The sequence below is a fragment of the Leguminivora glycinivorella genome, chromosome 13 (genome assembly GCF_023078275.1).
Source record: "Leguminivora glycinivorella isolate SPB_JAAS2020 chromosome 13, LegGlyc_1.1, whole genome shotgun sequence".
NCBI lineage: Eukaryota > Metazoa > Arthropoda > Insecta > Lepidoptera > Tortricidae > Leguminivora > Leguminivora glycinivorella.
In genome coordinates, this window is record NC_062983.1 from 9917066 (window position 1) to 9989154 (window position 72089).

At 36.6% G+C, this 72089-nt stretch overlaps 1 protein-coding gene and 1 pseudogene across 1 annotated transcript; both read left to right on the forward strand.

Moving 5' to 3' along the window:
* The first annotated feature begins 10787 nt into the window (after positions 1-10787).
* On the forward strand, positions 10788-17681 carry LOC125232715 (dynein regulatory complex protein 11). Its single transcript, XM_048138474.1, has 12 exons — positions 10788-10930; positions 12281-12449; positions 12982-13205; positions 13496-13709; positions 13834-14059; positions 14174-14366; positions 14496-14709; positions 14788-15091; positions 15180-15456; positions 16278-16501; positions 16915-17042; positions 17412-17681. The coding sequence occupies exons 1-12, from the start codon at positions 10788-10790 to the stop codon at positions 17526-17528; spliced, it is 2433 nt and encodes an 810-aa protein (XP_047994431.1). The 3' UTR covers positions 17529-17681.
* A 46226-nt stretch (positions 17682-63907) lies between these two features.
* Positions 63908-64447, forward strand: LOC125232717 (annotated as a pseudogene).
* The last annotated feature ends 7642 nt before the right edge of the window (positions 64448-72089 follow it).

Genomic DNA, 72089 nt, shown 5'->3' on the forward strand with positions numbered 1-72089 from the left:
GGTCAGGGGTTCTCAAAGTTTGATCGGACCCTTACAGAGTTACTGAGAAATGTCACGTTTTAGGCTAGTTCTTGGGCTCCTTGTTATTTTGAACGTTGGGGATAACAATGAACATACATAAGGACTGTATCGTTAAGTATAAGGACAAAACAAACCTCGTCTAAATGTTGACATGTGCATAATTTTGTACTATTATGTTCCGAGAGTATGATCTTAAGGTATTGGTAAGTACTATTTGATATAAGAAGGTCTGATATTTTTTTTATTTTAGGGACTTTATGGTACTTTCATTAAGGTCTAGCAAATAAATTTCGGACAACCCCTATCTGGCTTAATTTGAGAATATTTCAATGACTCTTTGTACGATTTCAACAAACAAAGGTTAATATGCTGCCAAAATATATTCTTTAAGAGTCCTCTTCATGGTTTTTCCAATTGGGTACTTGTAGAATAAATGCGGCGAATTTATATATTTAAAAAAACGCAATTTTGAGCAACGTTCCGGATTGCCGTAAATTTTTGATGCTAGCAGGATGAGAGAAACAGATAAAAAAATTAGCCATAGGCCAAAGTCTAATTGACATTCATGGTGTTTGAACAGTGCTTAAACCAGATCGATATAAATAATGTATGTGTGTCGTTGAGGTTCGCACCATACAATTTTTTTTCGCAATCGTATCGTCTTTTACGCACTTTGTAAATTTTCTAGTAGCATTTGTCCGGAATCGTAATTGGTACTCGGGAGGATTAAGTCAATACTGTCTAAACCATATGCTTTACGTCGAGTTTCTAGGACAAAATGTGTACCTTATTATGTGCCTTATTAAGCCCATGGCTTGTTATAAGAAAAAAATATAATAGCAAATAAATACGGCTACTCAAAGTTGTCTTCATACTTAACGATACAGTCTTTAGGTAACATACTATATTATGTATGTTGTGATGCACCCTTTGTGTTTACATTTATAGCCTATATTGTTTCCCACTGCTGGGCAAAGGCCCCCCTGTTTTCCGCCACTCGTCACGGCTCTTTGCATGCTCCCGCCAATCGCCATAAAATGGAATATGAAATATGTTTACATGGAATATATTTTTTAATTACTTTTCAATTTTTTTTTATGGGATAGGAGGCAAACGAGCAGATAGGTCGCCTGACGGTAAGCGATCACTGGCGCCTATGGACACCTATAGTAGTAATTTTAAATTTTTATGAAGGTTGACGCTGTTCTATTAAAACATTTTGTACTGATTATTTTTATTTACAATCATGTGTTACTGTTTTACAATAATCTGTAATAATACACTATATGTTTATAGATTATGCAAAAGTAGTAATTAATGTGATGTTTGAAATGATGCATAGTCCATCTGTAAAAATAGTACATCATATATCCTCGCTTGATAGTATCCGTTAGTGGTTCTTTTATAAATTCTTCTTCTTCTTCGTCGAAACCTCATGACTGAGGGTCGTGACCACCATAAGTCGCTGTACGTTGCAGTGCTCTCCACTCAGGCCGATCTTTTGCCTTCCTAAAGGATCCCTGGAGCCCAACGCGCGTGACCTTCTTTATTGTGTTGAACCAACGCGTGGGTAATCCGGCTCTTTTACGATGGCCCTCCACTGGTCCGACAATCAACGCCTTCTCAAGGCTGTCAGGATCTCGTCTGGCCAAATGGCCAAAGAAGCCTATAAATTATTTACCTAATAAATCTGAGGTATAAATAGACAAACAGTTTGGGAAACGCTGAATTAGTGTCTAGCCTTTGGATTAGATTTGATGACTTATTTTATAACTTACACCGTACACCACAATTTTATTTTGCAATTTTACGGCTTCAAAATGATTGAAAAGAGTACTTAAATAAAATTCAATTTTTCATATTCGGAATATAACATATGTACCAGTCGGGCAAATTTTATCTTAGTTATTTACCTTACAAGTGTAGAAAAGAGGACATTTGAAAGGAGTGGAGATAAATTAAAAATATTACCAAAGGTCGACACGATTTCCTAATTAATATTCGTAGGGTACGTTGGGGTAATTTCGAAGCACAGAAATGCTCGGGTAATTTCGGGATTCTTGATATGATGGAAATAATGGTAATTTTTATGTGACTTTCAAAATTACCCCAATGTTACCTAGGTTTGAGTAGACTTTTGATGTCCTATGCAGCGTTATGTCTCTAACGTTAATCAACTGCCAAAACTTTATGAATATTATTAATAATATCTTATACTATAGTCTCCGATTAAAAAGTTAGTACCAATTATTTTGTACGTAAATATTAATTTATCAATATGCATATTAATTAATTACTTATAGAATTCATTATGTGTAGGTCGATTTAATTAATTTACGGCATCGTTTTATAATTTCATTTAAAGATTTCAAAAGTAAGGATAGGGCAATTCGTATAATTGATGCGACTTCGTGGGATGCCACAACGCGATTGGTTGTTATGTTTTCACTTCACGTGTGTGATTGGTCGCATAACCTGTACGCTTGACTCGCTTTCATGTCAATACTGAGAGAAACAACAACTAGTTTTCATGTTAGTTCAACAAGTTTTTTGGTTAAAATAGCGCCTACGTGCTCTTTGGTTCAAACATCAAGGTAGATTTTCTTAAATGCAAGCTCAATGCATATTCTACAAGTTACTTGTCATTTGAATCAACAAGTCGACTTTATAAAAGCAACATGACACATATTGTTTTAAAAAAATGTTTGGCTGATTCAATCAAATATCTTATAACAATTTTGATCTTGTTACGTATGTATATACAATCACGCCTGTTTCCCAGAGGGGTAGGCAGATATCACGGATTTCCATTTACTACGATCCTGACAAACCACTTTCGCTTCACACACTTTCATAACGTTTCTCATACACGCTCGTCAGTTTCGAGTACTTCTGACCAGGCCTTTTTGCAATATTTCCCCGATTTGATCAAAAAAAGTTCGCCTAGGTCTTCCACTACCAACTGACCCTTCCACTTTTTCATATACTTTCTTCGTTAATCTCCTCTCATCCATCCTCTCTACATGCCCAAACCACCTTTTAACATACCCATCTCAATCTTTGTCACCACATCTACATCCACTCCACACTTCTCTCTTATCACGCTGTTTCTGATCCTATCACTCAACTTTACACCAGCCATGCTTCTTAACGCTCTCATTTCCATGGAATTCACTTGACTTTGAAGTCTTTTCTCCCACACCCAACTTTCACTATCTTGTTATTCGTAGAAATTCGACTTGTATCATCAATATTATGATTTATTCCATTCACTCAAATACTTTTCTTTCAAACGGATAAACCAACAACAACACGAACTTGTTAAATTCACAATGCAACTCTCAATGCAGCGGTCTAACTGAATACGTGTGTCGCGGTGCGGTAGCGGTGTCGTAAATACTATCCTAGTATTACTAGGCATTGACGCCCGTATGCCACGTCCTTATGAAGTAATATATAAGTCAATGATCTCACCTTATTTCGCTTGAACGGGTTGCGTTCATTGTATTTTCTGAGAAACGCTATTTTATACGCGTTCATTAAAGTCAGTGCTTGATGAACTTAATGACTTTATTGGAAACTGGATATTATAATTACTTATACGTATAAAATGCGAGAAGGTATATTATAATATGATGAACAAGGTACAATGTTTAAATTATTAGAAAAAAAAATCAGACCCAGCATGACTTGACTATGTATAATAAGCAATATTTGAAACATCGGTCCAATCGCTGTTACAAGCGATTAAAATATGTATTCACTTAATATAATTCACACAATGGATCACACCTGAAAGTTATGTACATGATTAGGATTCTTCCTGGCAAACAAGGATATGCCAGAGCTATACTAGAAAAATCGGTCCTTTAGAGAGAAAACATACCTAGGGAGACTTTTTTCTGTGCCCATATTATGACCCTCATCTGGTTTTTGGGATATGCTAACTTTCACCAAAACATTTGCACTCCGTCTACTAAGCATGACATATATAGGGTGGCCCCCTGTTCAAATGGTCAAAAAGTTCAGAAAGAAACATTAGAAAATTTGTTCTTAGAAAAATGTCACCGATTTTGATAAAAAGAAAAACTGCATTCATACAATAAGAAAAAATGGTACTAGCTGGGGAATCGAACAATGTTTTGACAATTAAACTAACTCATTTCTATTCAGACGTTTGATTTCTTAACCAGAAATATCTCTAAAAACATAACGTTCTCAATGAATAAACTGCATTTTTTTGTACTTTAATTTATCATATAGGTGTTCAGAATCGTGACCACCGTTTATTCAAAAGTTCTTTTTCTTTACAACAGTGTAAGGACAATGACTTAAAGTAGCATGCATAACTTGATATATTTACACTTTACTATAGGTGTCATCTCTGTTCGCTCGTGGCCCAAAATACCCATCCTCCTTTAAAACGTCTATTTAAAACATTATAAGCTAACCAATTAAATTCCAACTAAAATTCAAATCCACCAAATGTTTACTTACAAAGTATTATTGACACAAACATTTAAATCCGCTGAAATATACATTTACCAAGTAGAGTATTAAGAGTAAGTCGCTTATTGTCGCACAGCCAAAGCTGCTGCTCTAATATAATGTAAACAGCGGGGTATTCGAAGCTAGAGATGTTAGGGGGATTGCACATTGAGACTATCGTTTTAATTTAAATAAAAAAAATACCACACACTTCTGGTTGGACTAACTTGGGACCTTCTGGAACACCGGTACAGCTGTGCAGGATCTGATCAACTAAGATCAGGCGTATAAGCATGGTCGCGCTATAAATGATAAAACATAAGGCCGTCCCTTTCACACCTATAAATTGTGAGATAGGGACGACCTGATATTTTATCATTTATCGCGCAACTATGCTTGCCTGCTAGGTGGTCAGAGCGCCTAACATTAAATTGCTGCTTCATGAAACAAATATTGTTTAATGTTATAAATTATGCCATTATCAAGCAAATGGTGTAAAAATGTGAGAAAATTTCTTCCTCATGGAAATCGATAGTTACTTTTATGTCGATTAGATGTGGCAATGCAATATACACGACTAAGCTCTTCATTCGTGGCGTATTCAATTTAAAGGTAACTAACTAAGTAATATGGCTCTGCGATCCAAAGAGAGTCTTGACCTCCAAAACGAGAGCACGCCACCTATCCCGATCCTACGCAGCTTCCTGCCAATCATCGGCTTGGGACCGGCAAGAAACTCGGCGGGCAACTTCTTTTCAAAACATTACATCTTATAACTAACATGCACGTTCTTCTTCAGAGAAAACATATCAAATTGTCACAGAAGAAAAAGATAATATGAATCTCAATATCATTAAATATGTAATTTACCTACACAACATAAAATATAAAATATTTGATGTGCTTTCTTATCTGAACTGTGTCCTCTATACATAATACAATTATTTTAATTGCTATTCGTTTTTTGTAGTTTCTGGTTCGGGCCATGCATGTTTGTCTGTCAAATAGTCCTCGACTCTGTAATAAGCCTTTAACATCAATGATTTTTTTAAGTAGTTCTTAAGAGCTGGGAGGGGTAATCTCAAAGCAGTGTCAGGTAACTTATTATAAAAATGAATGCATTGCCCAACAAATGACTTCTGTACTTTACGGACACGAAACTTCTTTATGGCAAGCTTATTTTTGTTTCTAGTGTTATAATTATGGATATCAGAATTCTTAGTGAAACAGTCTAAATTCTTAACAACATAAATTATACTATCATAAATGTATTGGGAAGCTACAGTTAAGATATTAATTCCTTTGAAGAGTTCTCTTACTGATTCACGTGTTCCTAAGTTGTAAATAGAACGAATGGCTCTCTTTTGTAATACAAAGATAGTCTGTATGTCAGCTGCTTTGCCCCAAACCAGAATACCGTATGACATTACACTGTGAAAATAACTATGATACACTAGGCGAGCTGTCTCAACATTAGTCAGTTGCCTGATTCTCCTAACGGCGTATGCGGCTGAACTTAATTTGCTTGCTAGTTTCCTTATATGAGGACTCCATTGTAGATTTTTGTCCAATGTTAAGCCAAGGAACAGTGTTGTATCTACCATCTCTAAGCATTTATCATTCAAAAGTATTTTTGTATCGATTGGTTTAACATTCGGCAGAGAGAATCGAATACATTTGGTTTTCTTAGAATTAAGAAGTAAATTGTTGACAGTAAACCACTGCAGTACATCAGCTAACGTGCTATTAATTACATTGTAATCCGTAGATTTTCGGTCAACATTAACCACAGATGTAGCTGACACAGATCCGCCATCACACTGTCTTCCCAGCGGTATCTGGACCGACCCGCCGGGCGGCCACCAGTTGGTCTTCCCAAATACGCTCTCTTAGCAGCCCGATCCTCTCCCATTCTTATATTTATTAATTATAATAAAAATTAAATCGCGTGGATCGGTTTCAACAGACATTGGAAGCTATTGTAGATAATATTATTATTGTATATTGTATCTAGAGTAAAGTAATTATTATAAGAATACAATAAGTATGTTTCAGTTTACTATGTTATACTTTGTAACGTATGAAACCCAGTATATAGTATATCGTACACGCTCCCTAACAGACGTCTCACGTTAAGAGGCAGTTATCACGTCAGCGCAGCGCCCTGTAAGTCTCGACTATGTTTAACGCAATTTCCTCAAGGAAAGGCTTCTGCTTAAGTAAATACTCTAGTATAGACTGTGTCATTCACAAAGACGCCCGACTTGACTCGCATTATCATGTTCATACATAGAACTTTTTGTGGCAAAATAAAGTGATTGACAAAATTAAATACCGAAAGGTATGTAGGAATGTTATCGATATGAAAAGAAAACTACAGTGAAATACAAGACAAGATGTTTTTGGAACAAAGACATATATAATACCTACTAACTGTAGTATTTACACACTAGTAACATAAACTGTTATGTTTTAGTTTTCAAGCACTAAATATAAGAAAAAAAATAATATGTTGCGAATGTTATTGATTTGGATTATTGATCATTTTCGGTAATTTACAACAACTAGAAGTTATATCTTTTAGTTAATAATGTATGATGAGTTATCGATAACTGATTTAACGATGTTTCATTTTGTCAAACACTTCGTTTCTGCCACTAAAACTTATAAGTCTGACCATCATGGTATAATATATTTAATATTATACCATCCCATACATTAAAATGCGACCGCCTAAGAACGCGCATACACTACACCACATGGCGCCACAAAAAAATGTCTTGTAGCTTTCGATTATACTTGTAGATAGCGTTAAGTGTCACTTTTGACATAGGTTTATGGCTCGAAAGTGGCATTTTTTTGTGGCGCGCCATCTATGTGTGGTGTAGTGTATGCGCGTTCTTAGGCGGTCGCATTTTAATGTATAGGATAGTACGATCTTCTTATATTTAATCTATGATGTTATTAAAGCGTAGATTTGACAAAGCGGGGCGCCATTGTGAATGGAACGAACTGTATGTGGGGGATTAGTATAAAATAACATTCTAGCATATGCTTAGTTGCTTACTGCTGTTCTAAATGGGATAGTTGTGTTAGTTATCGGTTCATTTAACAGGATGGGTGTTGGGTTTCAGTTGGATGATTAGAGCTTTTCTGTGATAGATATAGGTATATTTGTGAAACTCTTCATATGCGCAGGTAAGTAAATACTTTTGATATTGAGAGCTAAACGTAGCTTAGGGAATAGTATATAGGCTTACATTTCTAAATATGATGCTGAGCCAACGTCACACTTAACATATGTAGTAGGTAGTTGAATCGCAATTTGTTACTTAGTAGTAGGTACGTTGCTCCTGGAAAGTTATGTATGAAAATATTGGCATAATTAATGGAAGATTTTTTTTGATTGGGATATGTAAATTATAGGCCTTAAGTTATTTTTCATCAACCCTCCCCATCCCTCCCCCCTCTTCCCCCCCTTAAATAGCCGAAAATGTGGTTTTTCTCGATTTCTGACAAAACCGTTGAAGATACGGAAAAAGCGTGTAGGAACAAAGTAATCCTTAATAAATTTACTACAAATCTGTCTTTGTCGCACTAACAAGACACATAGTCAAGCAAGATAATATGAATATTTTCGTTATAGAAGCGATCGTGATCTTGTTTAGGCCGGCTGAGCTGTGTGTCTTGCCAACGTAGCTATAATTTGCCGTAACCACCCGTAAGATGTGCGTTTTCACATTATCCGATCCGATATCGAATGTCGGAAGGATTTCAAAGGCAATCAAAGATGGCGGCTTAAATGTATGGGATATCAGTCCTACATCCGATATCGGATCGGATAGTGTGAAAACGTACTAACGTAGCCAGCGTTAGGCACTGGTCCTAGCTATAGGCTATAAAAACGAACAAAAGATAAGCACTCCCGTGCAAATAAAAGAGACACGGCGATATTGATAGCTCACCTCTGGGCGAGTAACTATAAACATCGCCGTGTCTCTTTAATTTACATGGGAGTGATTATGTTTTGTTCGTTTTTATTGCCGATAGCTCATAGTTTACTAGCTCGCGGTGGGACCAGTGCCTTAGTGCCTCTTTCATAGTATTGAGAAAGATAATCGTTACGAAGTGTTATGTTGATTAAGCACCTAGTGTAGGTAAATACCTGTCGGTAAAATTGTAGATATCTTCAATAAACTTTTTTCTGTAGCAGATCTGTGTTGTTCCAAATATAATTATGGATAACAAAAATAAACATATTCCCCATTAAAACTTATTCACAAAGCGAATCATCGAGGCGTGTAACCCAATAACAGTACGATAAATAATAGCAGATAAAAAATAATATACAACCGTTTCCACTGAACTTAAAACGATTTGCCTCCAACATGGAAGCGATAATTTCGGCGAATATACGGAATAATCCGAGTGGAACATTGTTGATAGCAACCGTGGGGTGTTTTATGGAGTTTTAATCAGGTGTTTTTTTGTGTCGAAAATAATACAAATGGCCACGGTTACAGTCATGTGATGACAACAGATACTAAACACAGTGTTTTTTTGTTTTCCGTTAAATTCGAGACGTCGTTTTGTTCATTATCAGGAACCATCCTGTATATTACTTTTAGTTAAATTCGCGCAAATTTTTTTTTTATCATTTTTATACATAACTTTTGCCCGCGGCTTCGCTCGCGTTACAAAGAGACAAAAAGTAGCCTATGTCACTCTTTATCCCTTCAACTATTTCCGCTTAAAAATCACGTCAATTCGTCACTCCGTTTTGCCGTGAAAGACGGACAAACAGACACACACACTTTTCCATTTATAATATTAGTATGGATAAATGAATTTATTAGTGGGAGAGACCCTTAAGAATTACATTCAAGTTATTGTCAAGTGATTGACGGCATACGTCAATACAAATAACATTAGGAAATGGTAAAGGCTGTGACACACGTGTTCAGCAATTATCTTTATTTTTTTAAGAATCCGATAACCGCAACAGTTAAGATTTGATCTAACCGCAACAGTAGAAATTTATTGTATTTGATGTTATGAATCTTCCCTTAAAGTTAATGGAATTCAATAAAAACATGGTGTATATACTGATTAGTGTATCTCTAACGAAATTGTTTGACTTCTTATAAATTTGGCCATAGTGAAAAGGGGTTAGGGGGCTCAGGATGCTCAAGTATAGAAAGGTGTATGTTTCATATAACACTTATGCTTCTACACCCGAGTTTCTCTTTGTATCGCTTATCGGTTATCATTAGGGTCACACAGTATTATAAAAAATAAATATACTCGGTCAAACAAGTCTGTCAGTAAATAAGAACAAAAAAAAACTATAGGCATCCTTTTCTCTAGCACCCTAAAGAAAAGGATGCATATAGTTTTATTTGTTCTTATTTACTAACAGACTTAATTTGACCGAGTATAATATATCATTTTCACTGGATTTTTATTCTACAATGGACATAGGCTTAGGTGTACCTACAGTCAACGTCATAAATATGGACAAGTACGTGTAATTTTTTTTTTTTACTTTATTGCACAAATTATATTTATTATATAAATATAATTATATTATATTTAAGTGCCAACAAATATGTACGCACAACTTTATTTCCTTGGAACATATTTTAACACTTTGTGCGTGTCCATATACCTAGAGCCTAGGTTCTAGACTAGCAGTCGGTAAATCATGAGTTATGAGGTAATTTGTAATATTCATACAATTTAATTACGCTACTTACGTAGTTTATAAAGTACTATGGGATATAAAATGTTTACTTCAATTTCTATAGCAACTCCCTACCGAACAATGTTTGGTCGATAAGTTGCCACCTAATCGCGTCGAAGCTTGCGTAGGAACATTTAGTTGATCCACAACTTTGCTCGGAACAAACACGACTTTAGCAAGATTTCGCGACAAACAGGAGTTTTAAAAGCTTGTTTATACAACAAGAGTCAAAGTGTGCTTAAGCAACAACGCAACATTGGGAACATTTTATTTCTGTACTTAATTTAATTGAGACGAACTGATTGAAGTGGATCTTGTGTAAAAAATTTCGTAAATATGATGTTTATTCTTTATTTCGATGAAATCTCTAACAAAAACTTTGTTTAGTAAGCTGATGTGCTGTTCTTAAAATGTGTTTTAGATTGAATTGTGTAGATTATATTACTAAAATTTAGCAAATTAAGTTTGCAAAAATTACATTACATGTGCAACTAGATATAAATCTAAACCATTCAGTACATTATTTTGAATCAATATGTCGAATAAAACCTACAACGATTTGCTATGCGAAACATCAGAAATCACTGGCGAGGCAACGCAAGCCGACGAGGCAGTATTCGCACTAGGCGAGGCAGAGAAAACTCAGCTGCATCCCCATCTGTCCGAGCTCAGAGTGAGGTAGGCATTTTCGCAAAAAAAGATACAAAAACTTTTTTTTTTTCTAAAATAGGTAAATTTAATGTTTTCCCTACTCAGAATCACGAGCCTTTTCCATCTACTAGGCGGAAAAAAGCGTCCCAAATGAAGTTTTTCCACTTTGTTACTATTTTTCAAACACTGTACTACAGCGGTTACAAAGTGAAAAGTATGCAAAATGATGGAAAATTTTGGGATCATTTTTTTGTCTCTTGTTTTTTGTCCTAAACTAAAGTTTTATAGCATAAAAAGGTGTTCGAACCAGTAGGTAAAAAAAATGTTGTCCGACGATAACTAGTCTTTATTATAAAATATTATTCATTCCCAGGTTATTTCGTCATATTCATCATCATCATCATCACCATCAGTTACATTTATAATAAAACGACCCGAGACATTGTCCACTAAATGGTCGAGTTGTATCATTTTGTCCTCGGTTTTTATTATGTGATTTGCACAATCTTTCCATCTTTCGGCTGTAACAAAATAATTGTTATAATTCATTTGTAAAGATTCAATAAACTATCATAATAAATATATAAATTTCATTTACATTATTGCTGGTTTGAAATTAACATTTTGTATCTAATTAGGGGTCTACAGACCTTTTGATCTGTCGAAATCACAGAAAAAGTTGGTATATTGGTTAAAAAATCAAATTGCCAATTTGATTGTACCGTCTGGGTGCACCTTAAATCTACGGTGTAATAATTCAATTCAATTCAATTCAAAATATCTTTATTCATGTAGGCCTAGTTACAAGCTCTTATGAATAGTTCATTACATATATACTATGATCTTAATCTAACCTAATTATCAGAGCAATTTATTGTTGTAAATTATTGTTCATAATAATATTGAGTCTATAATATACAATTTCATATAAAAATAATCGTTAAACAAAAAATATATAATTAGGTATATTTATATATAAAAATACATGTCTAGAATATTTCTAGGAAAAATCCAATGTCCAAAAAAATACAATATTAATTTCATCAACAATAATAATAATAATAAACGTAAAAATAAGAAACCATTTCGAATAACAATTAATCCCACGTTGTTTTATCATTCATGTAGTCTTGTGTTGTATAATAAGCTTTGGAAATGAGTACACGCTTTACATGATTCTTAAATTTATTAATTGACAAGTCAGTAATATGATTCGGAAGTTTATTATAAAATCGAACACAATTACCCATGAATGATTTTTTAATTTTACAGAGCCGTGTAGATCGAAAGGGCTCGTGATTCTGAGTTGGAAAAATCATAAAATTTACCTACCTTAGAAAAAATATTATTGTTGATTCTTCTCGCAAAAATGCCCAGGTACACTATCCTTGTGCGGCGTTTAGATGATGTGTATGATCAGCTGTTGCAACCTCAGAAGAGGGTGATAGTGAGGAGGCTTCTCGAGGCGTGTTTGGGGAGGCTGATTGAAATCAAACATGATTTGGTCGAGTTGCACTTGTCGGATTACACGTTTGATGATGATGAGGTGAGAATTAGAAATAATTGAGGTAATATAAAGGTGGTTTATCGTGCCGTTTGTGCATGTCGTAACTATAGGTTGATGTCGATCTACAAAAATGTTATTTTCTAATGATAACATTGAGAAATTTGAAGTCGTGTATATCAATCAATCAAAATCAAAATATTCTTTATTAAAATAGGCTTACAATAAGTACTTTTAAATAGTCAACAATGTAGAATTTTTATCTTATTCTAAATATCAGAGCAATTTATTGGTGCAATAAACAATATTGTTTTAAAACTACATAGAATTAATAAAATTATTTCAATCTAAATAACTAGTCTGAAAACTTCTGGAATAAATTCTAAATGTCAAAAAATATACTAATAGGAATTGGGATAGTGATAAAGAAACACCGCCAGTAATATTAAAATGAGGTATTTTTATACTATTGTTCTTCTTTCCTTTAAAATTCTGTACATGTCATAGTCACTGACCACCACTCACATTGTTTAATTATTTTAATAGCCTTCTGCTTCATTATCGGTACTTGCAGGTTTTACAAAGACTCCAAGTAACACCAAGCGAAGCAGAGCCATGTACCCCCCAATACTTCATAAGAGAAAGAGAGGAAGAGGTGTTGACTCGGCAGCAGTTCATCATAGAGACGTTGAGGAAACTGGGCCATGAGCCTCCGAAGCCTCAAGCGTTGGTGCTGACAGAGCAGCAGGCGGTGCTGGTTATTCAGAGTCATGAGAGAGCTAGACAAGGACGATTGAGGTGATATTTGTATTGATCTGTTTGTCCGGTGTTTACTTTAATTTAATCATGACGACGTATAAAAATGCTGAAATGCATTTGTGATTTTAGCAATTGGATTCGTTAACGTACATAAAATTACTAAAGGGTTGCCTGTTAGCATCAATTTAGTTGAAAGAGATCAAGAGAACGAAGACTTTCTATAAAAACCGAAAAGCTTTTCACAATTAATTTCCACTAACAGAAAATTTAATTTTGTTCATCAACCAAATGACTAAGTATTCGTGATTATTTTAAATAAATATTTTCAGAGGACAGTTCATGAAAGAGATCCGTTTATTGAAAGAGAAAGGAAGAGATCAGAAAGGAGAAATGTCTCCATCAGCTGCCACAGCTATACAGCGTGTATGGAGAGGTTTCATAGCAAGAAGGGCAACGAAGAAAAGGAAACAAGAAGAAATGCTTCTTATCGGGATGGAATTGCCACCTTATACAGAATCTGCAGCGATAAAAAAGTCTGAAGAAGTAAGAAATTATGATTTTGTTTTAAAACGTTGTGCAACTGAGACTGATTACTGAGCTGTTATGTTTTACTATTTTGGTCAACGTTTAGAGAATAAAAGAACTTAATATGTGATTTTTTTTCTAGATAAAAGAATACCGACGCAAACTACAAAAAGAACGAGAAAATGAGTTTCAGAATGCTTTAGTAACAATTGAAAAACAGATAAGGAAACAACATGGCGTAAGGCTAAATGAACAAATTGGGGCCGAGTTGAGGAGGTACATTTCGGAGTATTTTGAGAGGACTGGAAGATTTCCAGATCTTCCCTCGGAAGAAAGTGGAGGAAGTCGAACTATGTTTAGCAGACAAGGTAATCACTTAGTCAATGCATTAATTATCAATTTAGATAACACTTAATGTATCAATAATACTGAATCGTAAGGTTTATGTAATAAGAGTTTTAAATAAACCAATTTATTCTCAGGTACGAGTCCTGATAGTACATTAAGTAAATCTTCTCCGGTATCATCTAAAGAATCCAAGAAAAGTAAAGAAAGTAAAGATAAGAAAAATGGGAAACCTGAAGACAATAAGAATAAAGATGAGGAAACAGATTTACAAGTGTTCAAGTGCAGCACTTCGAACTTCTTACAAGACGTCATTAGTGCCAATGAAGAGTAAGTTCCTTTTTTTTTTGATAAGGCGCTTAAAATTATAATATTTATTCAGGGTTAAAGTTCCTATTTGCAGTATAAATATAAACACCAAGTTTGAAAATACTGATTTTGACATTGACCATTTTTCAGATTTGAAGATATATGGAAATTTAAGGATGATGCTGACAATCCACATGAAAGGTATTACAAGGACATGATAGAAAGAGAAAAGATGGTCAAAATTGAACAAGAGATAAGAAACATTGTAGATGAAATGATGCGAAATGAACTCGAGCAGTTACAAGCTGCGTTTGACAGAGATCGAGCTCACAAAGGTAAAAAGGCGAAGAAACCTCAAAAGAAGGTTAGTTTACTTATTAACTAAATCTAAAACTAAAAAATACTTGGGTACTTACTAACATAAATCTGTAATTTATTTTAGGTCCGACGTGGAGGGAAAAAGAGCAAAAAGAAGAAGGAAAAAGATTTAACACCAGACAGAACCACAGAATCATTGTTTGAAGAATTAGTATCAAATGGTATTATCCGTCCATATCCAGTTTGCAAAATAGATGATTATATTGGTGAAAAATCCTTCGTTGGAGCCGAATGGAGGAACGAAGGCAGAGAGCCGATGCCTTGCTTGGGAGATATTAGGCAGTTAATAAAAGAGTACTGTATTCTGCCTCTTGGTTCAGAGCATGTTCGAACTCATGCGCCGTTAGTGCGATCAGTGTTATTGTCTGGTAAGATGTTCATTAGCAAAATATTTATTGCAAACTTCACTCGATTATGTTAAAGATTTGATAATTTTCCAAAATTTGATAATTTTAGGTCCAGCAGGCAGCGGAAAAAAGATGTTAGTCCACGCAATCTGCAGCGAAGTGGGAGGGGTACTTTTCGACTTGTCCCCAGCAAATATAGTTGGAAAGTATCCTGGCAAATCAGGACTCATAATGTTGATACATTTAGTCGTTAAAGTGTCACGGTTACTTCAGCCGTCTGTGATTTGGATGGATGACGCTGAAAAGCCATTTGTGAAGAAGATACCAAAAACAGATAAAACTGATCCTAAGCGGCTGAAGAAGGATTTGGCGAAAATTATAAAAGGTAAGGATTTTTTTTATTTGAGTGTTTTCACTTAAAGAAACGATGCAAGTTCAGTAATTTGTTTTCTGTTTTGTATGCAATTTTCATATGTATGATTTTATTCTTTTGTACACTTCATAGTAGTCAGTCAATTCATTTTCCCCTCACTAGCTCGGAAACACGTGTTTTGTCCTTTAATACCGGCGGGTAAAAACGCATTTTATCCACTAGTGGGTAAAGTAATTTGACCTTGAATAAAGTCAAATTAACTGCTTTAAAATTGATAAAAGTAGGTGAATATAGTAATAAAGATGATTTACCACCTGTGGAACTACTGGAAGCAGTGATAAACGCATTTTTTGCGTTGTAGTTTCCTCGCTATAGTGAGGGGAAAAGTTTTGTGTTACACTCGGGTGCAAATGTATTTTACTTCTCGTGTGTTAAAAAACTCGCAAGTTCAGGATTCTATTCTCGAACCACTCGCTTCGCTCGTGGTTCAACTATAGAATCCTTTCACTTACTCGTTTTTCAATTCCACACTCGGCGTTAAAATACAACTTTGCCCCCTTGTATAACAAATAACTATTATGGCTTTGGCAAATGGGTATCGTACTCAAATAAGTATTTCCAAAGGCATTTAGTTTACTTATGATTTCTGGTCTTCTCCTTGTTCTTCAAGTGCCTCTCCAGCTAGTGAAGGTTGGCAGTCAGCTCTGCATATTTCTCTCTGTATTTCTGTTCACAACATAACTCATATATTTAAAAAATATTATTACTAATGAAATTTTTGTCGGGTTTTAAAGGCACCTGTTACACTGTTATCTTTATTTACTTTATTTCCAGGATTTGCCCAGAAGACCGGGTCTTATTCGTAGGCACCTCCCGCTGTCCCTGGGAGGCTGAGCAGAAGCTCCTCTTCCAGTGCTATTCAAAGGTCATCCAGATCCCCAGAGCTGACTACGGCAGTATATCCCTCATGTGGAGAACACAACTCCACAGAGCTGGGGCCTTGTCGCCTAGACTGGATCTTTCTAGCTTAGCTAGAGTATCTGATTCGTACACTATTGGTAACTTAACATATTTACACCATTTGGACTGTTTATTTATTATTTATTTATTTAAACTTTATTGCACAATTGGAAAAAAAGTACAAATGGCAGACGTAATGCCTTAAGGCATTCTCTACCAGTCAACCATAGGGCCAAACAGAAATTAAGAAAGCTGTTGACAAAATAGTAAAACCATTGAATCATGTAATATCAATTGCCGTTATACAAGGTCATTCAGATCCCCAGGGCCGACTACGGCAGTATATCCCTCATGTGCCGAACGCAGCTGCACAGAGCTGGGGCCTTGTCGCCTAGATAAGATCTTTCTAGCTTGGCTAAAGTGACTACAGTGAGGTGGATGACTACATCCATCAGCACTATTTTAGGCCTCAATAAAATTTCAACTTAGCTATTATCACTATATTTTTCAGGAACATTACTGTCAGCTTTAGACGCATTATTGACCACAAAGAGAAGGTTACAACTGCGCGTGCGTGCTCTAACTGCCCATGAGATCGCCGTTCAGTTGAGCACAAGGGAACCTGTGTATGCTGAACAGGTAAGTTTATTACACAAAAAAAAACATGTAGAAATGATTTTCGCCAAAAATATTTTACAGTCAGGTCACATATGTCGCTGCTTTCTCGCATTAGGGCGTAATGTAGTACTAGCATATGTTAAACGTGCACGTGCGATTCCCTCTATTCCCTTCTTCTTCTTAACCTTTAGCATTTTTATTCGAGTGTAAAGTGAATCATTTTTTTTCCTCAAAAGCAAAATTGACATGTGTTTGATTTCAGTAGTCAGTTCATTTTTACATATATTTTGTTACACCCTTTATTATTCTTCAAATACAAGGCACAAAATTCTCGACACAAGAAATCATTTATGATGATAATTCATATTCCTGTTTTTTTTTAACTAACAGGATGCCTCGGCCGAAGCTTGGTGGTCGAAAACCCCTTTAGAAAGGAGACGACAAAAGGCTTTGCAAAGAATCGAGGAGCTCGAACGTGAAGCCGAAGAAAAAGCAAAAGCTGTGTAAAATAATCTAATTTAACCCCCTTCTGTCCATTGTGATTTCTAATATTCCATTTTTAGGATATTAAAAATACAAATCCGGGGTAAGGTTAATACTTATTAATTTATAACAAAGAAAACTTAAAAGTAAAATATATAGGTACATTGTAAACTATGTGAGGTGTGCAATAAAGAGTATTGTATTGTATTGTATTGTATTGTATTGTATTGTATTGTATTGTATTGTATTGTATTGTATATATTCCTGGTCAGGCTATGGTTATGCTTGGTACGAGAGTACGAGGAACACAACCAACAGCTAAGAGCCACTGGGACGGTGATCAAAAATATCGTTCGAATCTTGTTTGAATTCACTATTCCTTTTATTTCAATTTAAATTATTCTAAGCTTCAACCCTCTGTATTTCATCCTTTTTGTGTTCCCGATGTTTAGTATGTCATAATAATTATTCATTAGGTACTTTGTTAGTACGTAAGGAATTTAATGTAACGAGAAGGAGTGACATTTTATGACATTTACACTAACAAATAAAACACTGTGACAAAATCACGATTTTCCTTAGTTTTACGGTAAGTATTCTAGCGTTTTGTGTTATCATACAAAGTATTAAAATGTGCATCCGTTCCCGAAGTTTTTGAAAACAAAGTATTTTACAGGGTACTTCATTCACGAGATTTAAAATGACAGAATATTCGTTCTGTTTTATATTACTTTTTCCTCAATATATGCAAGTTTTTAATCGTAAGAACACTTTTTGCACTCTCTCTAGAAGTAAGACGTAAGATGCTTCGTAAGGGTTCCAAACGACGAAGGCCGACTCGACTTTGCTTCTCACTAGTGAATTGTAAAGGATCTTTAATGTATCGGGGTCATTAAAATCCCTAGAATTCCTAATAATAAACCCCAACCTCTTATAACAGTCGCGCACCAATGAGGTAATGTGATCATGAAAGTTGAGGCTGGAGTCTAAGATTACGCCTAAATCTCGTATGGAATTGACACGAGTAATAGTCTCAGAATCCAGAAAATATTCACAGACAAGGGGATTACGAGCTCGGCTAAATGTAAGGACTGCACATTTTGATGAATTAAAAGTCAGCCTATTTTTTACACTCCATAAGTGAACTCGGTCTACGTCATCCTGGAGAGATAAACAGTCAGAGATGTTTTGCACGCCGTAAATAATTTTGAGGTCGTCAGCGTAAAGCAAACTTCTCGCAGACCTAAGAACAGATGGTAAATCGTTGACCATAATTCCAAAAAGCAATGGCCCAAGAATCGATCCCTGACTGACGCCAGATAGAGTCTGATAGGTCTTTGATACAAAGCATCCATGCTGTACGTACTGTAGCCTGTCACGCAAATAGCTAGCGAAAAAGCGGAGCAGCTGGGGGAAAATCCAATTTTACACAGCTTACTCAGTAACACATCGTTATCTACTCGGTCGAAGGCTTTTTTAAAGTCAAAATACAGCACATCTACCTGTATGCCTTTATCCAAATGATCTGAGATGGTGTCAGTCAGGGTTAATAAATTCGTTTCAACCGACCGGCGAGCCCTAAAGCCGTGCTGAGAGTCACAGAGAAAAGGCTTAATTTGCGGAGCTACTAGTCTATTTATGGTAGACTCATACAGCTTGGCTATCGAAGACAGGATGGCAATAGGTCGATGGTCCTCGACACACTTATGTATAACCTAAAATCGTTATGTTTAATAAACGCCCTCATTTTACTTGTAAAAAATATAGACGATTATGCTGTTTCAGAATGGGGTATATACCTTATAGATACCTGTAGTAGGTATAAATATAGGTACATAGCCACTAGCTGTGTTGTCACTAAAAAGATCACAGATGCTGATTAAAATAATCTGTAATGATATATAATGCCTAATGATGATGATGATTTGGTGATGTTGAATATTGTCAGTTTCAGCATAAGAATTTAAATATAATTAATGCTGGGAAACCAGAAAAAATAATAATTATAATAAATAAGTGTCAAGTTTAATTTCAACACAAAGTCTTTCCTTCAAACAAAAGTATATAATAATCTTAAAATCCGATTCGTGCAAGTTACATTCAGAATCTTAATCAAAAAGGGTACCGGTTTAAAAGGACGGGCAGGTGGTCGTTCTCACGGGGCTTCGAATAAAATTAAAGCCAATATCCGATTGAAAACCCGTGTATCGAAAATTGTGACGGTGGTATAACTTTATCGGAAATTTTAAAGGTTCTTATGATACTTTTGAAACGGGTTTGTTGAAAATTTTGTTGTTAATAATGGTAATCTAATATAAAGGATGTTTATTTATTCATCTGTAATAATTTACGAGTGTACAAGTCACACTGAGCAACTATATGGGACCAATCTCAAAATTGCAAAAAAAAAACTCTCCCTCAGATTTTCCTCCTGTAGTAAAAACTAACCGTGGTGTAATTAATTAATACGACCAGTTATTCGGTAAGCAACGCGTTTATTTCGAGGAAGAAGGAAAGGCAGATGACAGACGACAAAACATCATGGCGGTGGGAGTGCGTGTTGCCAGCTATGAATATATACAACACCTGTACTATGGGTGATAGCTAGCTATGGGGCTTAGTACGGGTGGGTGACCTACATATTTATTAATTCCGTAAAGTTTGTTAGTCTATAGGTATTGGAATTTAAAACATTATCACAATCTCACAAAACACATGGATTAGTCATATCATAAATACTATTTTGTAATAAAAATCCAGTCTATTCATTTTCAATTTTAAACCAGTCCACTCTAATTCCAGAAAAGGTAATCAGCGCCAAAATGACCTAAAAAAACTTCTGCAAAATCTTTGTCAGAATTCCCTTTGATACAGAAAAATTCAACTTAGCTCAAAAGCGCAACAAAGTAAAAATAAATCACTTTCACGAAAACAAGTTAGGTAACTGTGTTTTTTCACGCATGGCACAAAGGCTCAAAGCTCAGAGGTGGAAAAGCACGGTGCAAGAAAGTGTGAAAGGGGTTCAGTGGAAAAATAAGGATAAGAATGTTCAGTGGACGTAAGGAAGTGATTCCATTATCAATGTGCTAAGTTCTAAACCTTTATTTAAAAAGTCACAATCATTAGGTAACAAGCGAAATTTTACGGCGGTCTTAAAACTACTCGAAACTGAACAAGTTTCTTTGTTGAAAAAAATATATTTACTTACTATGCTATAGTATGCAGTATTTGGCATTCTACAAATAATTATAAGGATAAGAATGGAACCCTAAAACTCTAGAATAAACCTCGTGTTTGTAAACCCTTTGTGAATGAACTGCGAATTTCGCGCTTGGCTATTTTTTTAGCAGCCAGATTACTCAGAGCATGTTCACTATCATAACCCAAACGTTCAACAATAACTCTATACATCGCGCGTTTTGATCTACTCACATTTAAAAGTGCTTTGTCAAGTGGCAATGGATAGCTTAGTTGAAAGTTTACCGCTTGATGTAAAGTTCTATGGTTGGCGGGTGCCTGCATGTAGTTATTCATTTTGTCGACTCGTTGGTTTTATTTTGTCTAGCAATGAAATTAAAACCTTTATTATTCGCGATAAAGTAACCTAACCTGCGACAGTCATTGTTTGTTGGACAAAAGAGGGTTTACGGCTATCGTTTTTAAATTAACAATTTTGAACACAAAGGAATTAACCGCGCTGATGAAATATTGTTCATTGGCCAAATTCATAGGGGATGACCTCGACGCATTTTGCAGCGACTGGCCGGAGCAGGCGGCAAATCGTCATGGGTGGCGGAAGAAAGGAGAGGCCTTTGCCCAGCAGTGGGGTACAATAAAATTATTAGAAAAAAAATGTGAACCTTTATTTTTCATTCTCATAAGCAGAGGGCGGAATTGCTCATGGCAAAAATCAAACGTCAATAGAGTTGGAACGTTGAATTCTATCGACTATCGATTACACTGAAATTATCAGTATATTGTTGAGTTGTTTTCGACGTAAGTACGACAAAGATACCTTTTTATCCATTTGTTGACTCTTTTTCGTTTTGGATTAACCATTTTTTTCAAACGTGAATTAGTTTAAAAAGGACTAGTGACAGAAATGGTAATTATATGTCATACAATTTACTTTTAATTTAATCAAAGAGGTCAAAATCAAATGGTCGAATAGCTAATCAAAGAGGTTTAAAGTCAGAAATGTAAAAGGAGACTGAATTTATCGATAGCTGAAAATGTCGATAAAATTTAACATTCATTCAACTCTATTGACGTTTGATTTTTGCCATGAGCAATTCCGCCCTCTGCTCATAAGTTGTTCTCTTTTCTTCTCTGTGGTGCAATCTGACACACCTGAACTTTTTGTTTTCCGAGAATTGGCTTATGCACTAGTTTTTTGACTGTTGTCTGACCGTTTTATCCAAGGGTAAACTAGGGATTTTTGAGATTGGAATGGTAATGGAAAACCACATCTTATACAGTTAAGTAATATCTATAGTAGATTTTGTTACAAGGAAAGAGCATTCATATTTCAAAGCCCACAGTCACTGCACTTACCCTAACAGGACTAGCATAATGGAATTGCTGTATGTCGTGTCTGGTTCACATGAATATTCCGTCTTAGAGTTATTTAGTGCTAGGGTTCGAACCTGTGGGTCTACCATGAGATTTTAATATATAACAAAACCACCGTGAGACACACATATTAAACATGTAAAATTTGGTAATTCACGTAAAACACGCACGTACGCAGTCTGCGTCGCGATACCATTGACATCGCGCGCGCTCAGTGAAAATGCTCCTCGTTACGGAGCGAAACTTGTCAATGTTTATACAAGTAAAATCGGGAAATTCACGTAAAATTGTCGAAAATAGTAATAATTTAGTAGTAATTTTACGTGAGTTACCCGATTTTACATGTATAAACACATGTGTAAACATAAGAAGCGCTCGTGGCCTAGCTTCCCGGGGGTCTCGGGTTCAAATCCTTGCTCGTTTCAATGAGTTTTTGGATTTAATCTTAAAATTAGTAGCAAAAGCCGTGGAAAACTGCCGAAAAACGCTCGGAAAAAAACTCTACAGCTTAAACGTCATGGAAAATAACATTAATTGTGGAAAAAGTGAATAGCTCCTTTAAATGGTTACTTTCTATAACCAAAAATTACATACATTTTTCGTAATGTTATGCTATCGGGTGGCACGGAACGTCTTTCTAAAATTAATATTATAGATATTTATTGGCGTGAACGAAGTGACACTACTGCCTTCCTTCCGATATTTAGTTCATCGATAACTTAAATTACAACATGTCATTAATTATTATAATTATGTCATTTATTGCCGTGGGCAAAGTGGAGAAGACTGAGCAGGAAAGCGGACCATGGCGCTTGGCCGGGAAAACGCTAGGTTGAAGAAGAAGAAGATTGCCGTGACACTGAATCTTGAGTAGTTTCATGTTCTCTGACTACCCAGTTTAGGGAATATAGGCTTGAATTTATGTGTATCTAACATTAATGTTCTATACAAATGTCACATGTTTGAAAATAATAATAAAACGAACCATATTTAACATCATTTGTTATATTATTATTCAAGATTTTAGAGATTATTATTAGGGGTAATTAATAATAACCTTATGTAAGGCTATTTATCGATAAAAGGATTGTTGACGTTTTTATTTTGTCAAGCACTTACACCTTGACGTTCTTGCCAGATGGCGCCACGCTATCAGTCCGTTGCATACGAATAGATAAAGAATTTCATACGTGAGAGTGAGAAAAAAAATATTTTTCTCTCTCTCACACTTGCACAGGCGCCGCCTGGCGGGAAAAAATATCAGTGTGCCTCATCATTTTTAAGTTACATACCTACTAAATCAAATGTCTTTGCAAGGACATCATACTATGTATTATTTCCAAAATAATACCAGTGTCCTAGGTAGTGACCTAGAAAGGTTTTACATAACCCTCAATTGTTTCTTCACCGTCTCGCAATTCAAATACCAGCACTTTAGCTAAATAGAAAAGACAACGGTGTGGCCATGGCCGTTAATGGTTTTCTGTCCCTTGCCTGTCGTAAAAGACGGCTAAAAGGGGTCAGGGGGTCCATAACTACTTATGGTAAAAGCTGTGGTACTCTGTACTTCGATGTTGTGTTTTTGGGCGTCAAAACTATATACACAATAGAACTTAAGTTTATTCAGGTAATTTAACTTGGTGATAAGGTGTTCAACTAACTTAAAGAGGCTATTAAGGTATTCGAGAAGTGAGCAAAGTCGTAACAATCTAAATTAACATCGATTTTGGTAGCCCTACCTGTGAAAGGGTTAGTAAACAAACGTACAATATTAAAACTATACCGGATTTCTAAAAATTTGGTGACATTTTGATAGAAGTTCACAAAGCAGATATTAATGTGGCCTTCTAAGAGACTATAATGACAAAAACGGGAAAGTGGAAGAAACCTAAACTACAATTAAATAGGTACAACGGGCAACCCATCCATATTATTATTAAGACGATACAGGATGGGTCAATTCTCCATATTTGTATCCGCTCTAGACTATTTCCTCCCTGGTTTTTGAAGATAGAGCAGTGATTTTTTTCAACACAGATTACTATTATTTTTATCTGTGTCGGACCGTTTTGATTTTTTTGATACCTACCTATTCTTATTTTTAAAGATGTTTCCAAAAACGGCCTTATTGATTATGGCGCAAAAAAAGGTGTGGTATTCAAAATTGGTAACAATCAGCCAAAAAAACTAAACGGACCGACACAGATTATTTAATTGTTATTAATATTCTCACGTTACGATTTATTAAGTTTCGAAGGAGGAAACAGCTCGATTTTATAGTACATTACATCAGAGGCCGGGAAAATGAGGAGCGAGCGTGCGAGCGAGGCCGGATAGGGATACGAGGCCGGGAATCCGTTTTCACGCCGAGGCATGTATAGTGCTTTTCTCAAACATACAATGAAATAAAAAAAAAGCTCTAAAGGACAATATTTTATAAAAAAAAGTTACTTTGCAGGCGTAGGCCTGAAAAATAATATGAAATCCCTTTACAGTCCTCTCGAGTTGTTGCGCCCAAAAAGCGATACTTCCCAGCCCATTTTAAGGAACGTAAAGACAATATTTCATTGCATGTTTGAGAAAAAGATTTTTTCACTGAGTTGTTCTGAATGAACATTTTTTTTCGATAAATCTAGTTAATAAAACTAGTATCTTTAACTAAAATTAACAAATTGAAAGGGTCCTTTCCATTTTATCATTTTCGCTCCTGTAGCGTCTTAATAAGGTAATAAAAGGGCACAATCAAATATTAAAACTCTTTTAAGTGCCGCTATCATAAAACACAAAACAGCCAAGATATCAAATTCCACTCGACTCTAGTAGGCGGACTTAAATTAAAACCTTTCCCTCGAACAACGCCGTTTGATGTCAAATGGAACAATAGAAACCACCTGCAGACTCATTTAATACGGCCCAAGTTATTAAGTCTAATATTTCAATAAGGAGTCCCAACAAAATCTAATTAATTTGCAAAGTCACAGTGTCAATCACGGGCCTCAATTAGTACTTCCACAAATGTAATACACCACCCAAAAAGTTGTATCACCTTCTTATACCCGCATCTCTTGTGACGTTCTGGATTTGAGTTATCAGTCGGTCTCAAGAGGATGGTGGAGTGGCGTAAGTACCGAGACGTGTAAGTGTTGTTAAGTTGTTTTAGAAACGGGTCGGTAAATTGTCCTTTTGGATGGCAGGTGAGATTAGCCACGGACGGTTGAACGTTTTAAGGGCTTTAATTAGTTTGTCAGGGGTACCAAGTGAAAATTATTGCAGTGACCGTAATTTTTTTGTATTTTACTAGATTTTCTTCTGTTGGAATGTCATTATTGAATGATTTTTCTTTTTGCATTTTATTCTAATACTGATGGACTCTTCACCCATCTTATCGAATGTAAGTGAGATGACGGTCGATAGAAATTTGTTGAAGAAAAACACAAGCTGTGCCGACTCCAAGTAAATGGGATAAGAGCAAGCGCATGACGATGACTATTGGATTCTTCAACAAAACCATTGTATTCATTAAAAACCATTTAAACTATTGGTTAACCACCATATTCCAAGCGAAATTAAACCGAACCACAAAACACACACATAATGAAGCGCATCAAAAACCTTCAGGTATTAAGGCCACATATTATCCCGAAGTATAATTCGACATTATGCCCCATAATCCGGTATATGGAGACCGCCATATTTTGCGAGCTATCTCTGCCTGTCGGGGGCCAGCAGGTGCCTCTATAGTAATAATTTTATGGCGCAGCTTAAGTTGCTGCTACTGACTTATATTGTGGGGTTAACAAGAATTTTCTATGGTTAAGTAGGTTTTTTAGTAACGGTTACATTGGGTATTAATTTTGGATTGCATTCAAGCATTGTAAATTTTTTGTTTGAATCTGAGTAGACGTTTTGTCGACACAATTAAGTAGAGGTACCTACATAAGATAATCAGCCAAGATCTGAGATAATATTTATCCTTCTATTATAGGGTTATTCAACCTGAATATAAGTGCTAACTGCATAACACTGATACAAACTAAAAGTCGCGGAAGATGTTTAAAGTCGCGCACGAGCTCAACTCCAACAGTTCTGACATGACAGCCTCAACCAATTTGGTAATGCTGATCTTCCTTAAAGCGATGCCATCTGGAATGGGATTTGTCCAGCTATGGTAAGCAAACTCTATCAAACTCTAAATTATCAGAAATGTTTTCAGGAGTAGATTCTAACTTTGCCAGTTTCTTCTTTTCGAAGCTGTTGTGTCACCTCGTCTTGGTGAGTATCATTTAATATTCAAAAACTTTATAACTGAATGAAGACAGATTTTTACACATTCCTTTGAATCCCACGCCTTTAAATTAAATCCTAGCCCATTCGCCAGACAGGTTCCAGACCATTTATAGGATTATTCCTTGAGGACTACATCTGATACTGTCTGAATGCTTCACTACATTTGCATTCACTCCGATTTCTCCGCGGACGGGATTACGGACCGAAACTCAAAGAAACATCTTTGTGACAGTACACAGATTATAGTTTACGTTATGAAACATTTTGCTGCGCTGCAAAACGCGCATAGCTGAAGATGTAGGAAAGTAAGTAAGTGATGATGCGGTCTACGGTGGAGCTTGCTTACCTATGAGATACCTATTTACTCTTGCTTTAAAGAGACCTGGATTGTACTCATGCGGAAACACAGACTCAGGCAGGGCGTTCCACTCCTTGGCGGCTCGCAAAAGAAATGTAGAAGCGAAACGCTTAGTGCGTATTTTTGGAATACTAACCGTGAAGCGATGCCGCAATGTTGTAACAACACTCAATAATTCTGATACTGTTTCACTAACATTCAATATGTGCATCCTTTCGGCCAGACAGGATTTAAGTTTTCCACCTATCAGCTCTGTTCCTGTACTCTAAAGCCTTAGTTTTCTTCGTATTGTGCGTCCTTTTCTAAAGTCACGGGATGGAAACGAAAGAGAATAGTTTATTTAAGGGTTTTGTCCGTGTTTGAGAATTATTGCGGAAGCAAGCATCTTACGTAGGGTAGTGTGTGGTACAAGACAAAAATAGTTAGGTATATCTTTTACGAGAGGAGAAAGTTGTTGTTCAGGAGAGTCCTCTTAATGTTCTTCCTCAGGTATCCATAGTAACACGAGATAAGTCGTTTCGTTTCGAAAAGTGGAGTCTTGAGCATTTCATTGCGAGACTATCAAGAAATTTTGCCTTTAATTGAAACACGACATTTTTAACCCCCGACCCAAAAAGAACGGGGTGATATAAGGCCTGACTCGTAACGGATTTGTCAAATTCAAAACTGTTTTAACGGTACCAGAGCCGGCCGAATCAAAGTATGTTTTTCTATAATGTGTTTAAAATGTATTTAAAATTTATTATTTATTAGTAAATTCATCATTCTCCATTTCTCCTCGCTCATGTTGTAAGTTTTGTTGTATGCCCTCCATCGTACATCCGACAGTGTTTTTCGACACATTCTTAGTTTTAGTCCTATCAAGGACTATCTTTTTTTAAATATTTTGGTGGCTTATGGTTGGTGTCATTTAAATGAATGAATTTCTTAGACACTCCATCCTATTCCGGTTAATAGGTGAATACTATGAGACTTCGTTAAATTAAGTTTTTTACCCGATTTGAAGAGCGTTGGCTTTAGCAGGCTGCTGGCTTCATAGCTGTGGTGGATGATATCCAGCTATTGTCAGAATAAAGTTGAAAGATCATATTATTAAATAAAATCTGCGAACAGCTTCGTTCAGCAGTTTTTGTTGTAGATTTTTTATCGAAAAGTGGTTACTTTGCTTTAAATGCTTAGTAACGGACACTGCATCGACTGAATTCCTAGTAAAGTGGATATTTGGAGACTCATCTACATTATCATTGTTTCATAGGAATCTTAAAGAAATTGCCTTTCAGATAAGGTATAATGTTGGTTGCCTGGTAGTGTTGAAAATGATTTAAATGCAAGTTTCGTCAACAGGAATCAAGTTTTTGACAGCAATTTGTCGCCGAATTATTTTCAGCGATCACTTTAATTTTATCTATCTAGTTAGTTGAGAATTGCTTTTAAACATGATTCTAACATAATAATTTTGTGAATCTGGCAATTTGAATGGTGTAATGTATATATAAAGTAAGCTAGAAATTATACAAGAAAAAGCACTCTGAATTTGACAAATCCGTTACGAATCAGGCCTTAAGTTTGACGTGTCTGTCTGTCTGTCTGTCTCTGTCTATTTGTGTGTGTGTCTGGCATCGTAGCTCCTTAACGGATGAACCGATTTAGATTTAGTATTTTTTGTTTGAAAGCTGAACTAGTCGGGAGTGTTCTTAGCCATGTTTCATGAAAATCGGTCCACTATGTCGCGGTCGGGGGTTCAAAATTTTGATTTTGTGGTTAGGTTAGTTAGTACATCGTCCTCATTAAAACATTAACTGTTAGCTATATACAAAACCAAATCCAACTGACGGTCATAAATATAAGTAACATCCTTATTATAACTTAATACTACAAAAATTATAAGATTATTTTTTGTCCCACATGTAGATAAAAAACAGTGCGTGGAGTCGTTTTAAATATTTTACATTGCTATTTGCTCAAATTATTGAAAAAAAAAACTCATTATGCACTCGATCTAAATATAAAACACACACATTCCAATTCATTTATGTTCTGTCACTGACTGAGTGAATAAGTGAATGAATGGAATGAGTGAGTCGTTGAGCGTAACGACACTGACGGAATGGTACGCGCTGAGTGAGCGCCATTTCACGCAAAGTAACAATGACTGAGTGTTGTAACAATGAATGGCTATCAGTTGGAAGTCGCAACAGAAGTTTCACTTCAAAATACAGCTTTATCATCGCTTTTTAAATAATCAAACGAGCCTTTACGAGCTAGTGTGGTGAAAAACCATTAAAATGCTGTCTCATAAACAATCGCTTCAAAGTTATGACTTACAGCAACCTATAATCCGAAGTGCAGCCACCATATGCAGTTGAGGATTTCACCGATTCCTGATTTATGATTTATATTTTTGTCTACTATATAAGGCTTTAAGATTTTACCTACTTGTTAAGAAGTTGAAAAGTAAGTCGTCAATCACGTTACGTTAGTCTTGCACTGTTTATATCAAGTCATTATTTGAGGTATTCTTTAATATTATTTTTTTTGTTTTAGTTGAAATTCACATTGTGTTGTCTATTGAATCGTTAGATGGACGACATTCGGAACCTTGAGGGTATTTTCTTGAGCAGCGGGCCGATTTTTGAGTCTCACGCGTTCGAATTCAGAAAATTGTCACTGAAAATTGTCACTGTTAACTTTTGAATGTGCTTTTATTGTTTTATATGACTGTGTTGTATGTTGTTTATCACGAATAAATGATTGATTTATGATTTATGATTTTATGAAAATAATAGGCAAGTCACCGTTTTCAACCAGTATTTTAGTAACAGTGAGACTCAAAAATTGGCCCCTGATCGGCTTTTGACTGGGATAGGTGACGCACTCGAAAAGAGGCCTAAGATGCAATAGTAGCGGAAAATAGATGGCAAGTGATATGATGATAATGGTGTTGTCAAAAAAATATTGGGAGTGTCTCATTAAATACATACATACATACAACATACATACAATCACGCCTGTATCCCATGAAGGGGTTGGCAGAGCACATGAAACTACTCAAGTTTCAGTGCCACTCTTGGCAAATAAGGGGTTGAAAGAAAACGAAACTGTGACATTGCAGTGACAGGTTGCCAGCCTCTCGCCTACGCCACAATTTAACCCATATCCCACAGTCGCCTTCTACGACACCCACGGGAAGAAAGGGAGTGGTGAAATTCTTAACCCGCCACCACACGAGCAATCTTATTAAATATTCCTAAGATTCTCGATTTTTATATTGTTAGTTCTCGTGTTTTATTTGGCCATCGTGGTCTGACACAGTAACCGCTTATCACTTCCAACTCCTACATACCACCGGCAGGTAAGCAGTAATAAGAAGTTTGGGCATTTCTTTCACCTTGCTAGTTTGCGAGGGACCCAATTCGACCGTTGTCTAGCAACGTAATAAGGGTTCTATATAATTCACTAACATTTCAACTAGACAAAAACTTGTGACCGGTGTAACTTGATCTCTGAATCTATAAGAAACAGTAGAGACTCGAGATGAAGTCATATATTGGTTATATAAAGGTAATACCGTAGAATTCAAATAAAATGACTCAAGGGTAAGACTGGCTGGGAATATCGTAAAGATCATCTGTTTATTGTCTTGCAATGCTTGTAGTTTTGTAAAATTGATACCGTATTAAAGCTATTTCTATTATTTGTTCATGGAAAGATAGGAGATATATTTTTTATAAATGTTGAAAATGTTGTGTTAAAGTCAGAATAACCTGGGTCAGTCTGATTTTTTGTGATCGTCAGAATGGCGGGTGTACATCAAGAAATTCTGGTGCGGTATACTTCAGGAGTTAGCCAAAATTCAAGCAATGTGCTCTTTAAATTCCAGATATTTAAGAAATTAATGATACTCGCCATGCTGACGTCAGATCGGCGGGTGCACTTCCAGTTCTAGCTAATGACTGCCTACTCAAGGGTGAAAGTACTGCCTAAGGTTAGTGCTCGCAATGTGCTTCCAGATGTATGAAGCACAAACGAATTCAGAGAGCCGTTCAAGAGTAATATGGAATTGAATAAATATATCTATAAACGCCTGCTAAAATAAATGAACGGCCACCGTGTTTACTATCAACCACCTTCCAGGCACTGTCTATTTCACCCTAAGCCATAATACCAATTCATACATACTAAGCACCATTTAATCAAGCTACGTAACTTACCTACAAAACATCACAAAATGCAACTGTTTATCCGTATAAAGACAGATTTCTTTTATTTACGACGTCCTCCAACTTCGCAATGATTTACAACGCCTCGCAAAACACTGAATATAAATCATAGCACAGATGGCGCTCGCGTTCAACTGTTTTTGACGATTTTTTCGCCGTCTTAGCTACGTGGCGTGTAAATATTAAATGTTGTTGGTTTGAGGATGTATGTAGTATGTACAGATGTAGTGAGAATAGCTTTTCTTTCGTATTTTTATGGAAACGTACGAACGTGTCATAGTATTTCAGTAAGTCTCAGTACAAGAAGTATTGACACTGTCTGAGCTAGTATGACAAAATACGAACGTTTCCGGAAAAATACGAAAGAAAAACTTTTCGCACTATATCAGTTATTTTACGACACGGTTTTTTGAGATGAAGACTGTAATGTAATAGTAATATTATTGTGACATTTATGTAAAATATCACAGGACTGGTGTCGTAACATAAATGATTTTTTTTTTATTTTATTAATATCCTATCATACCTGATGGAAACTGAAGACAGAGTCTAAGATAGAGCCCATGCACCGATTCAGTAATAGCACAGTATAATAAAGAGTACTATCGTACAGTAAGGCCACTCCCGCTCCCCGCTGAAAGTGCCGCCCACCCCCTCTTGGTTACCTCACAGTTACCGCCTGTCAAAAAAGCGAACAGTCGGCCTGTCATAATTCACTCATACAAGCATAGCACGCGTTCACCTACACGAGCTTAGACTGTGTGGCTAGGAACGCGCCTCTTTCATATATTTGATCGCCAATGTCCGAGGTGTAGTACTTAATAGCCTATTTACGTCAAATTTTAGTGTGATTATATTTATACAACTCTTATTTCAAATATCAAGGGATTTTTTAACGTCATCCATCTAGTGATCTAATTCTCGTCGGTCTATCTTACAATAGGAAATAAGCATAACATTAGATTCTTCATCTTTGTTATGATGTCTTAATAAAATATTAACGAAAATAATATTTTATTTTAAGCATTTCCTTTAACCATCATTTTTTAGCTTAAACAGAGTTACTTTTTATACCATCAAAACAATTTGCTAAATGAAAATTTATAATCCTGTCCAAATAAATTTAATCGTCTAAACGGACTTCCGTGAATTGCCCAAACAAATTCAGCCGATTAAGAAAATTAAATTTGCCGCTTGTTCTGACTTGTCAGACAAATTAGTGAGCCTGCATATTTTGGCAACCCTTACGGTATTTATGTCACAGCCTAACTATCCACCGAACAAAAATCCATCGCGTTTTATAGTCTGCAAGTGAGATGTATCGGAGTTTGGTTAGTCTGTGGTATGTATTTAGGGTTACATGACAACAAATTAAAGGGTAAATTAGGGTACGGACGCTGAATAAGAAACTTGTTAATGGATTACATTGTGGTCGCAAACGACGCTTGTATGTCGTCTATGAAACTTTGGGGTGATAAAAGTTTGGCATTTAAATTTCCCTTTTAATACTGATCTTTTGGACGACAATAGAGGCGAAGTTTATAAAGAAATTCCATTTAACCTTTTTTATTTTTTAGATTTGCTCCGATGTTCCGAATCTTTTTATGCGATTTGATAATTAAATTCAGTAGGTAAATAATAAAACGTGTATAGCCAGTAACATGGGAAAAGTCGTATGTAGTAAAAAGTGCCTATGATCAAAAAGCCCGATGGGTGGTGGCAGTGAATTTATTATTATTTAGGAGTATATTTTTGGGACGTTGAGTTTATTCCCAATCCAAATTAGTCTAATCAGTATATCAAATCAGACTAATATTATAAATGGGAATGGTTTTGTGTCTGTTTGTTTGTCCGTCTGTCACGGCAAAACAGAGCGACGAATTGACGAGATTTTTTAATTGGCGATAGTTAAAGGGATGGAGAGTGACATAGGCTATACTTTCCGTCTCTTCCTGGCCCCCCACTTCCCTAAAATGGGTGGTGGAATTTTGTATGGAGCATTCCGCAATTTGCGCTAGTATTTGATACGTATACGTCAAATTACCGTTACATAATTAATACAAGGAGCTCGCGAGGAACCCGCATAACTTGAACCACGCGTTTCTGAGGCAAAAAGAAAGAAAAAATGTTATATGAATTTTAAAATTTTTCGCCAAAAAAATATTTTTTTTTGTTTTTTTTTTTTACTTTTTTGGACGTATATTCACAGAAAAAAAATTTTTATCCATAAAGTTGGCAATTAAAATGAGTTCCTTCATTTATTTTTCTAAAAACCAAATTATTTGGAAGTTTTTCTTGTCACATTTTGACACCTATCAATGACTACTGTGAGACTATGCTCCACAATTGCGCATCAGCGCCGTTAAGAAACCTTTTCTACTGAGTAACAATACGGAAATGTTTTTTTTTAATTGGCAATAACTTTGAAACTAGACGAAATCTAGAAAAGTTTATATGACATTTTAAACTTAAAATGTGACCAAGAATATGCCGTAAAAGTTATATGGGTTCCTCGCGAGCACCTTGTATAATATAGAATTCGGTCAATTATTAATACCAAATATAAATAGAATCCAATTGACTTGTCGATACGCCCTTCTGTACATCGTATCGTTATCTCTTGGGTATCTGCCCTTTGTAAACAAGCCGTTAATTATTGGCCCTTTGTATGTTTTATTCATATCGGCCTGTAAACCGAACTAGCCTAATGAAAAGGGACGCGATCGCATCAATGGACGTCTATTACACCGAAGTAGGCGAGATATGGATCACAGTGTTATTAAAAATGTTAGAATAAAATGTATGTTTAGAATCATTTCCAGCTAAGCCGTTTAAATATGGAATGAAAAATGAAACATTTACTCTAGTGAACAATCGTTCATTCGGAGTGCACCGTACCTACCTATTTATATTATATTTAGTCACTTTGATTTTTTTAAATAAAATGTATAAAAATTTAGAGGTTCATTATAAGCACTCGCGCGATTGCTATGTAGCCTCCGGCCCGTCGTTTCGATTCTCTAAGCCACTTTTACTATTAGGTCGTGTTTAAGGTGCAACTTCCCGGTCCGCCGGCGCACCTCTCAGGGATGCTCCGGCCCTTCGGCCCTACGCGGAGCTCGGCCTTCGGGCTTCGCTGGGTTTCGAAGCTCTTTTAGACACTTTGATTATTGTTCCGCGTGGGAGGGCTGTCTGTCCACAGCTCGGCTTGCAGCCTGCGCGTGCTTGGGAGCCTCTCAGACACGCCCCGGGCCTTCGGCCCTACGCGCAGTTACTGTGGGGGTTATAGGGAAGTTGGAGCTTAAACACGACCCAATAGTAAGTGGCTTGAGAAGCTCACGCCGGGCCGGAGGCTGATATCTTCCGTATTCATAACATCTTTGTTTCAACTACCCGAACACTATCATTGATGTTTTCCGCTATAATACAAAAACAACTGAATTTTATAAAGATAAACCAATCAACGGTGTAACAGACGGCCTTTATCAACGCTATACGATGAAGGCTACATTTGATATCTTGTTCACAGTACACTTCGTAGTTTACAATATTATGTCCAAACTTGTATTGCCTATTCAATATTGTATATGTAGGGTACCCTTTATTGGGGCAGGATTTCATAGCGCTATTATATTTGATATAGAAGTCTATTGAGCTCAAAGGTTTCATATTCGAGACTGGTTTATGGTAAGGAACGCTTTGCCAACTTTGGCGATCAAAATGGGAAGGTTATATAGAAACTCCATATATATATATATGTCTGGTAATATTGATTATTGGGCTGCTGAGATTACTATTCGGACCAAATCCAGTCAGATTGTGGTTTAAAACGTTTAAAACGTCAGTATAAAACGAGGATAACGTGATTTAGTTTCGTTTAAATTAAAACTAATCAGGAATTAAAGTGTTTTTTACAGTAACGGACAGACCGACATAAAAATCAGTGTTTTATTTAGTAGTTCCCTGTAACGAAACTTATTATATATAGTTGGGATTCCCCCTCGGCAGGGTAATTATAACTATTTCGTCATCTCATATAAAAATCGCATTTTAACGTATACGGAATCTACATTTTTGGATGAGAGTTAGAAAAAATAAAATCTAGATAACTAATCTACAGTATGGAGGCAACCAATTGTCAGTAAAATTACCGTAGATAGTAGTTTTAGGCAGTCAAAGTAGTACTTTATGTTTTAAAAGTAGCAGTTATCCCGCTTGACCTTACAAAATGTACTCAGATGTTTTTTTTAATTAACTAAAAGTAAATAAAAGAGACACGGCGATATTGATAGTTCAACGCTGGGCGAGTAACTATAAATATAGCCGTGTCTCTTTTATTTACGCGGGAATCACTGTTTAGAAATAAATTTTGCTTTATCATTCGTGACGCGGACTGCAAAAGAAAAAAAAATGCGCTCCTACCATTGGTCTTCCCTGAAAATTTTACCCCGGTCTGTTATAGCAAGAGTGAAAAGGCTATTAGTGAATCCGTGAGCTCTGTCTTAGAATCTGTCTTCAGCGGGCGTAGCACACTAGTTGGATACATTTTATCGTATCGGTGCGTCCCTATCGCACTTACAAGTAGTGCAAAAAGGATGGCCTGACGTAATATCGTTTTCATCACACCCGCACTTTAAATGTGCTGTTTCACGCAGGTGGAGCGTGAGTTATAGAAAAATCATTCTCCCAAGGGAATAATGACATTTCTTGTACCGTACTTAACTTTTTTACATCTATTTACATATTTTTTACATTGCGAGTGTGATGAAAAACATTGTGTGTAACGCGGGGAGTATGAATATTACTAAGTCGAGTCTTTAAATCGCCTCGGCAAGCCGTCGCGATTCAACTTACTCTCGTTAGTAATATTCAACTTCCTCCCCTTGTTGTACAATGTACTATTATCACGCGACCAACACACGTGCTTGCCTGCTGCTTAAAAAATGTCACGTTTGAGTAACTAAAAATAAAAAAAATATCCTTCCTTATTTATTAAACTCATTTCTTCCTTTCTATTTATAATTGCGACTTTAACACTCACGAGAAAATTTAATTTACTAATGAATGAGTTTTAAATTTTTTTCACATTTCTATATCTACAAACAAACGTTGGCAGTAACTAATCAAGTTAATTGCTACGCTTCTACGCCGTAGCAAAGTTTCGTAGCAACATCTACGGCGCTCATATTGCTCATATTATTTACGTTCAAAGATTTTAACCTGTACCACGAGTTTATGTTTTAGAATTGGTTACTCAAAAACGTAAACGTTATGAAATAGTTATTTGTTATACAAGGGGGCAAAGTTGTATTTTAACGCCGAGTGTGGAATTGAAAAACGAGAAGCTTGGATTCTGTAGTTGAACCACGAGCGAAGCGAGTTATATCACTTTGAATAGAATACTGAACTTCTGCGAGTTTCATTAATCATCAATGGACGGAAATAAATTCATGCATTAAAATGAATGTTAATAGAGTGTTCACCGTTGTATCAACATCGAATACCTAGCAACCAATTGTTTGTAAAACTACAACGCAAAAAAAAAAAATGCGTTTATCACTGCTTCCAGTAGTTCCACGGGTTAGTAAATCATCTTAATTACTAGATTCACCTGCTTTTATCAGTTTTAAAGCAGTTAATTTGACTTTATTCAAGGTCAAACTACTTTACCCACTAGTGGATAAAATGCACTTTTAGTTTACCCTGTGGTGTCCTAATTGACAAAACACGTATTTCCGAGCTAGTGAGGGGAAAAGTATATTACAGTAGTACGGAGTAACCTCCTAAAGTCTCAGAAACTACTGGATGGACTACGATATGGATGCGGATGTAGATTAAGACGATACAGGAGCGAAAATGCTAATATGGAAAGGAGGCACTTCAATGTGGGAAATTTAGTTAAAAGTACTAAATTTGTCGAAAAAATATTGTCCATTAAGAACAACTCAGTTAAAAGATATTGCGATAAAACCTTTAAAATCGAGGTTCCGCTCTCGACTGTTTCCTCCTTCAAAACTTAATTCTTTATTGGCTCTAGCGTCTTTAAAAATATCAAAAAATTAAAACCGGTCCGACACTGATAAAAAATAATCATAATCTGTATTGAAAAAATCTTTGCTCTATCTTCAAAAACCAGGGAGGAAAAAGTCGAGGGCGTTTGTATGGAGAATTGACCCCTCCTGTACCGTCTTAGAAACTGGAGAGAAACTTTGTAGAAACGGAATCAGTGGCGAGCAAGCTGCACCAGAGGAGTGAGTGATCAAGTATAGTACGTAAGAATTGACAGCGCCCCAAACGGGAACTATACTTCGTTTCTTTTAAGATTAGAATTATCTGTCAAACGGAAACTATGAAATACTGATCGTGACGTCACGGTCAATTCATTTACCGATACCACTGATTTCTTGGAACTTATAACTATAATACTATGTACATAAGTTCCAAGAAATCAGTGGTATCGGCCGAAATCGATGAAGGTGTTTTATTTCGACCACTGCATAAAATATTTTATTTACCCGTTTGACAGATAATTATAATCTTAAAAGAAACGAAGAACTAGTAGTTGTGTGACCTGCGCCTGCGTTATCGGGTAAAGTGTTTCAAAACGTCGAAAACACATGGTAGTGGTTCTTATAACTTGAGAGTTGGCTAGAAGCAATGCATCGTGCGAGAAACTTTGTGTCACAAAGATTCGCTTAATGGGAAAATAACGCTTTTGTTTCATTACAAAATAGAATTCGTCTGTTAAGTATGAATAAAAATAATCTTCGTTGAGATATGTTTTAATAAAAATATATATTTTTAAGGTGTATTTGCTATCATATTGTTTATTGGGTAAGTGTAGGTACATAAAAGTAAAGAGTGTCAAATAGGGACGAATATTTTTGCATAATGTTTCCCTTTCACTCAGAGATTTCATTGGTCTAAGAAGGGAAACAACTAATTAATTTCATTATGTAATTGACAAATAAACACAACAAACGTTTTGTGGTCATATTTGGCAACATTTTTGTACATTTCAATTTCGCAAACTTCGTTATGGTTAATTCTTGCTCTTTATTAACTAAAGACTATTCGGTTCTTCTGTGTGTCAAAAATCTAATTCCGCAGATCCGATTTCGACTTAAATTCTAAAGGACCAAACTGTTAAAAAAATATCATAAATATTGAAATGTGCTTATTATATTTTCAAAAAGCAAATCCAAAACTATTATTCCAGTCTTTACGACAAAAATCCGAAATCCTAACCCCAACTTTAAAGCATCAAGTCAAACAAAACGTTAGCAACCCTTCCAATGTCCCCCAAGTCCGAATCCCCCAGGCCCCTGCGCCCCAAAGGGCACCTTAATGAGAATTCTTGCACATATTGTTAATGACTGGACATTCGTTGGGTAAAGGGTTATTTATATTGTTTTTTGGGTTGTTTGGATCTATCATTGATTTGTAGAGTATTGGACAGGGGATTTGTTTTTGGTTTTGCCTTTTACTTAATTATTTCAAATGTGTTTAATCTTTTATTATCTGGAAAAAAGAAAATTGAAACTGAGCTTTCTGGTTTTATTTTTTAATGTAAGAAAAATTGTCATAAATTGCCAATAAATAGCAACTTCACGCTTATTGACAGACGCCAAAAACATGTGTAGGGAAGATCCCTTCAATTTCATCAAATAACAAAGTACCTAAATATTTTGTATCATTACTTAATAAGAGAACTTACAAACACAAACTGTCTCCAAAAACAGCATTCTAAGCCAAACAAGGCCAGCGGCCTAATGAGTGAGCGGACAGGAACGTTTATGAAGCAAATGCGGGAATCCTGGTGCATCAGTGCAATCAGACCCGCGCAATTAGCTGGACAAAGGCCCGGCTGGTATTCTGGTGAATGGATCAAAACTCTTTGAAAACGAGATGAAAATTAAGATTTTCTTCTTAGAATAACCAAACAGGGCCTCTACTGTGGAACAAAGCTTAAGGGTTTTATGTCAATAGACTATTCATTTTCAGTAAAATAAACTGTAATTGTAGAGATTCTGCTATTTTTTTTTTTCAGTTTTACTTTCAAATAATCTGTAGAATAATATTTAAGTACACCTGAATTGTATTTCGGAGTTTACAATCTTGTTTGTCAAAAAACAATTTTTGTACAGCTAAAGACACTAAAATATTTTCTGCTGTTTAAAATCAGGATGGCGTGAGAGAAGATGTCTGAATAGTCACAAAATTTGCACCAAATAACTACACCTAAACTGTATTAAACTGTACCTATGGCGAAGAAAACTGTACCTCAAGCAATTACACAATAAAATAAATAGTTACATAGACACGCCGTTCTGACGTCAGCTTGGCGCGCTTAGCCGTGTATCGCCCAACGTGTGGGACCTATGTTTTTTTTTTATACCACGTCGGTGGCAAACAGGTATACGGCCCGCCTGATGGAAAGCGGTCACCGTAACCTATGGACGCCTGCAACTCCAGGGGGTGTCACATGCGCGTTGCCGACCCATTAGAAACTTGTACACTCCTTTTTTGAAGAACCCCATACTGTAGTTCATCGGGAATACCTCGACATGGGAGCTCATTCCACAGCCGGAGCGTTCGTGTGAGGAATATTCTGGTACATTTATCAATAAACTGTACCTAAACTGTGCCTCATTGAAATAAAATAATTGCCAATAATAAAATTTAAACACGTTTCACGTTTCACCCAAACAGTCACGTTTTTACACGTCGTCATTTAAATTGTGCAATCGTGCTTGGCAAATTTAGTTAAATTCACTTCCAATTCCAGATAAAATAGAAAATTTCAAATAGCAAACAGGATTCCATTTATCGGAATAGGTTCCTTGTTTAGAATTACGCTCTCGAATAACAGTCCGTGTTAGCAGGGGTAGCTATAAACTGATTCGGCATGGGAATGCTTGGTCGGGCTCGGCCCCGTAATCTGTTAATGTGATCGAGATTTTGTTTGGATCCAATAGAAGAGAGTGGGGGTTTTATGAAGGCGGAACATTACATACTTATTGTTAGTAAAGTTAAGAAAGTGAAACAAAAACTAAGTCTATCACTCCTTATATGTAGACAAAACATTAAACATATTAAATAATCAACACCGTCTTGATTTAATTTGTTGCCGTGACCAGGACATTTTTTTAAATGAATATCTTATCTTTGAAGTTTGAATATTTTAAAAGATGTTTATTTGTTTTAAGCTAGTAAACATTAAATAAATAAAATAAAATAAAATAAATATAATAGGACATTCTTACACGGATTGACTGAGGCCCACGGTAAGCTCAAGAAGGCTTGTGTTGTGGGTACTCAGACAACGATATATATAATATATAAATACTTATATATATAGAAAACATCCATGACTCTGGAACAAATATCTGTGCTCATCACACAAATAAATGCCCTTACCGGGATTCGAACCCGGGACCGCGGCGTAGCAGGCAGAAATTCATACTTAAATTTCAATAAAAACTTAAACCGCTATTCATACATTTATTTTCCTTTGCCAATAAGATAACAAATAATTCAACATTCGAAACAGATAATTGGAAAGTCTTTATCGTTCATTTCACGATATAAATACTCAACTGTCGATCACACTGAGGGCCAATTTGTACGCGCTCAGTGCTAAATGCTCAATGTCCTGGAAGCCTTTGTGAGGGCTCAAATTTGGGCCTTTGTACGGATCTGTCCTGAGCAATGAATGGCGAGTGACGTCTTCAGTCCGTGTCAATTACTGGAAAGGTATATAAATATATGTGAATTTATCGCTAAAAATAATGAATAATTCGGAATAAAATATAACTTAGGTGTAATTTTCGACTGAATGAAATGAATTATTTCCTTAACCTTATTTAAGTAGTTTTTTTTGTTATTTGTTATACATATGTTTGACGCCGTTTTAATGTCGTTTATATTTTTTACTCGATTAAGGTCGTTTTTGTTTGGTTAAGAGTTAAAAGAATGTACCATTAAGCCTTTGTTCTCCAACCAAGAAGATAATCTAAAAGATTAAAAAAACTTGGTTACAAACCAAAATAATAAAGAAATAATAGATAGATGATACATATTCTTCATTGGGTGTCCAATTTTAGTATGATCTATAATATGAATAAAATATGTACCAAAAGAAAATATCATTTTCAAAGAAATCTAAATTATATCTTCACTTACTACAATTTGGTTGAATTGAACATGAATATCGATATAATTATATGCAATTCCTGGACTAAATTCACCCGAACCGCGTCCTCTGTAGTCTCAAGTACCTACGAAATTAATATGGGTTTCCCGACTAAGGAAGAGGTCTTACAACAGATGGTACTTAAATCCTTTCGTGATCTCCAATTAATTTTCAAAGGATTCTAGTAGCATCCTAGGATTCGAAACTGGCTCCTGTATTTGCTACTTGGTGGCTTAAATAGTGGCCAGCTACATAGTTTTGCATTGTTGGTTAGTTTCCATTCGAGTTTTTGTCGTCACTTTAAAATATATATTTGTATATCTATGTTGCTTTATTATGGTACCTATTCATGAAATAAAACTATGGAAACGGATTAAATCGCGTATAATGAATTTAAAATACATCCCGACGTTTCGAACTCTTTATAGCGTTCGTGGTCAACGGGTGGTCAACATACAAGAAATATTAACGAACCATGACTACAAATAATATAGATTTCTAAGGCAGGTTCACACACTATTAATAAAGCTAGTTATACAATATTCAAAAAATTTACCATTACTATGTTAAAAAATAATTAACAAATAACAAAGCCGCAAATGTCCAACACCATACAACACAAATGCCTCACAGCCTTCGTCGTGCTTGTTCCATTATCAGATGTTTACTTTAACACCGGCTTGGGATCCGGTAGGAAAGTAAAGCCATCTTCTCTATTAAAGTTTGGATATTTCTTGATCTCAATGGCCTCTCGCAACATTCTGGGTATATATCGCTTCTCCGTAGCAATAACCAGAGGCTTGTCAAACTTTATAGCATGATTGACTTTATCCATGACATGTTCAGAGACTGCAGACCTTTGCTGACGGTGCTTGACATCCGCTATGTGTTCCTTCACCCGTGTGGAAATACTTCGTTTCGTCTGTCCCACATATGACAGGCCGCACTCACAGTGTAGCCTGTACACTCCCGCATTTTGTAGAGGAGTTTGACATTGCATTTGCCACTGACGTTGTATATATGTATATATATATATATATATATATATATATATTCGATAAGACTTAATATACTATATATATATATATATATATATATAGTATATTAAGTCTTATCGAAGGTGTCCTCTCCCGGCAGCAAAGATCATTTAGCCGTTTAAAAATTCCCTCTAGTCATGAGCACCGGAGTGTTTGAAAACGATTTATTTTCCCATTTCCAGAGTTTTATTAAACCTCTTATCACCCGCCAATTCAGTTAACGTTCAATTCACTCACTCGACCGTGCCATTTCCTCACAATCGATATTTTCCCACTCTTATTCAACGCTCAAGGCCTACATCGTCATTCAAACTTCGGAACATCTTCAGAGACCCTAAACACCCACACTTCGCCGTTTGCACAGCGAAAATGGAAAAACTTTGATTGTCGTAGGTTTTTTTGTCAGTCCATGATTTGGGCATTTTTATTCCGCTTTTGTTGTCTTAAATAGCGGAAGTTTTTGTGTCTGACAAGACTGTTGTGTTTGAATTGCATATGTTTTTAAAATGCTTTAAATTATGATTAAAATGATGATTATGTTTACGTTTTGCAGAAGTCATTGTACTCATTGTATTGATGTAGGTACTTACCTAAAATTGTTTTTTTTTTGTAAAACGTATGTTAAAATACAGGTGGGGATGATGATGACGACATACGTATCTCATATCAATATAGAAACGTATTAAAAACATTCAGATGCAGTTTCGTCAGACACATTTTTTTTTTAATTGCTTGCAAAGTTTAGTTTGCCTAAAAATACTGATATGCTATGCATCCTGCTATTGCAATTATTGCTTAATGTATCTATGCACATTACCTGCAGTCAAAGATTGAAAAAGTAAGGTATCTAGTTCTTTATATTGTATTTACTTTTTATTGCATCATGATATGAATAAAAACGTTTCCAATACTGGAACTAGTGTCGATTTCTCCATCAAATACATTTTAAAGCAAATAATCGTAAAGAAAAGCTAATGAGTGGTTTAAAAAATTCAGATTCTAGTACCCACAATCAAAGGTAGGATCACTTCACCAAAAAATGCTTTGTGTGGACACAGCTTTGACGAGTCCACCTTTGACATATAGCCGAAACTAATTGGGACAGGGCAGCACGCAGAAACCCCGTTGAGTGGTATTGTTAATAAAACAAAGGCTTGCGGAGTAGTTGCTGTGTGACCACTGTCCACTGGGTCCAACTACTGCCAATTTTAAGAAAGGAGTTGTTATGTCTGATAATTTAAATAATTGTAATGGTACCAGCGACGCACCCGAAAAGAGATAGTTAGTTAGTTAGTTTTTTATTTTTATGGACTTTTGTAGGCCAAAAAAGGAGAGATATTTTTCATAATAATTATATACATTTTATTGAGACAACATATTATAAGGTAGCTAGGCTACGTCTCATTAACAAAGGAGGCAATGTTCAAATACGTCACATTTCGAAAAAGTTCTGTTGATTTTATGTTTCTGAACATGCGGTTTGTAAATTATCTCTTTTCTGTATTTTAAAATGTTAAAAACACATCATTAGAACTCAACGCAAACTTCACTTAACAGCATCCATTCATCCGTTGTTTAAAAATCTAATGCAGATAAAAGTCCGTCTTGAGCAAATCTAGTCCCCTTACCCTTTATAGCATTTCCAGTGCCCCACCACTGGGACTTGCGGCAAACTTCATTCAGGAGCGGCCATTCATCAGCTGGACACAAATACTTACGGTCGCATTCAGGGGAAGGCAAACAAAATATTGTAAGGAAGAACAAAGAAAGAAGTGGCCTGTGGACTGTCTGGGAGTGCCCTGCGGACGTTACTATGGGTGTATTTTGGTAACGTGGAAAAATAGTTTTTATTTCTTCTTCCTATGTTATTATTATACAATGAAAATGCTACAATGTTACAAGAAACGCCACTAATGAGATAATAGACAAAGTAAGAAAATAATAAAGTACTTGAGGTATGTAAATACTAACAGATTAGGTTAACAATATCTACTAAATAACATCCCGACTTAGCGTCGTTAGTAAGCTTAAAGTATGATGTAGTGCATAAGAGGCAAGGCGGCTTAGCTTATCACTTTGAAATGTTATAACGACACTTGAAACTAGCAAAAAAATATAGTAAAGACAAATATTGGCGCCCAACGTGGGACACTCGGCGTGTAGGGCATAATTGAGGTACAAACACAATATTATTATTTTAAATAAATTTGTGAAAAGTGATCTTGTGACATATTCATAACAGTTAAAAGCATTTTAATTTCTACATTATATCAATCATGATAATCCTTACATATACAAGTTAAATTAATAATCAGTAATCTTAATACTTCGTAAAGAAGACTATTTTCAATAAATACGACAAATGTTAATCTTCGGATTGTAGAAATGAAAGAGCTTTTAGTAAAACGATGACACCAATAGTAAGAGCTACTAGACCGCCTCAGACATTCAAGCCACTGTTTGGAAAATGTTCCCGGATTTCCATACTTGCTTTGCAGCTATTGCTGAAAATACCGCTAAAAATATACCAAACACCGGGATTTGCGAAATTTCTCGACTATTGCTTTAAAACACAATTTTGTGTGTCAAAGGTTTGAACAACGCTGTCGAGTGAAATTTCATTAAATTCGACGCGGTTTATATTTTGATTGCTCTTTTGTTCTATTTGGTTTGCCTTAGCTGTTTGTGTGTTTTTCAATCTCATAACATTGTTAGTGAAACGTGGTAGAGCGAGTTAGTTAATTGCGATAGCACAAACTTTTATTTTTCAAATACCTATCCTGTTAGTTTTATATATTTCATTAGTTGAATAAACTGTGCAACAAGAGAAAAAATAAATATATTGGAAGCCTTTCTTGCTTACTCGTATTCATATAATATTAAAACTAAAACACCAACTCAATTTAAACCCCAGGTATTTTACTTATAAAACCAAACACATTTATTGGTACTTAAAATCATATTTTATATTATTCCCTTTTACTGTCCCAGATCAAAAGTATAATAAAAATATAAATCGAATTTGTATTTTGATTCATTACCTTTACCTACATAAAATTTCAAGCGTAAAGTAACTGAGTTATAAATTTGACAAAAAATGTTACAAAGGCTTTGTTTTGAAATCATACAAATCTTTTTTTATAGCCACAATAAGTGACGGATCGTGTTGAATAAAGTATAGGGTGGTGCATGTGACAAATGATTAGCTTTATGTAGGTACCTACTTAATAAATAAATAAATAATACTCCCTAATAATATACCCCGTGTGGTGACGGGTTAAGAACAATTCACCATCCTCTTTCTTCCCGTGGGTGTCGTAGAAGTCGACTGTGGGATATGGGTTAAATTGTGGCGTAGGCGAGAGGCTGGCAACCTGTCACTGCAAAGTCACAATTTGGACTTCTTTCAACCCCTTTTTGCCAAGAGCGGCACTGAAACTTAGTAGTTCATGTGCTCTGCCTACCCCTTTATGGGACACAGGCGTGGTTATATGTATTTACGTATGTACTTATGTATAAATAATAATAAATCTCACTCTCTTCTTCTTCTTACCCTCATCCCTCGTTTTGTGGGGTCGGTACAAATGGTCTTCCTTTTCGATTCTTCTCTCTTTCGTCATCTCAGAGCTCACCTTATTTCTTTCTCATACGTGTTATAACTACGTATTTATGTATTTAAAATATTTTTAAGAACAATAATTAAAACATAAGCTCCGAGAGCGACACCATTTTCATTGAAACTGTGAGCCGGGTTGCCAAATGGTTAGACACCTGCCACCATTGTGCAGAACGCTGCACTGGTTCCATTCCGGCCTCAGATCATGCCATGATCACTTTCCTTTCAAAAATAATTGTGTTGCTTTTTGTACGAGATTTTAAGTATAGTTACAACACTTACAACCTCGTCTGTCACTTGCACCATTTAAAAATGGACGTCCAACGTCTAATGGCTCAATAAAATGGCAGAAACATCACCGATACAGTTATTGGCCCTGCCTATAAACCCCACGCGTGCAGCATTTTTTAAACATTCCACTCGATACACGCCAAATGAAAACGACGACTTTCAGGAAATATTGAAAACTGGCGAAGGTTATTGCTTTCCAAATTGAAATTCAATTTTTGAAGTTGAAGTTTGCTTCGTAATATTTGAGAATTTAGATTCTTGTTTAGGTAAAGTGGAGTGAAACGTTTCTGGTTCACTTTACTTGATGCTTTCAGTATTAAAGAAAAACACTCAAATCATATTATTACGCATAAAATATGAAAAACTACAAACTTACGTAACATTTATATATTTAAAAGGTTTGCCTTTCTTAGTTTGATATGTTTTAAAATAACATTTATATATTTAAACCCCAAAGGTTTGCCTTTTAAACCTATTTCTAAATGTTACGAGGTAAGTTTGTAGTTTTTGTCATATTTATATGCGTATTAAAGAAAAACATATTATTACGCATAATTTTGAAAAACTGTTTTTCTTCCTGAGTGAGTGACTGACTTAAATCAACGCACAGCCCAAACCGCTGAAGCTAGATATTCTAAAATTTGGCAAATATGTTACTAATAATTTAAGTAATATATGTTTCACAATATTTGTTCTAGAAATAAGGGCATTTTCAGAATTTGGAACCCCCAAGCGTAATGAAAGTTTATTATTTTTGTGTTAATTTCATAAACTATAAAAAATAAAAAAATATATTATTTTAGTGTTAATTTCATAAACTCTAAGCGATAATCTACATTCAGAATGTGAAAAAAGAAAATTTTTAGACAGATTTTATGCTTAATTATCGTTACAAAACTGACAGCGAGTTAGGCCTGATTTAGACGGCGTGCGAACTCGCATGCGATTTTAGTTGGATTGCGGGGTGTTGAGGTTACATACAGTTTGGCACAACTATCAAATACCGCAATGTAATAAAACTCGTATGCGAGTTCTCGTACCGTCTAAATGGCCCCTAATTTCTGTTAACAACTTAACGCTAATTGGGGGGGCTCAAATTCTTTAAACGCCCATAAACTTGTTGTGTAATGCAAATGCAACCTTTCATAATTATTTTCAGATGAAAAGTCACAAAATAAGCGCAAGTGTGTCTAATTTTACCAAAAAGTACTACCTCTATAATACGTAATGTAAATCTCCTTTATTCAAAATAACAGTTTCCACTGCATTTTGCGTCCACGTTTTTGCACAAACTGAATCCCACCAGGTGGGTTTCAGACACGTCCACTTCATCCCTCAGACAACGCTGTTACTGCTACCGACGACATAAACCAATATTAAATGAACCATGTAGCCATACACCTACAAGTTTAAACAATAGTAAGGATCATATTAAAATTGTATATTTTGTATCTTTTCTGATTACGATAAACATAGAAGGTAAAAATGTTTCAGTCTTCTTATGTATTTTCACAAGATGTTGAAAACCTGATTCTCACAAATTCTGGTGTTTATTTGGCTCATTCTATTCAGAAAAGATAGCAGCACCGTTCATCCCAACAGCAAAAAAATACCCTAAATGTTTCACTGATTCAGTGAGCAAAATAATTCCAGAAATATGTCAAGTTTTCAACATATTTTGTGATAGTGGAGATGCTATTGCACAACACCATGAACATTAACTTATCATAGTTGTTCCTTGGGTGATTTTGAGTAGATTCAGACCGGGAGGCATCGAGAGCCCGGAGTTTGGAAGCATAGAAAACCTGGCCATAAAAAAAGTATTGTTTATTTTTTCTATGAATAGATACTTCTTTTCCCACAGGTGTCCATGGGCGGAAGTGATCGCTTACCATCAGGCGACTTGTCTGCTCGTTTGCCTCCTATTTCATGAAAAAAAAATCAGTACACAATATATCACTACGTAAACGAATGCCCAATATTTTTGTTACACCTTATACACCCTGTTTTTATAGAATTCCGTTAACTTTAAGGGAAGATTCTTTAGTTCAAATACAATTAATTTCTCTAAGACACAACCCTGTTAACTCTTACGGTTATCGAATTATAAAAAAAAAAATGCTGAACACGTGTGTGGCATCCACTTCGTAATGTTATTTGTTTTGACATGTGCCGTCTAACACTTGACTGTGTATGGAAACAAATAAAAAATGTTTTTTCGAACTTAACAAAAATGAACGTAACCGCGTGTCGAATTTAACGGAAAACAAAAAAAACACGGTGTAAATACGGATGTGAATATCTCAATTGTTCTAGATCACATGAGTAACAGGTTCGGTAAGAGACGGGAATGCGTTGCCAGGAGTTTGTTTGAGGCGAGAAATTGAGTTAGTTTCGTGCAATATTGTCTTACTTGCATTTAAAGTGCGCTGTGTCGTGTGGAAACTTTAGTTAAGTAGGTTTTTGGATTTTAAATTAGTTGACCAGGTTTTAGATAACCTAAATTATATGATTTTTTTTAAACAACGGTTATGGAGACGATATTAGTTTTATGACGAGGTAATTGACGTTGTTTCTATGGTCGAATCTACAAAAAACGAAAATACTCTATCATTTAAGTAACCTAATATTCTGGAGACAGGTGACTATCTAAATAAAAAAAAATGTAATATTGAACCTGACAACCCCGAGTATGCTAAAATCCATACTAATATTATAAATGGGAAAGTGTGTTTATCTGTTTGTTTGTCCGTCTTTCACGGCAAAACGGAGCAACGAAATAACGTGATTTTTAAGTGAAGATAGTTGAAGGGGTGGAGAGTGACATAGGCTACTTTTTGCCTCTTTTTAACCCCCCAGTTCCCAAAAATGAGGGGTGGAAGTTTTTATGGAGCATTCCGCAATTTTCAAATTTAACGTGAGAGAAGTCGCGGGCTAGTAAATTATATATTTGACCAAATACATCCTGTATAATATGTGTCCTGCACGTCAAGTTACGTTACTTTCTCAAGTAGGCTATTTCAAACAAATTAAATTGCAATATACCAAACAATTACTACCCTAATGCTTTCCAAAACAAATATTTTCTCAAACACGTCACCCTCCGAAACCCTTTTTACACATTTAAAAAAACAGCACATGGGTATGTTAGCAATAAATTGTAAGCTGTCCCTTCCCAAAACTGATTTACTCCCTACATTTTGTAGCCAAATCGAAATGGGGTTGGGGTGGAAATTTGGAAACCCTGGAGACATATTTCAACCCCTGTTTTATTTCGGTGAAAAATATGCTGGATGAAGTTAGCATATTTTCGGTTCATCATGGGTCGTAAAGGTCTACAGATACAATCAGATTATATTGCCTGTGTAGTTAGGACAGGGCAGTACAGTCAACCAATTGGAACCCTAGGCCACTGTAGAACTATGTCATAGTGACGTTATAAATCAGATTGTAAGAAATCTTTTACTGCTTGTCATTTTGACATGGTTGTAGAGTGGCCTAGAGTTCCAATTGGTTGACTGTGCCTAATATGGACTAAGAGCCCAGAGCCGCCAAACCTTTCTGATTTTCTCAAGGATGAAACTTTGGGATAACGTAGTTCGTATCGACCTAGTACACTGAGAGAAAATACAACCAGTTTTCATGTTCGTTCAACAAGTTTTTTGGTTAAAATAGCGCCTACGTGCTCTTTGGTTCAAACAACAAGCTACTTGTCATTTGAATCGGCAATATATTTGAATCAACAAGTCGATTCTATAAAAACAACCTGACACATATTGTTTTAAACATACGTTTGGCTGATTCAAACGGATAAACCGCAACAAGTCGAACTTGTTAAATTCACAATGCAAATTTCTCTCAGTGTACGACCCGTAAGCCATTTATTTGCTATAAGGTTCATCTTCACCCGCGGTTTAACCCTCCATTTTCGTTGGTGCAAGTGGCCCAGAGACACAGTTTTATAATAATAATAAATAAATAAATATTATAGGACATTCTTACACAGATTGACTAAGGCCCACGGTAAGCTCAAGAAGGCTTGTGTTGTGGGTACTCAGACAACGATATATATAATATATAAATACTTATATACATAGAAAACATCCATGACTCAGGAACAAATATCTGTGCTCATCACACAAATAAATGCCCTTACCGGGATTCGAACCCGGGACCGCGGCGCAGCAGGCAGGGTCACTACCGACTGCGCCAGACCGGTCGACAACACCGCACCGGTTTATACTTCGCACGCATAGTTTCCACATATTATTTTACCTTTGCGCAGATATGACCAATCCAAAACCTACACAATTTTTCAAACATTCTCTTCAAACATAAAATTATAAGACAGAGCTAAGACTTAGCCAAGTCATAAATTTCACTTAAGAGCCCTCTAGCTATCTTAGATCTTACTAATTATAAATAAATAAATAAATAAATAAATATTATAGGACATTCTTACACAGATTGACTGAGGCCCACGGTAAGCTCAAGAAGGCTTGTGTTGTGGGTACTCAGACAACGATATATATAATATATAAATACTTATATACATAGAAAACATCCATGACTCAGGAACAAATATCTGTGCTCATCACACAAATAAATGCCCTTACCGGGATTCGAACCCGGGACCGCGGCGCAGCAGGCAGGGTCACTACCGACTGCGCCAGACCGGTCGACAACACCGCACCAGTTTATACTTCGCACGCATAGTTTCCACATATTATTTTACCTTTGCGCAGATATGACCAATCCAAAGCCTACACAATTTTTCAAACATTCTCTTCAAACATAAAATTATAAGACAGAGCTAAGACTTAGCCAAGTCATAAATTTCACTTAAGAGCCCTCTAGCTATCTTAGATCTTACTAATTACTGTGAAAAGTTTCGTTAAACTCTGAAACACCGAGGGTTCCGTTTCGAGTTAGTTGAAAAAACTACCGCTACTTCACCAAATGTAAGTTTTATAGTATTTTACTTACTGTGAAGTTATATCAATGCTTTTATTGGTCACATAAATGCACAGTTATAATAGTATATTGTGCAACATGGGGTTTAAGTCAAATATTGCAAACGAGAGTATGCTTAGTTTACTTTGTTCGGAAAGCCGTCGCGAAGACTTCCACCGTCAGTCATTTCCATCGCCCGAAAATGTTTTTCATCAACTTGTAATAAAAAGACATATATGTAAAAAGATGAAAGAACAAAATTGTAGTATTATAGATTTCATAATCTCTAGATAATAGTACATTTCGATACAAGTGCGAAAAAGAGGAAGTTCGAAACGAGTGGCGTTAAATTAAAACACGACCGAAGGGAGTGTTTTAAATCGACACGAGTTACGAATTTCCTTTTCGCACGTGTATCGAACGACGTTTTTCAGTACAGATGGACCTCCGAAGTTTCAACCTGCCATATAATGAACAACTTCTCGCACTAGTGCGTAAAAAAAGCACCATCTGTACTGAAAAAGATTTTTCTATTACTCCCGCTTCGCCTGCGAGCAATTGCACATTTACTGAGTTAACGGCAAGTTTTAACCGTAGCGATTTAAATCTACTCACATTTGCATATTAAACTTACGCCCCTGTTGAACAATGTACAGCCGAGTTCACAAACTTACAAGGCAACGTGCCAAAAAATATTTACAAATGACAAATGAGAATAAGGTCGTGTATACATTATATTTGGAATGTCGGTCTGTAAAGGTGTTTGTGAGCTCGACTGTACCTACTACAGATATTCAGGCCCCGTAGCCGAATGGCGTTTCTCCGACGCCAAACGAAAGCGATACGCCGCTGGCTCTGTCGCGCCAATACGCAAGCGCGATAGAGATAGATATCTACTAGCGCTTCGTTTCGTGAGCGTTTCGTGAGCGTTTGTGCCATTCGGCTAGCCACCCTGATCAGTCGAAAAGTAGCGTATTCTATTTGCCGAACCCAAAAAGATTCTTTTCACAAATCGCCCCATTTGTAACGCTTTGATTAATTTGTTTGCTTAAAAGAAATCTCTTCCAGACTAATTTTGCTTGTCTAGAAGGAGATCAATGTAAAGCCCTTTCAATTAGCACTGAGAAATGCTTTTTTTTCTGAAATATGAGAGGCTTTGGGGGCATTGAACCTTTCTTTACTTAGTCAGGATTATTTTTTAATGTGCAAGCTTAAGCAAACGCTTCCTGTATTTTTCTAGACAAAGTATTGTAAGTATGATTTTTTTTAGAGAAAAAATTGTCTACGATTATTTTAGTGTTTTATAATTTTTGTGCGAGGCTAACATACGCCTGGTTGAAGGTTTTAATGTATATTAAAAAGTACAAAGTATTGGGTTGGTAAGAAAGTAATGAGCGATCGATTGAATTCCACATAAAAAGTTTGAGAGAGTTCTAGAATCTTCTATGGTCGAAAGTATATAAAGGGCAAGTCGCACAGTTTCTCGTCAGTCATTCACTAGCTGTCGCCGAGCTAATATAAGGAAGAAAATGGATGAATTAAAAGTGCATGTAAGGCATTGCTTACTATATGAATTTCAGTCTGGCCATTCAGCCGCCGAAGCAGTGCGTAATATATGTCAGCGTGTTGCTCCTGAAGTTGTGTCTGAGGCCACGGCGAAACGATGGTTCCAGCGGTTTCGTAGTGGCGACTTTTCATTATCAGATCAACCTAAGTCTGGTCGACCGGTGAAGATTGATGTAGCCAAATTAAAAACCTTAATTGAAGGAGATCCAAGGCTAACGAGTCGTACTCTTGCTACCGAGTTAGGCTGCTCTCATGTCACCATAGAAACACATTTACACGAGTTGGGAAAAAACTACAAATACAGTGTTTGGATACCGCACGAACTTGATAGAGATCAACTAAACCGCCGTGCCGAAATCTTCATACAACTTCTGTCTTTTCGCCGCACATTCAACTGGTTGGACCATCTTATCACTGGAGATGAAAAATGGGTCTTATATATAAATCACACACGCAAACGTCAGTGGCTAGCTCCAAACGAAAAAGGAATAGAGGCACCAAAAACAGAGCCTCACCCGAAAAAAGTTATGCTGTCCGTTTGGTGGGATATTCATGGTATTATTCACTGGGAACTCCTACCAAGTGGAATGACTGTTACCGCATCAGTATACTGTAATCAGCTTGAAAATTTAAACCAAAAAATCTGTCAGAATCGTCCACAGCATGCTAAAGTTTTTTTCTTACACGACTATGCTCGCCCACACATTGCAAAAGTGACTCGGCTAAAGCTATTGGAGCTAGGTTGGAAAGTGATACCTCATCCACCGTACTCTCCAGACTTGGCACCTACGGATTACGCATTGTTCAGATCGCTAAGCAATGCCTTGAATGAAAAAAAGTTCGATGATCAAGCCCATCTACGACAGTACATAGCTGAGTTTTTTGAATCTAAACCTAAGAACTTCTTCGCCGATGCTATTCATTCTTTACCAGAATGATGGAGACAAGTAGTAGATAACGAAGGCCGTTATATTTTTGATAAATGATTAAAATAATAAATTAAATAAAAATTACAATATTGGGTATGATTCGCTCATTACTTTCTTACCAACCCAATATTATGGTTAATTTAGCAGTTTAATTACTAATGAAATTGAACTATGAAAACGGACAATACAAAATAATTAATAAAGCATACCTCCCTTTAAAACGCAATTTAAGGGCGCTTTTACAATTAGTTTACAAAGTAAAATAACAATAACAAGGGTAATATGCACAATTTCATCGGCAAGGGTAAAATCACACCTCGGACACTGGCGACCAAATATATGAAAGAGGCGTGTTCCTAGCACACAGTCTAAGCTCGTGTAGGTGAACGCGTACTATGCTTGTATGAGTGAAATATATGACAGGTCGACTGTTCGCGTTTTTGATAGGTGGTAGGTAACTGTGAGGTGAGGTAACCGAGAGGGGGTGGGCGGCACTTTCCGCGGGGAGCGGGAGTGGCCATACTGTATGATAGTACTCTTTATTATACTGTAAAAATGCACCATCTTACATAATTTCGACTTTAAATTAGCTGTCCTATACCTACACTTAATATTTTCATAATAAAAATGTCCATTATTTAATTAACAATCCAATACATTCTCCACCTTCTTCTTCCTCCTACCCTTATCCCACGTTATGTGGGGTCAGTACAACACGTCTTCCTCTTCCATTCTCCTCTATCTTTCGTCATCTCAACACTCACATCTTTCTTCCTCATATCCTCTTTCACACAATCCATCCAGCGTTGTTTGGGTTTACCCCTCCCTCTCCATCCATCAACCTTCATCTCCAACATTCTTTTGCCTATATGACATTCATCCCTCCTCATTATAATACATTCTCCACCATTTTAACAAAACCTTTTATTTAAAGCCCAGCAGCACAAGCACTAAGCCACCGGAAGTGGCCCGGAAATGGCGGCGTGTTTCCTGTTAACTCCCACTAAAGCTTTCAACCAGGTATGTGGAAAATATGTCATTTCCGGTTGTTAAGTCTCCTTTATGAGATTAAAAGACGTATGCGAAGTTTCAAACGTGACTTCCGGCTTTGCACTGGGGCAAAGAATATTTGCAGGTCAGTATGTATTCAGAAATGTAAATAGACTTTTAATTCTCGTATGTAATAGTATATAAAGGTGGACAGTTTAATGTATGTAGGTATGTATAAACTTTTTATTGTACAAAACACAAAACATAAATATGACACAGGACAGACAGTATAAAGATTCGGTCACACCTAGCGTTTTGATAGCGTAGCGCCGCCGAACCGCTCTGAATACGCTCGCGCGGTCACACATAATGCAGCGCGCATTATGAGCGGGTTTGTCTGAATATGGATTAAATGTTAACCATTTGGCTAATTCTGCCGTCCTAAGGTAAAAGGCAGCTATTCGACAAAAGCTAGTTTTGAGATAATCGCAAAAAACCTTCTTTTTTGAATTTCTACAGAACGGAATAACTTTTTTCATTATTTCTTTTTGTATATAGTAGGTATAGGTGTTTACTTATTTTATACATTATTTTTATGTTTGTATAGCTACTGGTTTTTTTTTAATTCGCGAAAAGCCTTTTTGCATAGTATTGAGCTTCAAAAATGGTAGATATTACTAGTCAAAAAAGCAGTAAATATGCTTTATATAATACGGTGTTCTAATCGAGGATTTTCTCTTAAACTAGGTTAAAACGCCGTATATAATCACATACTGTCTTATTGCTTAGCAACAATGCCCATCTCGCACTCGAGATTCTAAGTTAAAAACAGTATCGTAGTTATTCGGCCTTTTTAATTAGTATCCTAGTGAGTTTTCCAGATTTTCGACTGTACTGCTAGTCTAAAAGAACGCATACTATCAAAAAAATCGAATATACGGCTTTATTGAATAGTATATATGGAAGAAATTGGAATAAAATTCAAACACGTAGTTTAAAAAAGTATGTATTAAAGAAACGAAAAAACGCGACCCTGTCTCTATTTACTAAAAAAATCGAGATGTATCGATTCTTTTTGGATATAGATAAATATAATATAATTTAACGAGCCACAAATAAAAAGAAACTTTTACAGAACACCATAATACCTGTTCTTTTAAATTAGTCAGTAAGTAGTAAATTATTTATGTCTAACATACATTTTTCATCAACGCTAAATGTTAATTCGGAGCTTTGTAGAAACTTGCTTACGTTGCTTATGGAAACAAGTTAGTAGGTAATGCTTTAAAAAAAAAGTCAATTTTTTATATCGTATGTCATAATTATGTCAATCTGTCAGATAGGTAAAAAGTGACTTCTAAGAATTGGAGGCAAAATAAATTATATGTAATTTAAATGCCAAGATGAGAGGTAGAACAACAACAGTTTTAATTGTGACCAAACTATCTGCAAAGGATTTGGATGACTATGAGAATTGCCGCACAATATGTGAGTCAAAAAGCAGTTTACACTACCTACTACCAAACGATTTGGAATGATCTATACGTATAGTTTAAAAAATTGCATGGTCGCTTCAAAACACCTGGCCCTTTACTCTAAATTTAGAGAAAAAGATAATAATATTATGTGAACAGTTTGCCGCTAAAAAAACAATTCTATCAATTTCTATTAGAGATTGTGCGAATATGTAGCAATAGTTCAGCGACGTAAAAGCGTAATTCACTGCGCTGGTTATATACAAGAAACAAATACAGGCAAAACGCAGCCAAACTCAGGAATCTTCCATCAAAACTCGAGCTCGGAAGTTAAACGACCAAATCGGCGGCGCATGCGCCGCGCATCGCTCGCAATAGTCGCAATTTACTCCGTCCGGCGCACCGCCATCATTGCGCTCCGCCAACGCTGCGCTCTCAAAAGGCGCTAATGTGGCCGAGCTTTAAAGGCGAACTTATCCTTTAGTCTATGTTTTTCTTATAATTAACTGATGCCGTATTTCGTTCATCAAAATATTTTACTCGTACATGTTCGCTATTCTGTTCCCTATTCTACAGAAGTAGTGCAGGATTCTTTACCACACTATTTTCTCCGAAACGCACGTATTTGTGCAATTTCAAATAATATATGACACGATTGTACAGTCAATCAATTGGAACCCTAGGCCACTGTAGAACTATGTCACAGTGACGTTATAAATTAGATTGCAAGAAATCTTACACTGCGCGTCATTTTGACGTGGTTGTAGAGTGGCCTAGGGTTCCAATTGGTTGACTGTACGTTTCCAACTAGGTAAAGTCTTCAGTATGTACATATCTACAGTCAAAAATTTAAAGAATCATAACTATCCATACTAATATTGTAAATGGGAAAGTGTGTGTGTCTGTTTGTTTGTCCGTCTTTCACGGCAAAACGAGCGAAGCCGCGGGCAAAAGCTAGTCTACTATAAAACTCTTTCAATCCCACTCGCTAGTAAACTGTATTATTACATGCCTGCACACTGAAATGTAATGAGCTATTTTATAAAGTGAATACCTGGGCCTTCCATGACTGTTCGAAATGTCAGCGTAGGTATTTCAATACATTTAGTTTAAAATTTGGTTTTTACTTCGCGAGTGTGTATATCAATTCCGCCCTTAATACACGATGTACTATAACGATATACGTTCAAGGAGGTACTTTCAAATGCGCTTCAAAAAAAAAAAGAATTGTATTAAAACTAGTTTTAAAACTGTCCATTTTGTCATCTCAATAATATAAGGCAAGATAATCCATAGGTACTAACATTTTAAATGGAAAAGTGTGTGTGTCTGTTTGTTTGTCCGTCTTTCACGGCAAAACGTAGCAACGAATTGACGTAATTGTTTAAGTGGAAATAGTTAAAGAAATGGAGAGTGACATAGGCTACTTTCTGGTCTCTGTCTATCTAATTGTATACAGCATTCCGCAATTTTTGAATTTTACGCGAGCGAAGCCGCTGCCAACAGCTAGTATAAAATAAAACATATGTAGCATACTCCTTGCGAATCCTTTTCCGGGACACGGGACGGCAATATTTTATTTTCCAGACGAAAACCATTAAGCACATCTGAAGGTAGGCGCAACTCCTTCGCCCATAAATAACAGGAACTCACGTTTAATGGAAATAAAGATACAATTTAGTTTTTCATGGAAGCGTCAGGCAGATGCGGTTTATGGGGGCACTTTGTTTAATGTTCTTTTTTTTGTTTTTATTAATTTTCGAGACTGTAATTCCGTAGAGAAAGTTGAATACAAAGATGTCAACCACATGTCACGAGAGATGGCGCTGTACAGACAGCGGCAATTTCTACATATCGCGCAATCGAAAGTTTTATTGCGAGTGTATATGTATGTGTTTGGTTTTTTTATAATATTCTTCATCGCCTTTTCCAAGGAAGCGTCAGGCAGATACGGTTTATGGGGGCACTTAGTTCAATGTTTTTTTTTTGTTTTTATAAATTTTCGCGACTGTAATTCCGTAGAGAAAGTTGAATACAAAGATGTTAACCACATGTCACGAGAGATGGCGCTGTACAGAGATCGGCAATTTCTACATCGCGCTAACAAGTTTTATCGCAAGTGTTATTGTGTATATGTGTTTGGTTTTTTTTATACTTTTATAATAATCTTCATTGCCATGTGACTGGTTTAAAGGTAAAAGAGCACCTTTTTTGAACATTTTTGGGATATAGAAGTAAATGTAATACTTTTTTGTTCTCTAGGGGAGAATATGAAAAGACAAATTACAATTGTAGGTGTTTATATTAGGAATGTATAGTAACAAAAGAAAATACGCAGTACATACTAACAGTATGTACGAGCTGCGTTTAGACTTGCAAGTTATTGCTGCAAGTTTTGAGACAGATGTATGAGCAAGAAAGAGATGCAGATATTTGCCACTCACTCTTACCTATAGTTGCGTCTCAAAACTTGCAGCAATAACTTGCTGGTCTAAGCTCAGCTTTATGTACCTAAATATTTAATACTTACTAGAAATTCCGTTTTTTTGAAGCACTTTTGATAATTGACAGGTAGAAATGAATTCTAAATTCATAGTCCCTGTAGTATTTATACCTCTTTATCATTTAAAGTTTAATTCATTTGACGCCGAATCCGATAAACCACTAAAAATAAAGTATCAATCGTTGAACACCTTCGCTGCCAAGAATTCACCCGGGGATTCAATTTTGTAAAGCGATTTTGGCAAAGAAGGTGTATAGCACTTTTCGTATACGATATCTGTGTTTTGTGTTTACCAATTAATCCTGGGAGCCATAAATTTGTTGGCGTACAGTTTTCTAAGTAAATCAGTGTCGGAGCCAGTTATATATTAGTATGTCTCCGTTGTTCGATATCTTGTATGTAATTGAATTGATAATATCCAATAAAGGTGTATGTAGTCTACGTTTTTCATTTGTTCTTCTTTGTGCCTTTTACAGTAAATTTGATTTTATCATAAATATAATATAAGAAGATCAGTCTATCCTATTCATTAAAATGCGACCGCCTAAGTGCGTTTTCACATTATCCGATCCGATATCGGATGTCTATTTTTATTTATTTATTTATTGGTATTTAGGACAACAACAGCCGTAAATATATAACTTACATAGGTATTTTTACATAGTCTTAGGCCAATAACAGTTATCCGTTGAGTGAAAAGTATTATACACAATATGTTAATAAAAAATAATAATTGTGTTACATATTTAAAATTACAGTGAAAATGTGCAAGCCACACAGAAAACAGTGAACTGATGCAAACAATACATACAACGAAAAGTGAAGTTAGAGGTCGACACGCAGGTTAAATATTACCCTACCTTAATAATATTTTATTTAATCTATGATAATATTTATAGGTACTTGAATTTAGCGATTATAAATAATTTTTATACTCACGCTTATACCCAAGGATCACTATATTACGCAGATTAAGCTCTTGTAGCTCTATGTCGGACCAATATCCCATACATTACTGGCGCCATCTTGGATTTTTTCTATTGAAATCCTTTCGACATCCGATATCGGATCGGATAGTGTGAAAACGCTCTAAGAACGCGCATACACTACACCATACATAGATGGCGCCACAAATAAAATGTCTTGGAGCTTCCGATTATACTTGAAGCTGACGTTTGGATGGATTATACTTGTAGATGGCGCACTTTTAACATAGATTTATGGCTCGAAATTGACACTTAACGCCAATCGACAAATAATCGATGGCAACAAGACATTTTTTTGTGGCGCCATTTATGTGTGGTGTAGTTTATGCGCGTTCTTAGGCGGTCGCATTTTAATCTATGGGATGGGATGATTTTCTTATATTTAAACTATGATTTTATCGATGTGATACTGAAAATTCGAAGTAAATCAAATTGAACAGTTACAATACACCATTTATAATAAGAGCCTGGGTACCTGAATGATATATTAGAATATAATATAAATGTTAATATCTGCTAACGAAACAAAAGAACACCTGTTCAAATCCTTGTACATTTTTTTTTTTTTATTTTATTTAAACACCACAACTTACATATCGATACCTCTGGGTTCAATTGGCGTAAAGGACATTTTGGCCAAAATGAGTTATATATACAGTTTTGTTCAGAATTTCAAGCGCTATCGATCTGTGTAGTTAAAATTTCGATATCTCTTAAAAAGTTGCCTTTACGACCAAGATTTTCTACTATGGACTTGCAAAAATAGCTTTTCTGAAGGGGCGTAAATATCAAGTCATTAATTATAAATTATTATTTGTGTCGTAAAGGAAATCTACAAATAAAAATATAGTCGTAAGTCACCTTTATATATATTGTTGCCCTTTAAGCCCTTACTTTCTAAGGATCACTTTCTATAGTAGTGTGATAAAGTTGGGCGTAAAGGACAAGTTTTTTTTTTCTTCGTCCTTTACGCCCAGCACTAAAAATATTTTATCCGCAACTGTAATCGATATCTTTGGGTTCAATTGTCGTAAAGGACATATAATGCAGGTTTCCAAGACAAAGATAAACCACTTTTTTTGTTTTTTTGACCTGTATTTGTGACGTGTATAAGAAAAATATGCAGATTACGAGTATCTTTAACCTAGTGTAGCAACCGTAGTGATAAACTAAACGATTTAGAAGATAGATGGTTGTAAAGGACACGTCCAAATGTTATAACGTCCTTTACACCCATGATTTGATAGGGTCGTAAATGACGGTCTTAGATGATTTTTATACAAAGTCGGGGCGTAATTGTAACCGAAATGGTACAAATGTTGTGCTAAGTTTACAATTAAAAACTGGAAAAATGTATCAAAACGTACTTAATATGGCATATAATAGCTACATTAGTATAATGCAGTGTATTATTTATCTATGCTATCTTAGCAACAAAAAAGAACAAGACTATTTTATATCCAGTTTTGTAACAAAGAAACAATATTTGCTTAAAAACTATCTAATACTTTGGCAACAAATTCAAAGTTATTTTTTTAGTATTCGCCGCTGTCTGAATAGTTAGTAGGTTACGCATTCAGTCTTTAATTCTAGCAGGGAAACGCTTTCCTAGTATTATTATACTGCGGCGAGATGTAGGTAATTAAAAAAAACATTATGGTTATCAGGGTACGTGCCCAAATGCACAAACGCTCACGATAATATCTATTTCGTAGCTAAGTATATATACTTAGCTACGAAATAGATATTATCGTGAGCGCTTGTCTTTATCGCTCTTGCGTATTGCACCAGACTGCATTTTTGTCGGCGTCTGGCGTCGACGATTGCCATTCAGCTACGCCGGCAGTAAACTTTAACAGTAGACTATACTAACATTTAGTGCGACAATAACAGGTGCGTTTCGCTAGCGAATGAGCGTTAGCGTTTGGTGACTTGGCTATGTACTCAGGTACTTAAAGCATTGACTGTAATATTTCTAGGATTGAACTCATAATTAAGATTATTCTTATTTAACAGGTTTAAGACTAAATAACAATCTTCTGTTTTAAATTATCAAAAATATGAATCAACATAGTAGGTAGTTTTGACTACAGTTTGTATACGCGTCCTAACTTGCGTTTATAAATAAGTACTTAACTCTTAGTTATTCTTAGAACTTCTTTCTACTTTAGACTTAAAATTACTGTCGTATTAATATATTCACAGTTGCTGATTAAAGATTTACGTGATTACCATTAGTGTTTTTATATTTACTTAAACTACGAAAGCGTTTCCCTGCTAGAATTAAATACTGAATGCGTAACTTATTGACACAGCGGCGAGTACTAAAATAATAACTTTCCAAAATATGAGATACTTAGTTTTTAAGCAAATGTTGTTTCTTTATTGCATAACTGGATATAAAATAGTCTTGTTCTTTGTCTTTGCTAAATATTTAGATAAATATAGACTGTAACACTAATGTGGCTATTCTACGCCATATTAATTACGTTTTGATACATTTTTCAAGTTTCTCAATTGTAAACTAAGCTAAAAACAGTTGCCATTTGTACCATTCTGGTTACATTTACGCCCCGAATTTGTATAAAAATCATCTAAGACCGTCATTTACGACCCTATCGACTCTAATTGTTCAAAAAAATCGTGGGTGTAAAGGACGTCCATAGCATTTTGACGTGTCCTTTACAACCATCTAACTTCTAAACCGTTTAGTTTATCACTACGGTTGCTACACTAGGTGAAGGATACTAAAAATCTACATATTTTTCTATATACGTCACAAATATAGGTCAAAAAACAAAAAAGATATAAACATTTTTCTAAAAAAAAAGTTGTTTTTTGCTTCTCCTGAAAACCTGCATTTTGTCCTTTACGCCAATTGAACCCAAAGGTATCGATATAATATTTTAAAAAGCATCGCTAAACCATCGAGGTTTGTCTCGATACTCGATACATTATTGTGTGCATATCACAAATCTTATTTATGATTATAAATATTTTGTGGAAATTATTATTGCATTAAGAATGTATCTTTGCATTGTATAGTATGCTTTATTTTGTATAGGATTTTGAGCACAGCTTCAAAAGGGACGTTTCGGAAACACATCAAGTCTACAGATACATTCAAAAACGAAACGTAGCGAGTACTTCAGTACCCCTAACGATATTTTCACATTGGCCAAGATTTATAAGCTACGATAATTCAGATTCGGCCATATTTAAAACCCCAACAAGCTTGCGGCCATTTCCTCACTTCCTGTTGCGGAGTGGCGTTCGCTGTTCTGACCTCTCGGACGCCATCCATCTTGTCACGGGATTCTTGTATCACGAACGTATCTTCAAAATGCTATTTAGGAGTACCGGTTTGCTTTTGGATAATAAGTTACTGAATTCAATGTGTGATACCATAGATTAAATATAACAAGATTATATACCAGTAATTGGCAGTATTTTCTCGAGTTAAGCTCTAAGTTAAGGGGTACCTACACGACGAATTATGTAAACCATACCACCTTCTTCATTTTAGGCGGGAACTTTGATGTCTTAACATCAGCGCACCAACTAACCATTTTAAGTCACAAGAGGTAAATTAAACGTGAGGTAGCAACTGAAATTTGGCATTAATTACATTGCCATTCTTGAAACATGAAGAGCGTTTGCCGGTCAGTACGAGAACATACGTAGTTTACTCAATATACAAATAAATATGCAGTATTATCTACCTGTTTACTAACACTCACGGTGGGTAAGGTCAGTCTTCATGGGTGCATAAAAAACTGTAAGTACAGTCAACCAATTGGAACCCTAGGCCACTGTAGAACTATGTCATAGTGACGTTATTAATCAGATTGTAAGACATTTCTTACTGCTTGTCATTTTGACATGGTTGTAGAGTGGCCTAGGGTTCCAATTGGTTGACTGTACATATCTAATCAAGCATCTGGTTTCCGGCGAAAACACCGAACAACGGGCCAAAAACTTGTGTAGCATTATCTTCGTACCTATCTTACCCACCTATTTTTTGCTCTAATCCCCCGTTGACCCACTACACGTCAGTGCACCGTGAGCACTAATCCGCACAGCTATCATCGGCTGCATACTGCGTGAAACTGCTTGGCATTATGCCAGCTCTATTATCTTACTATAGTTTTCGGTGGCCTCTAGTGTAGGCACTTACACTATGTATTCTATTATCTTACTATAGTTTTCGGTGGCCTCTAGTGTAGGTACTACACTGTGTATTCCTATGTGACTTGTGTTTGGGTAAACCAGTAGAACGTGACATGCAACTGTCCTTGGAAGATGATATCTTATTTTTAGCTTTCAGTTCAATTATATGCATAAATAAAAATAGCCGTTTTCATCATTATTCATTTCAACACCCCCACACGAACAAAATAGTAACTGTAAAACATCAAACATTTGGTTGGTGATGATGTCGCTGTCACTGGCGAGAAGATCTCCACGATCCTGAAGGCCGCTGGCGTGGATGTGGAGCCCTACTGGCCGGGCCTGTTCGCCAAGGCCCTGGAAGGCGTTAACGTGCGCGAGCTGGGTGGCTAGCCGAATGGCACAATCGCTCACGAAACGCTCACGAAACGAAGCGCTAGTAGATATCTATCTCTATCGCGCTTGCGTATTGGCGCGACAGATCCAGCGGCGTATCGCTTTCGTTTGGCGTCGGAGAAATGCCATTCGGCTACGGGGCCTGATCACCAACATCGGCTCCGGCGTGGGGACCGCCACCGCCGCCGGCGCGCCCGCCGCCGCCGCCGCTGGCGCCGCGGCGCCCGCTGAGGCCGCCAAGGAGGAGAAGAAGGAGGAGGAGCCCTGAAGAGTGACGACGATATGGGCTTCGGTCTCTTCGACTAAGAAACTGCACAGTGAAGTTTTTTTATTCCATCAAAAGCTTTACTAAGCTTGTATAGTTGTAAGGCAAAATGATAACATAAAAAAACCTCAAACTACATAAATCAAATCCATCAATTTACTCGTAGATTCACAATCACCATTTATAGGTAAACTAGCTTTTGCCCACGCCACGCCTTCGCTCGCGTTAGAATTAGACAGAAAGTAGCCTATGTCACTCTCCATTTTGCCGTGAAAGACGAACCAATTTGTCGCTCCGTTTGGCCGTGAAAGACGGACGAACAAACAGACACACACACTTTCACATTTATAATATTAGTATGGATTCTACCAGCCAGCTTAAAAAGACATCAAGTTAAAATTTGTATGAAATAGCCTTTGCACTCTTGTGGATAAAATGCAATTTTGCTATCTGTTTTCGATCAAAAGCGCCTTTTCTATTTAGCGTGATAAAAAAATCATTCATCATTTTTTTTGCATGTCTATGCGATTGGAATCACACCTTTGCGGTTGCAGTGTAAAAACGTGTTGGCAGGTTTGTTTTTTAATCCCGGAGTGGAGTAACTTTTTGGAGCTTGAAAAAAAGAGGTATCCTCGCGTCCGTTTTTCCTGTTTATCTTACAGCATTGCAGAAGTCAGTATGGAACTAAGCTAAATATTTTTTTGTCTTAAGTAATGAAATGTGTTCAAATATTAATCACCTCTCAATGAATTTATTGTAAATTATAAATCAAGGAAAAATTCTTCATAATGTACTTATGAGTATTTAGAACTCTTGCCGGGCGAGCAATTTACATTTGTGTGTCACGACAAAGTCAAGCTTTTCTTTTAAATTTCTTCCGTCTATGATGTTTTTGATTTTGGAAGCGTTTTACATTTTTCTTGATTCTATTATCTACTATATTTAGTTCTTAAAAGCTTCATGATAGTTAAATATAAAAACTTAACCAATCTTGGACGGAGCTTTAACAGAATACCGGGAAACGCCACTCCACCGGTAATCAAATACCGTCTCATTAATTGCCAATTAAATCAATACCGGAGTGAAATCCCGCAATCAAGCCAGATCCCATTACACACGAAAATGCGACAAAGAAGGCTAAGATAAATCATTTTTCACGTGAAATATGATCGCATAAAGCGTTTCCGAAAGCAATTAGTTCCTGTTACGACCGCAGACGCGGGGCATGGAAAAAATACGGGCGACGCACTGGGAGGGAAGACGATGTGGAAACGCTGCGTTTTCATGAAAGGTTTTGTAATTTCTGCACAGAATATAATATATGTAAACATGCCGTCAATAGAAGTGGCGAACAATGTAAACAAACTGAATGGTTGAAATATCTATATTCCAACACTCTTTTATTGTTTTAATGGTCAAGGATCATGGTGTCATATGAATTGACTGAATAACACATTTTTAAGCCAGTATTTGATTAGTCAGAATGGAAATTAAAGGCATTTTGAATACAAGGTTTGTTTACATTGTTCGCAAATTCTGTTGACGGTGACTTTACATATAGTAGTTTAAGTACAGAAGGCTTGTTAACCACAGACCGCATACGAGCAGCCAACATTTAGTTCTAATGCGCAGCGTTAAGGTCATCAAACTGTATAGGCCGCAGAATGAATTATCCCTTCTATGGTTACATTGATAAACGTCAGTGCCTGTTAAACGATTATTTTATATGATAGTTACGCCTAAGAATATCGAATGACTGTTGGGTTTATTTTGTGCTATTGAGCTATTTCACTAAATTGATTAATGTCAGAATAGTAACTCGTATATTATTTACTCTTACCATTTATAAACATTTATTTATGTACCTACTACTGTACTTAATAATATAACATCAAAGGTGCCTATTATACAATGTAAGGTACGTTTGGACATAATTAAGAGAATCTTCTGAAATATCTCACATACTGCATGAAAGAAAATTTCAAAGGTTTACTTAAGTATAGTTATTTTACTTCCACTTAACCCTTTAACGGGCAAGACTCAAAAAAATCCTGTAGTCCTAAAAATTCTGAACAAGAAAAAAATACAAAAAGATAGTCATACAGGGTGGTCTTTTTTGAGACCAGGCAAAGAAATAACCAAAACCGAAAGTTTTTCCATCGCAATGCGTACAACGACTTAATAAAAATAAATATTATATCGCACGGTAGCGCCGTGGGTTTACGATACCTTGGCAATAATTTAATAGGTACCGTACGTGGATATATTTATTTGTACCAATAACCAGCAATTGCTTTGTGGTTTACGGGCAAATAAAGTAAATAGCCCTAATACACTTTGTTACCTATGATGGGTTATTTTTGAATGTGAGATAATATACTCATTGTAACACTTTACTTTTTTATATTGAATGATACACATTTTAACTTTTTGTGTTTCTATGTTGTAGTTTTCTTAATTATTATTATTATTTAACTCAGTATTTATTTTCATTCTCTAGGCTACTAGGTTTTTTACAATATGTATATAAAAATAAAATATAAAAACATTTACAAAACAATATAAAAACATATAAACATATTATAAAAAACCTAACCTAGGGTGCCGCCAGCAGCGGGGCAGGGCCCAAGCTGCCGGTGGTTAGGGCTGCAGAGAGAGGAACCGTCGGACTATCCGCGTCGTGTCCAAGATCACCGCCTTCTGCATCTGGCCCTTGATCCAGCCACCAAGCGAGAGTCTCTTAAGATGTTGGTCGAGACTCTTCGCTATGAGACCGTTCGCTGAAACGACTATCGGAACAATGATCGTTGAATCAACATCCCACATGGCGGTTATCTCGTGAGCCAAGTCTAGGTACTTACTGGACTTGTCCTTCTCGGCTTTCACGAGATTCTCATCATGGGGGATGGTGATGTCAACGAGCACGGCCCGGCGTTGCGGTCGATCTATTATCACAATGTCAGGCTTATTGGCTACAATAGTCCTGTCAGTGATAATAGATCGATCCCAATAGAGCGTGGCACGACCACTTTCAAGAACTGGCGCAGGCAAGTACTTGTAGTACGGTACTTCGCGGTCCACAAGGCCGTATTGAAGAGCAAGTTGCTGGTGAATAATCCTGGCTACGAGATTATGTCTGTGCAAGTACTCGCCGTTAGCAAGATGAGAACAACCGGAAATGATATGCCTGAGTGACTCTCCGGGACGGCGGCATGCCCGACAAATGTCGACCGTACCGTCCTTCAGGATATATTTCCGGTAGTTGTTCGTCATCATAACTTCGTCCGCAATTGCACAGGCAAAACCCTCGGTTTCTCCGAAGAGGTCCCCGAATCGTAACCAGTTCACCGATGCGAGCAGGTCTACATCGGGTCCCGTGAGGGCCTTGTAGAACCGCCCGTGTAGCTGCTTGCTCTCCCATACCGCCTTGCGGTCCGCAGTACTTAGTACCACAGGTTTGCGCCAGTTCTCTTTCGCCAAGGAGAGCGGCGTGAGGTTTCCGTCAACTGCCACCACATCACGATGCATCCCACACTCGTTGTTAAGGAAGTAATTCCTGAGATTGTACACCTCACGGTTGTGGAGATCTTTGGCGTTTAGGAAGCCTCGACCTCCGCACTTCCGTGGGATGTACAATCTCATAACAGACGAGCGCGGGTGTAACATACGATGTGTGGTAAGCAGTGAACGGACCCTCCGATCCAGGGCGTCCAGCTCAGTCTGGGTCCACCGTAGTATGCCAAAGGAGTATGTGAGTAGAGGCATTACCCAGGCGTTAAAGGCGCGCACTTTGTTGCCTCCTGACAAAAGACTGTTAAGGACTTTTGTGAGCCGACTGAAAAAGCGCTCCTTTACCGACCGTCTAATGCCAACATCCTCAATACCCAACGACTGTGACATACCAAGGTACTTATAGGTTTCTGATTCAGAGATAGATCTGAACGACATCGTCTCAGAAAGTTGTAAATTTTCTGAATTTACAACCTCCCCCGCTGTACATGCATGACCGCACACTTATCGACACCAAACTCCATTCTGATGGCGGTACTGAAAACTTCTGTGGTTTTCAATAGCACCATCAGGTCTTGGGTGTTCGGTGCAAATAGTTTGAGATCGTCCATGTACAGAAGGTGAGAGATGACTTCACCCTCTCTCCGAAGCCGGCAACCTAGCCCAGAATCCTTCAGCAGCGTGCTGAGGGGATTCAGAGCTAGGCAGAACCATAATGGACTCAAACTGTCACCCTGGAATATTCCTCGCTCAATCCTTATGAAGTCCTGCGGGCCAGGGGGCCATCCCTGCCTCCTGGTTGACGAAGGACTGTGATCCACTGCCTCATACATGCAGCCAGGAAGGATATTAAAGCTGCATCAAGTTTATACAGCTCCAATACCCTTCTCAGCCATGAATGAGGCACCGAATCATAGGCCTTCTTATAGTCAATCCAAGCGGCCGAGATGGCTCCCTTGTTCCGCCGAACTTGTTGGCAGATGGTCATGTCTATGAGGAGGAGCTCTTTAGTACCACGGGACCCAACCCTACATCCATTTTGAGCGGGAGCCAGAATGTTGTTAGCGACAATATGCGCGTTAATTTTTGCTCTCAAAATGGATGTAAGGAGCTTGTAAAGTGTAGGCAAGCACGTAATGGGTCTGTAGTTTTTTGCTTCCGTGGTACTACCGGACTTATAGAGCAGGAAAGTAACACCAGTTGTTAGGGAAGGTGGGAGAGAACCAAGATCGAGGGCTTGTTGAAATTGCGTTGCCAAACGCGAGTGCGAGCATCGAAACCATTTTAGCCAGAAGTTGTGCAATCCGTCCGGTCCAGGACTTTTCCAGTTCTGGGTCGTACGGGTAGCACAACTTACTTATTATTTGTATGTCTTTCCCATCACGGAACAATGGTATTCCGGACCTTTGGGAGGCGTGCGCGGGGCCGAAGCCAACACGTAGAGGCCCTTTCGACACTTTAATGAAATGTAAGGGGTACACCGAGCGGATGTTGCCCTTGCCCGTATCATGGGACACACGCAGAGGCAACACCCGCCAGGGTGTAAGGACTATTTGAGAGTTAATGGAATCTAAAATGAACTGGTCTATTTTGATGAAAGTGATGGACTAAATACTGGGCTATGGATAAAAAACCGGACGCCTGCCTAATAAAACGGTATCCAATTTTATTTCCGGCAGACGGTGACTCGTCCCCACAAGATGGGCCCCCACAAAAAGCGACATCCAAGATGGCTCAAGGGCAACACCGGTGTGAGAACTCAAGGGTGTCGAGAGGTGTACACCGCTTTCTGCCCAGTGGCTGTTATTACTTATTATTATTATTATTTAAAGCTTATACTGTGTCCCACTGCTGGGCAAAGGCCTCCCCCTTCGATTTCCACTCGTCCCGGTTATGAGCGATCTCCGGCCAGTCGCTGAGATACACGTCCAGGTCGTCCCGCCATCTCCGCCTGGGCCTGCCAGATCCCCGCCCGTCTTGCGGCACCCATACGGTGGCTATTTTAGCCCACCTCTGTGGGTGCATACGGCAGACATGGCCTGCCCAGTCCCATTTCAGTTTGGCGGTCTTAACCCCAACATCTGTAATGCGTGTTTTTGAGCGCAGCGTGGAGTTGCGGATTCGGTCAATCCGTTTTACTCCTAGGATGCTGCGCTCCATAGCTCTTTGGCAAACCTTCAATTTGGTCTTTTGCGCCTCGTTTTTAATAAAGTAAATATATTGAGATAGTTAGTACAGAGCCTCCGTCATAAGTTTTTGATGGTTGAGATAGGGTAAAATTTGTATAGCGGCATTGGTGGGGCCGCAAGGGAAGAGGAGTGCCGGTGTTACGGTGCGCCGGTCTCCCTATCCTTTGCGGCCGACTTGGTTAGCGGTGGAACCAAAGACTATTTCCACCGCTGGGCGCCGGAACATTCTGGCGCTCATGGCCTTATACCCTGGGCCTCATTAGCCAATACGGGAGTCCCACATAACCGATAGGGTCCCCCCTCGCACCTAGTGGTATGCGGAACGCATATAGCGCATTTTTTTGCGTTGTAGTTTCCTCGCTATAGTGAGGGGAAAAGTTTTGTGTTACACTTGGGTGCAAATGTATTTTACTTCTCGTGTGTTAAAAACTCGCAAATTCAGGATTCTATTCCACACTCGGCGTTAAAATACAACTTTGCCCCCTTGTATAACAAATAACTATAATTTGTAGGTCTAAGGCTGACTAATTAAATAAATGGATAAAAATACTGGGCTCAACGAAAAGGACCAATGCTACATAAATTCTTTTTGAAATTGTGAACCATAAATTGCAGTATTGGACTATAGTTGGGGGATTTTACGGTACAGTCGAGTTCATGAGGAAACCGGACTAATCCAATAAGGCCTAGTTACCCTTCGGGTTGGAAGGTCAGATGGCAGTCGCTTTCGTAAAACTAGTGCCTACGCCAAATCTTGGAATTAGTTGTCAGAGCGGACCCCAGGCTCCCATGAGCCGTGACAGATACCGGGATAACGCAAGAAGGATTATGATGAAGGATGATATATCCTATAGGAATGGCGATGGCCATTACTTCCTACCGGATTGTCCAATAGATAATTATGGTTAACATAGCAATATTTTTGTTTTGTTTAGCGAGCTCTGATTTCACAGTCAAACTATATAAATAGTTTTATGGAGCAATATATTTAATATAATGTTTTTGTATCCACATGTATATTCTAACTCTAAGAACAAATTAAATTACTTTCATAGAAAATATTTTAACTTGTTATTTTTAAGTAGTAACACTACTATTATATTCTAAACATTAAATAGAGGGCGCCACGAGCCTTCGGAAATGTCATATACTTAGAAATTTCGACCCTTGCTTTCGTGGACCGATAGCCGAGTGGTTCTGGCATTCGCCCAGTAAGCGGAGTACGCTGGTTCGATTCCAGCTCGGAGCACTGGAGGCTTTGGTCACTTTTTCTTTGTTTTTCTTTGTATATGACATTTATTTAATGTTCACATGTATATTAATTGAATAAATAATAAATAATGCTGAACACGATGGATACGCCAGTGCGCTGCATAGAATGTTACTATTACTGTTTCAAATATATCGACGCTGTCTCTTATCGACATTCAAGGTTTTCCAGGGATCAGTTTAAATAAAACTTATTTGAAGTATTCTCACGTATTTTTTATCAGTTTTCTTGAAATCAAACACATTTTCGCACATAAAGCATATTGAGAATTGATATTTTTATTTTCACGCTACTCACGTCAGTTTTTTTAATAAATATGTATAGCTCAATAGAATAATAATAATGGTAAGCGTTAAAAGCGTGCATTTATTACTTAAAAGATTTAACGCAGCTTCAGACATAAACGTATGGAATCCAATATGGCACACACAGCCTTCTACAATACTCGGTATTTGTAGGGTGAGGCTCCATATCATGCGTTTCAAGTTACTAGAGTGTCATCATTATCATCCTCCTTGCGTTATCCCGGCATTTGCCACGCTCATTGGAGCCTTTAACGAAAGCGACTGCCATCTGACCTTCCAACCCAAAGGGTAACCGAAAAGCGACTGGCAAATATCAAATGACGTTTCGCACATAAGTTCCGAAAAATTCATTGGCTCGTAGCCGAGGTTCGAACCCGCGACCTCCGGATTGAAAGTTACTAGAGTCTATTCTTCGTTTATCACTCATCATCATCATAAAGCATTGTATATCTTCACAGATGATTTATGCAGCATCTGTAATCGAACGACAACGCCGCTTGAT

Coding starts and splice junctions, on each gene's coding strand:
- LOC125232715 (XM_048138474.1), top strand. CDS start 10,788: ATGTCGAATAAAACCTACAACGATTTGCTATGCGAAACATCAGAAATC. Junction 10,931..12,280: donor CTGTCCGAGCTCAGAGTGAG/GTAGGCATTTTC, acceptor AAAAATGCCCAG/GTACACTATCCTTGTGCGGC. Junction 14,367..14,495: donor GTCATTAGTGCCAATGAAGA/GTAAGTTCCTTT, acceptor ACCATTTTTCAG/ATTTGAAGATATATGGAAAT.